Consider the following 72,089-nt stretch of genomic DNA (forward strand, 5'->3'; position numbering starts at 1 on the left):
CTGCAAGGAGGGAGGGGGAGAGGGAACCTTCCCATTGTCTCAGGAATTAAGTGATTACTATCTCAAAGGAATGGCCAGGCTACCAGGAAAGGCAATTGGATAAGGCATTATCAGATAACCTGCCAGACAGGAGATAAACAATACACTCAGATTTCTGTTGTAGACCACCTCTTCTGTGCTGTAGGTATGATGTATCTGGGGTAGTGGTCTTGGGCTACAACCCTCCTGTAATGTATGTATGATGTTACTGGGGTTGGTCTTGGACTCCAGGGCAGGCAATTTTAATGTCTATACAATAGTACCTCGGGTTAAGTACGCTTCAGGTTAAGAACTCCTCTAAGAACAGAAATCGTGCTCTGGCGGCGCAGCGGCAGCAGGAGGTCCATTAGCTAAAGTGGTGCTTCAGGTTAAGTACGCTTCAGGTTAAGAACAGACCTCCGGAACGAATTAAGTACTTAACCCGAGGTAGCACTGTATAAGGGCAGGCTTGGTTCTGGGTCCTCCTCCAATTTCCTGTGTGTGAGGGGAGCACCCTGTTGCAACAGCTTTAATAAAGATCAGGCTTACTAGCTGCTTTGCTTCTCAATATTCTCTGGTTGGCCTCTGTTATATTCTCCTACCGATGGAGAACCTACAAAGGACTCTATATGACAGCCAGTGTGGTGTAGTGGTTAAGAGTGGCAGACTCGTAATCTGGGGAACTGGGTTCGCGTCTCCGCTCCTCCACATGCAGCTGCTGGGTGACCTTGGGCTAGTCACACTTCTCTGAAGTCTCTCAGCCCCACTCACCTCACAGAGTGTTTGTTGTGGGGGAGGAAGGGAAAGGAGAATGTTAGCCGCTTTGAGACTCCTTCGGGTAGTGAAAAGCGGGATATCAAATCCAAACTCCTCCTCTTCTTCTTCTTGTAGTGGCGTCGTGGGGGGGGGGGCGGGGGGCGGGTCGCCCCAGGTTCCAGGGCAGGGGGGACACCTGGCGGCCCCCCCACCACTCCCCAAGCCAAGCCCCACTGCCCGTCACCCCGTCTGGGCCAGCGCTGCTACTCCCAGCGACCTTGCGAGCTGCTGAGCGTGATCGGCGGCTCGTGGGGCTGCCCCATGAGCCGCCCATCACACTCGGTGGCTCTCAAGATCGCCGAGAGCAGCAGCGGGGTGGCGGGCGGTGGGGCTCGGCTCACTCAGCCGGTGCACACTCTCCCTTTCCTGCTGCTGGGCGGATGGAGCAGCAGAGGGGAGGGGCGGGCCAGCAGCGAGGTGGCGTCACACTGAACGCATGCACACGCCCCCAGGGGTGCCTCTCGTTTGCCGCCCCGGGGACCCGAGAGGCACCATTCGCCACTTTATATAAGGGCTCTTGTGCACCCATAAGGGAATAAGGGCAGATTTCTGTTTACAACAAAATAAATAAAAATACTTAACTAACTGACAAATTGTATTGCAGATAACTCGGTTCTGCCCCCCCCCATAAATCCTGGCCATGCCCATGGGGGCCACCCCCCCCAAAGTTGATGGGCATTGTCATTCAAATGGTGAGTGTCCATGGGTGTAGCCAAGAGGAGGCAGGGGAGCAGTTGCCCCCCCCCCAATCAATCAATATCAATACAAATCTGAGCTTCTGTCGCCTCCTAACAAAAGCCTGCCCTCCCCCACAAAAATCCTGGTTACACCCATGTGTGGGTGCACCGCATCATGTGGGGCGGGGCTTACCTGCCCCCCCCCCCAATATTTTATTGAAGTTCTCACCCTGATTTCATCTCTCCTATCTGACCCTGAAAGTGCCACCCATGGCAGGACATTTTGTCTGCTGTGAGTACCTTGTAGTGAATGGAACACACAGCTCCCTTTACTGGCTTGAATCAACTTTTGAGTTCCAGCTCAGCACCTTGATGACATCCGCCTGGTTCATTCCTGCCACTGGCTTGTGGCCAGAGGTGGGTTGTTGTTGCTTAGAACATCTTGTGTTGGGCACAAGATTATCCTCTGGTCCTCTCCAGCCTCCTCCAAAAGAAGAGTATATCAATAGGAGTATAGCGTCTAGATCAAGGGAGGTAATAGTACCACTATATTCTGCTCTGGTCAGACCTCACCTGGAATACTGTGTCCAGTTCTGGGCACCACATTCAAGAAGGATACTGACAAGCTGGAACGTGTCCAGAAGAGGGCAACCAAAATGGTCAAAGGCCTGGAAACGATGCCTTATGAGGAACGGCTTAGGGAGCTGGGTATGTTTAGCCTGCAGAAGAGAAGGTTAAGGGGTGATATGATAGCCATGTTCAAATATATAAAAGGATGTCATATAGAGGAGGGAGAAAGGTTGTTTTCTGCTGCTCCAGAGAAGCGGACACGGGGCAATGGATTCAAACTACAAGAAAGAAGATTCCACCTAAACATTAGGAAGAACTTTCGACAGTGAGAGCTGTTCGGCAGTGGAATTTGTTGCCAAGGAGTGTGGTGGAGTCTCCTTCTTTGGAGGACTTTAAGCGGAGGCTTGACAGCCATCTGTCAGGAATGCTTTGATGGTGTTTCCTGCTTGGCAGGGGGTTGGACTGGATGGCCCTTGTGGTCTCTTCCAACTCTATGATTCTATGATTCTAAGATGCCAGGTGTGAACTGGATCATCATAGCTGAATGCTGGCAAGATGTCCCTACACTTCCTTTCTTCCTCTTTTTTAAAATGGAATTGTTCTGTGCTGGCTGAGCAGTTAAAGATCTAGCGGAGGTGTTTTGTTCTTAAGATCCACCTTCAGTGGGTCAAGCTAAACTCATCATTAACTCCGAAGAAACAAAGAGTTTCCCAATTACAAACAGAAGGCCAGTTCAGACCAGTTTAGCCAGCTGGAGGTGACAAAATATACTCATCCCTGTGGTCAAAGGGAAGGTTAAAATTAATTTTGTGCAAAAAAAAAAAAAAAGGTTTCCAGTGTTTCCTCTTATAACTCTATCAATTAATAAGGGAAAAAACCTGCATTAGAACATTATCATAGGGGAGAGAAAATATCAATAAAAATAAAAAGCAGAGTTTTTGTTGTGCTTATTTTATATTCCAGGTAGCTGAACTATATATAATGAATTAAAAAATATACTTTTAAAAAACTTCCCCAAAAACACCTGAGATTTTCCTCTTGGGGATAGTAACAATGGAGGTCCTAAAGAAACAGAATAGTTTATATCCCACCGCCGCAGCTAGAACCCTATTGGCACAAAAGTGGAGAACAGGTATAGTACCCACTAAGGAAGAACGGCAGTGTAAAATATTCTGAACTGGCTGGTCTGATGAACAGGATAAGAGAAAACAAAGATAAGGAATATAAGGAGGAATGGATAATGTTTATTGAATATTTTAAGAACCAGTATAGACAGATACATAGCTTAGCAGGTCTCAAGTAAACCCAGCAGAGTTTAAATTTGTAGAGTATTTTATAGATAACAAATTGGATGATTAAAAAGATATGGATTACGCGGAGTAGTAGAAAAGCAAAGGAATCAGGAAAAGGGTGGATGGGAAGTCATATGAGAGACCCTGTGTTGCCAGAGTGGTGCATGCTCTGGTTATCTCCCGCTTGGACTACTGCAATGTGCTCTACGTGGGGCTACCTTTGAAGATTGACTCGGAAACTGCAATTAATCCAGAATGCAGCAGCTAGATTGGTGACTGGGAGTGGCCGCCGGGACCACATAACACCGGTCCTGAAAGATCTTTGTTGGCTCCCAGTACGTTTCCGAGCACAATTCAAAGTGTTGGTGCTGACCTTTAAAGCCCTAAACGGCCTCAGCCCAGTATACCTGAAGGAGCATCTCCATCCCCATCGTTCAGCCCAGACACTGAGGTCCAGCTCTGAGGGCTTTCTGGCGGTTCCCTCGCTGCAAGAAGTGAGGTTACAGGGAACCAGGCAGAGGGCCTTCTCGGTTGTGGCGCCTGCCCTGTGGAATGCCCTCCCATCAGATGTCAAGGAAATAAGGAACTATTTTACTTTTAAAAGACAACTGAAGGCGGCTCTGTTTAGGGAAGTTTTTAATGTTTGATGCTGTACTGTTTTTAATATTCGGTTGGAAGCCGCCCAGAGTGGCTGGGGAAACTCAGCCAGATGGGCAGGGTATAAATAAATTATTATTATTATTATTATTATTATTATTATTATTATTATTATTATTATTATTATTATTATTTATATTTGGTTTGAAGTAAGTGGGACAGGGGGAGGGGAGAGGGGTTAAATATGCTCTCTGTTCCTGTTTTTGAAAATGAGATACACACACACACGTAGCTGACTAGTGTTTCTGAGTGTCCTTTCATTCTACAAATCATCTTATTTAAGGTCTGCACTCTGCAGCCCTCCTGGGTGTCTATGCTTCAATTAAAGCCCTGGGGTAGACATCATGAGCCTTGGTAACTCTCCTCAAGGGGCTTTTCTTCAGATTGGGAAATGTGGGTATCCAGGGAGGCTGCAGAACTTTCAATAAGTGTTTACATGAAAGCAAAAGACAGAAAATTCCCTTGGCCACCTCGCAACAGTTAAATTAGCTGTTAAAAAAAACTGCACCCACCCATCAAAATTCTCAGATGCCCTGAGAGTCAGGCAGGAAAACTGAAGCCCCTTGAAACTGGAGGACAGATTTTGGTAGCTCACTTGCTTATGTGAAGAAAGACGCAGACCCTTATGCAGGTGTAGCCAATGTGATACATTCCAGGTGTTGCTGGACTACATCTCCCATCACCCTGGACCATTGGTCATGATAGGATTTGTAGTCCAAAATCTGGAAGGCACCAATCCAGTTCTGTCGTCATATGAATTTTTGTCTTCATGTGCATTTTGTTTACAAGCAATTTCCCCTAATAAAATGCATTTTGGGTGTTAGTTCCATGAAAATAAGGGTGATTTTAAAAACACTTCCCCCTAATTTACATTCTTTTGGTATGCTTTTTTTTGAGGGGGGGGTAGGGGAGCACCATTGAGAAATGTTGTAGAAACGTTTGAAGGATAGCTAGGTTGGGGTTTCCATGAGTGAGAGGTGAGTTTGCATTAAATTACGGTTTTCTCTCCCATCCCTAATCATACAAGAGGGAAGCTTAAGTGAAGGGGGGGGAGGGGAGTAGGCCAGTGTGCGCATGCAGATCCTTCAGCATGATGGAGCGTCAGAAAAGCAGCATGACCCACAGGTCCTTCTCTGACTGCTTTGGAGACTGATCACAACCAATCCGAATCGTCGGGGTAATCTGTACTGTTTCCCCAGAAAACCCTGTTGCACATCTCAGGTTCCACGCAGCACTCAAATTTGATGGTATAGTCACTGCTTTTCTGTTCTGTCCCACAGATGTCGATACCAGGCCTGGTGCAACCTTGGACACGCAACAGCTCTTGTTCTTCTGCAAAAAGGTAATAATAAAATGCCATGCTAGTGGTGAGCATGTATATGGATGCCTTATCTGGGCGGTGGTACTAAAATACGGAGTTTAGATTCGGGACTGATGCCTCTGGTCTCCATTCTGGAGATGAGCTTCCCTTGGGAAGCTGTGGACTCTCTCCTTCCTTGGATGTTTCATTAATAACTGATTTACAACATAAAGGTAAAGGGACCCCTGACCATTAGGTCCAGTCGCGGACGACTCTGGGGTTGTGGCGCTCATCTCACTTTACTGGCCGAGGGAGCCAGCGTTCAGCTTCTGGCATTGTGGCCAGCATGACTAAGCTGCTTCTGGCGAACCAGAGCAGTGCACGGAAACACCGTTTACCTTCCCGCCAGAGTGGTACCTATTTATCTACTTGCACTTTGACGTGTTTTCGAACTTCTGGGTTGGCAGGAGCAGGGACCGAGCAACAGGAGCTCACCCCGTCATGGGGATTTGAACCGCCGACCTTCTGATCAGCAAGCCCTAGGCTCTGTGGTTTAACCCACAGCGCCACCTGTGTCCCTACAACATAGTCCACAACAACTCCTACATACAAACAAACCCACCACTATTGCCAATTCAATTATCAAAATTAGACTCCTATCCCCTTACATAAAGAAAACATAACATAAAAATTTATCCTGTAAATGACCTCCTTATTTACTTCTTGTATACTGTTTCTTTTATATGTGATTATTACAATTTTTCCTAGTTATGACTTTAAAAACCGCGCAAAGTCTCCCTTGGAGGTTTTACACAGAGGTTGGGTGGCCATCTGTCATGGATGCTTTAGCTGAGATTCCTGCATTGAACTCTAAAATTCTATGATTCTACTAAGGGGGATTGCCGAGTTGGGGGTGGGGAGTATGTGGGATATGGAGCATGGGTGAGAGTTGCTAGGGCTCGGGGGAGACAGACATTATTCAGGACACTTTCAAACCTGCTCCAGAGCCGGCTCTACCATGTGGCAAAGCGAGACAGTTGCCTCGTGATGGGGCAACAAACGAACAAAATGCCCATTCAAAAGAAAGAATGTGTGGTCACAGGACCACGACTTACCGTGGAAAAAATGGAGCGTTATACAATTCTGTCCTCTCTCCAGGTCGGCCCAACATGGCTTTCCTCCACTTACGCACCCAGATCCAGGGTAGTTCATGAGACAGCTGTAGCATTTGATGCGCTCTGTCACAGGAAGCAGTGCAGGTGAGATACACTAGAAACACCCTGTCGTTTGGGTTTAATGTGGGGACGCGGGTGGCGCTGTGGTCTAAACCACTGAGCCTCTTGGGCTTGCTGATTGGAAGGTCGGCGGTTCAAATCCCCGCAACGGGGTGAGTTCCCGTTGCTCGGTCCCAGCTCCTGTCAACCTAGCAGTACGAAAGCACACCAGTGCAAGTAGATAAATAGGTACTGCTGCGTCGGGAAAGTAAACAGCATTTTCATGAGTGCTCTGGCACTTGTCATGGTGTCCCGTTGCACCAGAAGCAGTTTAACCGTCCAGGGGTCCTTTACCTTTACCTAATATGGAGCCATTTGACATATTTAGGACTGGGCAAATCTGTCAATGTTGGTTTCTCTCCAGCTCTCATTTTTCCAACCTTAAGTTCTATTTCCTGCATTTCCACATCTGTTGGCAATCCCCCCACCCCCCATAAAAAATACATTATTGTTTTGTTGCTACTTTATCCTAATACTGTATGTGTATACATTTTTTGGTAAGCTGCTTCCCCATGTATAATGCACTTTTTGCATTATTTTATTATTTTTATTTTTATTTTCACTATGGAACAACGTGCTCATTCTTCTTCTGGGTGAAATACAAGCAGTCCTGACTTAGTGAAGTTTGGCTCTAGGTGGAAAAGCTGAATTGGAGATCTGGCAGAATCTTTAGGGTGTAGTGCCCCCCCTCCAAAAAAAAAATACTTCGTAGGGGAGCAGCATCTGTTGCTGTGCTAATTCTGCGGGCCTCCACCTGTGCTCAACCTGCATAATTGTAAAGAAATGCAAATGTCACAAAATGCCAGTCTCCAATGTAACCTTATTCCGAGGAAACCAAACTCTGAGTAAGCACTAGATCCCCTGGAACCAAGTCAGACTTGGAGCTGTCAAGAAGCCAATTCCTGTTGAGAAGATGTGATGGCAAAATCGGAGTCGTCTACGTCCAGTGTGCGTTGAGAAATTTGGTTCGGTTTGCACTTAAGTATTAAGTGAAAAACAACATATAAAATGCATAATACCCGGGAAACATGTTTTGCAAAAATGCCTATATTGGTGAAAATTGCATACAAAAAAAAAAAAAAAGTATATTTAAAGAAATGCACACTAAAATGCTGGCAAATTTTAGCGATGATGACTGAAGGAATAGCTCAGTTTGCAGAGGATGTGATTCTTAATTCCAGGGTTGTGGGTTTGAGGCCCACGTTGGGCAACATTGCAGGGGGCTGGGCTAGATGACCCCCCGTGGTCCCTTCTGACACGACCATTCTATTCTATGAATTTCCACAAGGAAAATCGCAAACCGACGTAGGAATGTTTTGGACGTGGAAATGTTTAACCGCCCAGAGTGGCTGGGGAAACCCTGCCAGATGAGTGGGATATAAATATTATTATTATTATTATTATTATTAAAGTCAAAACAAAAAGAGACTGTGAAGAGTTCTCACAGGACCTCTCCAAACTGGGCACTAAAATGGCAAATTTATTTATTGTTTATATCTGGTAATTGGTGTTAGCTTGCCTTCAATAGAGACAATTTATGCTACCCGAGTTAGGAAGAGAGCAGAGAGAATTGTAGCAGATCTTTTACATCCCGGTCATCATCTGCTTGATTTACTTCCATCTGGACGTCACTACAGGACTTCATATACAAAATTGGCCAGGCACAAGAATAGTTTTTTCCCCCTTGTGCCATTAAATTGTTAAATTCGTAGTTGTATAGCTCAAGGTGAGGTATATTATGGGTGGGGTTTCTTTGCTTCTTTGTATTGTGAGAGGAACAGTGTCTGTATGTTTACATTGCAATGTAGCCGAAACAAATTCCAAGTATGTTGGAAAGTGTACTTGGCCAATAATAAATTATTCCTATTCCTATTCCTATTCAAATGCAATTCAATGTAAAAGGTTACACCGGAATGAGACTTACCTGCCAGGCTCAGGTTTGGACAAAGCAGCACACAGGTGGCAAAAAGAAGGGCCCGGACCATGCTGGAATCTGTTGCTTCTTCTCAGCTGGTGGAAATTTTCATAAAAGGCGGAAAAAGAGATGCCTGACCAAGTCTCCCTGCTAGAAGGTGGGCTTTTAGAAAATCACACCCTGTGGACAGCTGGTGGATTAAGGGAGCAAAATCATGGGCCAACACACTTTTTCAACAGGGGGCTGGTCCACTGTCCCTCAGACCTTGTGGGGGGCCGGACTATATTTTGGAGGGGGGAAAATGAACGAATTCCTATGCCCCACAAATAGCCCAGAGATGCATTTTAAATAAAAGGACACATCCTACTCATGTAAAAACACGCTGATTCCCAGACCGTCAGAGGGCCGGATTTAGAGGGCAATTGGGCCGGATCCGGCCCCCGGGCCTTAGTTTGCCTACCCATGGAGCAGATGAAGGTATGAGCTCTAGTTAGCAGCCAGAGAATCAGAAGACAAAAGTGATAGGATCAAATGATCCATTTTGTTGCGTGAAGAGGAGGCACCGGGCATTAATAATAACTTTGCTGAAGGTGAATAGAAATGGTTTATTGAATATTGACAGATAAATTATAAACAGAATAAAACATTGGCAGGATTATTGTAACAACCTGCAGTTTTATAAGAGTATGTATTTGAAGAAGATGAGTAAATGAGTAAATTTGGATATGCAGAAGGTATTCAAAACAAATTAAAGGAACTGCAGAAAGAGGGGGATGGAAGTCAAGTTTTGAAACGTCAAAATGAATGTAAAATTAGTGAAATGTATAAAACTAGTGAAATGTATAAACTTGAAAAGTATAAATAAAAGGGTGGTGGTGGTGAAAAATACAAAACTTAAATAATGGATGAATTTGAGGAATCCTGCATGCCTAAACAGAATGAAACTTTTGAAAGAAACAAGTCCCCCCCCCTTTTTTTGCATGCATCAGAAAAGCAGGTCAAATTATGGCTTGGTATTTCTCAGGATTAAGAAGGCTGAGCAGGAATTGTGGTTTTGGCGACTTGTATAGAATTATATGTGTTACTGGAGATAATGTCCTCATAGAGTGAGGACTAGTCAGGTGAGGAAGATCTTGAGCCTGCATGAAAGTTCAGGAACTATTGGAAAGATGCTGTGATCTTGGGTTATTAATTAATAGCTGGAGGTGATTAGCAGCCTCGCTGAGGTGGGTGTAACGAGACTGCCTTAATCTGAACACACTGTGCTGCACTAGATCAAGGAAAGCATCTAGTGAATTTGCAAGAATGTGGTGTGGTTGTAGTTCTTGAACGTACCTAATGTCCTTTTTAAAAGTTTCTGAATCTGTCCAGCTGGGTAAGGGAAATGGGATTCTTGGGTTTTGCTTTGTTCCTAGCCATGTTTCAAACTGTTACCTGACAACACTGCCTGCAGGTGCACACGTTGCTGTTGCTGTGGGTTGCGAGGCGCCTCGAGTGCCGTAATGTACAAAAGTGGCATGCAAGTGAAACAATAGTAAGGTTATGCACTCTGCTCTTTGTCTGTTGAGCAGGAGCAGATCGTCTCCGACTGAGAAGGACAACATGGCCCGGGCTTTCCTTTTCGCCGCTTCGATGCTGCTCTGCCTGGAACTGGTTGGTAAGTTCTCCAGTTGCAATTATGATCTGTGATTGTGCTGCTTCTTATATTATTGCCATTTCTATGGGCCCCTTTTCCAGGTTGTCCAGCTTTCATACACCTGGAAATTTTAAATATTGAATAAAGTGGTTTACAAGATTATTTTTTAATGCATCTTAAAGATTAACAAAACAATTTAAGAAAGTGGAGTTCTAGAGGTGGGTCATCACAACTAGAAACATAGGATGCTAATGTTAGCAGGAGTGCCCTACTCTTGTGTTGGACCCTGGCAGAGACATATTCCCGGCTGGCATGTTCTCTCCCTCCTGGTCGTTTGTTCGGGAGCTTCTAACATGTTCAGACCCTGTGTCCTTCTAGCTCAGTATTCTCTACACTGACGTGGGTAGCGCTCTAGTCTAAGCCACTGAGCCCCTTGGGCTTGCCGATCAGAAGGTTGGTGGTTCGAATACCCGCAACAGGGTGAGCTCCCGTTGCTCTGTCCCAGCTCCTGCCAACCTAGCAATTCGAAAGCATGCCAGTGCAAGTAGATAAACAGGTACCACTGTGGCGGGAAGGTAAACAAAGTTTCCATGCACTCAGGCAGGGCCGTCTTAAAGGGATCAGCCGCCATGGCGCGACGATCCCTCGGCGCCTCGCCTCTCCGCCCGCCTCCCTTCTGCGCTGGGATGAGGGGTGTGGTGCTCCAGCTGGGGCTCTGGAGGGCGGCCGGCGCATGAGCGCCCGCCCGCCCGCCCGTGGGGGCGGGTGCGGGTTGGGGAGGGGGCGCCCGGTATGCCGGCGGGCTCGCGGGCCACCCAGCCCCTATGACGAGACGGCCTTGCACTCAGGTTTCCATCATGGTGTTCCGTTGCGCCAGAAGCGGTTTAGTCATGCTGGCCACATGACCCAGAAAGTTGCCTGTAGACAAACACTGGCTCCCTCGGCCTGAAAGCGAGATGAGCGCCACAACCCCATAGTTGCCTTTGACTGGACTTAACCATCCAGGGGTCCTTTACCTTTACCTTACACTGACTGGCAGCAGCTCTCCAGGGGTTCCGGCAGGGATCTCTCCCAGCTGTGCTTGGAGCTCTGTGGAGCAGCAACTTCGATTAAATCTTTGCTTAAAAGGAGTTGCTAGCAGGTCTCATCCTGTTTCCTGTTCTAGGGAGCCTCTACTGCAAAGCGTGTCTCTATGAACTAGACGGCACATGTCTCGCTGGTAAGAGCGTGTGCATAGGCCGAAAACGATGTGTGGTTGTTACCGTCAGTCTGGGTAAGTGAGAGTTTTGCTGTCCCAGTTTTCCTCGATTTGGAACTACACCAACCCAGATTCCGGGGGGTGGCCTGAGCTACACATCTTTTGCAATAGGTACAAGATCTGCCCCACCTGTGGTTTCCTGCAACTATTTAATTGTGCTTCTTAAAATTGATATACTGCTTGATTGTAAATTTTTTCTTAAAAAAATTCTTTAAAAAATAAAATTCAGATCTTGAAATTTCCAAGCAATTCTCAAACAACCAAAACAAAAAGAGAATTCCATAAATTCCCATGGACTCCCCTTTGTGGGTCTTTTGTTAATTTTTTTCTTCCTGCATCTTCTCTATTAATCCAGTTCTATTGAAATTGCATTGCAACCATTGTCCAGCATTAAACTACAAGTGTCATTCCAGTCCTGCTAAAAAAAAAAAGTTTCCAATGATTTTTAAGGTAAATGATATCTTTCCCCCATTCCTTATTGACATTTTGGTCTTCCTGGTTTCTAATTCTTACGGTCAATTATTTAAAAAAAATCAAAGTGGTTTACGAAAAGAATAAAACAATGAAACAAAAATGGATTAAAATCAACAATAGCTGGAAAAAAAGATTTAAACACATGTGAACATTCTGCAGGTCTGGATAGGTTTGGCTAAACAAATTGCAGGAGCTGGGCTTCATGACCCTTTGTGGTGTCTTCCAACTCAACATTTCTATGATTCTGTGCTGGCCCCAAGGGTTTGTCCGTGAAGCGAGGTCCAAGTCCAGTCCTGGGTCTAGGGGTTCAAAGGAGGTCAGTCCGGCGGGGAGCGAGGCAGGGAGCAGGTCGAGGTCCAAGGCAGGTTCAGGCACAAGGTTGCAGGTTGAGCACACGCTTGCAACTAAGTTGCTCACGCAACTTGGGCTGGGTCTGGCTGGCTTTTGTCTGGCCCTATGCTTAGGGCGGCCCCGATCCTCCGGAGACTGGCCTCTCCTCCGGGCCTGGAGGCGAGCACTCCTCCTGTAGGCACTTAACTCCCTTCGCCTCTCTGCCCTGAGCCTCTGTAGCTCAGGAGAGGCTGGTGGGTTACTGGACCCAGGGGCTGCCTGAGCTTCCTCTGAAGAGGCTGGGAGTGGAGCACCTGCAGGCAATGGGTCCTCCCTCCCATCAGGAGCCAGAGCAGACTCTGCTGACGCCTGCACCTGGGGATCCAGCACAGGTGGGGATCCTTCAGGCTCAAGCCCTGGCCCCGGCTCAGCTGGTTCTGGAGGAAGGGAATCCTGTGCAGGCTGGGATCCCTCAGGTTCAGCATCAGAGTCTGACTCCCAGGCCATCACAGATTCTGTGTTTTCAGTGAAGGCACCTGCCTGATGTCAGTAGGCAGGGAGTTCCAAAGGTTCTGCCCTGCTAAAAGATGGTTTCCTTACAAATGTAGAATGAGTATTTTTAGTGGTAGCTAGAAGCCATGTAAGGCTAACAGAGTCAGGATGCCATGTTGGGAGTGGGAAACCATAACTGACATAAATTTTCTAACCTCCCTGCATGGTGCCACCCACTGGCCAAGGGCTTATACAGCTAACACCACAATATGCAGAAGCTGACGGGCAACACAGCTCCCTGTCATCCCTGACCGCTGTCCATGGTGCTGGCTGGGACATAGGGGCGTTGTAGTCCAATGATAACTGAAGGGTACCACAGGAGCTACCCCTGATCTATACGCCCAAGGCATGAGAAATGAGGTTGGGAGTGGGAAGCATGTGGACGTAATTTCTCATGTCTTGGGCACGATTCTATGCTTCTCCTTTTAGATGGATTTCAGCAGTTCCGTACCTACGGCTGCATCATGCCTCAATCCTATTTCTGTGGCATGACAAAGAGGCAACTCAATGGCCAACGAACAACCGTGAACTGCTGCTGGAGGGGGAACTACTGCAACGAGAGGCTGCTGTATTGATGGTGTGATTTGCCACAAATGGACAGAAGCATGTGCACCTCTTCACTCTGGGTCATACCAGTCACACTATACATTTAAAGCACTATTACATCCCTTTAGCAGCACGCCTCCCCACTAAGAATCCTGGGAACCGTAGTTTTGTTAAGAGCGCTGACAATTGTAGCTCTGCATGGGACTTAAAACTAAGTTCTCCAAAACAATCTGGGGATTGGGCAGCCATGGTGTGACCATCGTAAAATCTGAAAAATTCACTTCTTCCTGCCTATTAAGGTCATTGTGTCTACTACGTGAGCCAGTGTGGTGTAGTGGTTTAAGAGCGATAGACTCGTAATCTGGTGAACCGGGTTCGCGTCCCCGCTCCTCCACATGCAGCTGCCGGGTGACCTTGGGCTAGTCACACTTCTCTGAAGTCTCTCAGCCCCACTCACCTCACAGAGTGTTTGTTGTGGGGGAGGAAGGGAAAGGAGAATGTTAGCCGCTTTGAGACTCCTTTGGGTAGTGAAAAGCGGGATATCAAATCCAAACTCTTCTACTACATGCTTAGACCATCTAATCACAGTTTTTTGGTTGTATTTTTTTAAAAAGAAGACAGACCACTTTCTGGAAAATCACACTTGATGAAATTAAATATTTCTAAAAAAGCGGTATGCCAGTCTCTCATTATAATTCATTTCGGCAGTCCTATCCAGGTTTATAAATGTTTAGGAATAGAAAGAAACAGGAAGTTGTTGTCTGTGCCATGGCTTGCACCCATCCTTTGCTCTTGCCACCGTTTACATCCCAAAATTTAGACCACCCTGAGCCACCAAGTAGGATCACTCCAAGGAGGACGTCTTAGGAGACAAACTGTAGGCCAAAGTGAAGGAAGGCCTGAGATTTATTTATTTATTTGATTTCTAGACTGGCCTTCATCCAAGGATTACGGGGCAGTTTGTAAACACAAAAATACATAACATAGTAACAAACACAAACAATGACCCCCCATTTAAAAGACAATTGATTGTTTAATTAGCCAAAGGCCACGGGGAGGAGGGCATTGCTTCCCGGGTGGGAGTTGATCATGGTGTGGATTTACCAAGCGTGCCTTCCTCTTAGCGTGTTTCTTTCCATTTTTAAGTTCAGAACGGGTCACACATGAAATGTCACGTGTGTCTCCCAACAGTTCTGCTAGGCTGGTCAGGTCCCCGCAGCAGCTTCTTCTTCTTTAAAAAAAACTAGCTTCAGCTTGTAAAGGGATAGCCTGACCATGCACTGGTAACCTCCAGGTTGGATTACTGCATTGCATTGTGTGGTGCTGCCCCGAAAGTTGGCCTGGGAGCTGCAGCTACTGCAAAATGTGGTGCCTTGACTGCTACCAGGGGCAAAGTAAAGCCCCTGGTGTCACATTGCTGCTGAAAGAACTGCAGTTCTGACATCTTTCTCCCGGCCAATAAAAATTCCCAAGAAGTGACACACACACACACACACATGGTTGTCAAATAAAACCAAGAGATTTTTATTAATAACCTTACAAGCCACAAGACATAGATCTTTCCCCAAGCTGTGGGTTGCCAGCCCACTCATGCTCAAGGGTTGGACGCACCCAAGTCAGAGCTTCCTCAACCTCACAGACACACACGTACACAAGTCAATCGCACAACTCCAGACACTGCCATTGGAAGGCAGAGGCAAGCTGAGCCCATCAGGGCATCACTGGGAGGGGTGGGTTATAGCCAGTAACTAAACTGAGGCCGAGCTGGGAATTGAACGTCTTAGAGCAGGATGGGTGGAGAAACCTGTGGCCCTCCAGATGTTGCCTTAGTCCAGGTATGTCTAAAGTCCGTTTTGGGGATCTAATCTGGCCCGCCGGTCGGTTTAATCCGGCCCCTGTGGCAGTTTTATTTCCTGGGGTAAAATCCTAAAAAACTTCAACCCTAAAAAAAAAGTCAACAACATTGGTCGGCCCTCACAGCCCCTTCACTTCATCAAATCTGGCCCCCTTTGAAAAAAGTTTGGACACCACTGCTCTAACTCCAATCCCCTCCAGCCAGCATGATCCAGAGTCTGGGGTTGTGGCAGCTGTGGTCCATCAACATCTGGAGGGGAATTTTGCTGTAGAGGATTTTTTCCTGCCATGTTCAAAGGCTGTTTGAATCTTTATTCAACATACATATTTTGCACTCACGGGTATTCTAATCACAAACATAAAAAGGTAAAGGACCCCTGGACAGTAAAGTCCAGTCAAAAGCGACTATGGGGTTGGGGCGCTCATCTTGCTTTCAGGCCAAGGGAGCCAGCGTTTGTCCACAGACTAAACCACTTCTGGCGCAACGGGACACCATGGCGAAAGCCCAGAGCACACGGAAACGCCGTTTACCTTCCCGCCGCAGCAGTACCTATTAGCTACTCGCACTAGTGTGCTTTTGAACTGTCTGGACAAATGCCGGCTCCCTCGGCCTGAAAGCGAGATGAGCGCCGCAACCCCATAGTTGCCTTTGACTAGACTTAACCGTCCAGGGGCCCTTTACCTTTACCTATAACAAACATACATACCTTCTGTAATAACTTTTAATATTCTAACTCTGGTGGAATCTCTCAGGACGACAAATGGCAGCGGTGGGAAAGTTGCATATTCATCTGCTCCCCATTACCTTTCTTATTTGCTCTTGTCACCTATCAAAAGCTGCTTCTTTCCCCAGCTTCAAGCAGCAGCAGCAGCACCATTCCTCCATGAAAACCATGAAAACTGCCTGAACAAAGGCTGTTTCCTAAGGCAGGAGCAGCCAAGCTGGGATCATATAATGACGGGTGGCCATACAACCTCTGCTTAAAAACCTCCAAGCAGTGTGATGATGTCATACTACAGTACAGCCAGACTGGCGTGCGTTCCAAACAGGTAAACGTAGCAGCTGCATTTTGCTGACTTCCCCCAAAGCATTGCCCAAAGAAGTGTTTTTTGGTGTTGCTCCCTCTGCCTCACATTTGGCTAAGCCGTGCAACATGGGTGAACTTCAGGATAGAAAGGTTTGCAGAGGTGCCTTTTCCTCGATTCAAGTGAACTACTGGAAAATGTTCAGCTTCCATTGCAGGCCATAGCCCTTTACTCACCTGTGCACTGTGGGCTCTACTTTTACCCGTGGCAAATGCCACCAGGCATTCCTCTTCACAGCCCACAGGCAAGGGTCGCAATACATGCCGTTCAATTCATGAAAGACTTTGGGATGACAGCTTGAGTTAAAGCCAAATGGATGTCGCCAACTACAAATCAGACGTTGTGATATATCAGTATATCGTGATGTTTAACTGGCGATATATTGCGATGCTGAAAACAGGGTATTGCTCAGCTCTCATCCATAGAGATCTCTTTAACACTACACCCCGGGAGTGCTGGGGTGTTCAAGAGGAAAGGATCCATCCCTGGCCTGCTTTATTCTCACATGTACATTACAGCACGCTACCAAGACTATTAACAGGCTGCTTCTGCATACACTGAATAAGGTGTAGAAGGAGCAGCGAAGGGAAAAAGAGATGGTTTCTGCAATCTACACATGCAATGATGAATCCCTTCAGAGAGGTCACTTCCCTCCACTGCCCATGTAGCACACGTCTGCCACGCTCTCATTCACACACATTTCTGACCAGCTCTGCCCACAGCCAATGCAAACAGTGTGGCTTGCTTGGTTTTTCTTTTATTTTCCAAAGTTTCGGCATCACCGCCTCATGACTGAAGCCCCGCTTGAGGTTTGGGAAAGCAGAAGGAATCCCGTCTCTTCACTGGCCTCCACAAAAGCCAAACTGCTCCAAAACGGGCTCTTTGCTTTTGTGGGAATATTCCCTTCGTTAGCGTCACATCCCTTTAAGAAAATGTGAAGCCAGAAAGTTAAATACCAACATTTCTGTAGGGTTCCCCCCCCCCAGTGGTGTTTTTGAAAGCCCTTGCTCGTTTCCTTCTGTCGTTCCCGGCTGGGGCTTTCCTGCTCCCTTGCGTCCTTCTCCCCTGAGAAACTGTCTTAAATAACTCCCTCAACACATCTGATAAAAGTATTTAGGTTAATATTTTAGTGGGTTTTTTGGGGGGCGGGGACACACAGATATTTGATATTATCTACTTTCCTTTATGCTCTAATAAAATTTTTTCAAATTGATTCAATTAAAAACCACCTTTGAGGGCTAATCCTAGAACGAGGTTGGGGGGGGGGCGGGTCCGAGGGAGAAGAATTGGCCACCTTGTCACTCCCAGTCCGTGGGAGGCCGAATAATGAGGGGAGCAGCATTCTTGCGTCCGGCACGGATTCCTGGGTAGAAAAAAGGCCACAGCTTCTCCGTGAAGGTGTCGGTGAAAGTGTAGATGTGGGAGCGGTCCGTCACATTGTAGAAGGAAAGTCTGCCGGCCTCGTAGTCCAGGAAGACACCCACTCGCTTGGGTTTGGTGGCGACACTGAGGGGCGTGAACGGGGTGGTGGTGGCCGCGTACTTGTCCCCGTTGAAGAGCCTCACCCGCCAGTAGCCAGTCTCCGGTAGGGAGGTCGTCTCCCCTTTGCGGCTCACAGATTCGTTACAAACCCCTAGGGCCCAGTGGGTCTTTTCGCCCACTTCCACTTCCCAGTAGTGGCGGCCCGAAGTGAAGCCCTCCGTCGCCAGGACACAAGGGTAGGTGGTGAAGCGTCGCGGGCTGTCGGGGAGGTCTCGCAGGCGTTGCTCCACAAACTTGACGCTCTTCCGGTCCTCGGAGAGCACTAAGTTGGGGTGGGCCGTCTCGGGGTCGAGGGTCAAATCTCCTGCAGGAAAAGGGAGAGACGTTAGTTCAGGCTCTGCTGCGACGGTGGCCAGTTTTTTTTTGGGGGGGGGGTTGGAAATAATTGTCATTTGATTTTACAAATATAGAATTACAGCGGTACTTCGGGTTACATACGCTTCAGGTTACATATTCTGCTAGCCCAGAAACAACGCTTCAGGTTAAGAACTTTGCTTCAGGATAAGAACAGAAATCGTGCTCTGGCGGCGCAGCGGCAGCGGGAGGCCCCATTAGCTAAAGTGGTGCTTCAGGTTAAGAACAGTTTCAGGTTAAGAACGGACCTCCGGAACGAATTAAGTACTTAACCAGAGGTACCACTGTGTAACAATACAATACAAAATACATATCCATATTTAGAGATTTCTCCAAATCTCCGGACTTCCCACCTTCCCCTCCATGGGTCCTATTGCCAACCTTTTCAACTGCATATTATTTCATAATCCATATTTTATACCTCCACATTGTGTCCATAATATGTCCTACATCACAAGCAGAGGTTCTCCAGCCAGTTTCAATCCAGTCTCACCCCTCAAACCTTTACTTAAAAACCTCCAAAGGAGGAGAGTCCATCATATCCCGAAGGAGACTGTTCCACTGTGGAACAGCTCTTGCTGTCAGAAAGTTCTTCCTGGTGTTTAGTTGGAATCTCCTTTCTTTCCTTGTGAGCTGCTTTCAGAAGCACCTGCCCTACCACTGCACAAACTAGAATGCTGGATTATTTTAAACAAATCAATGTCTGATCCAGCAAGGTGGTTGTTAGAACAGATAGCAGAGGATTCCTCAAATCCCCCAGCAGCAAAGGTCATGGATTTGGAAAAAATTTAAAAAACTGATTTGACTGAAAGAATGCACTGACTTGATAAAAACTAACACTTTTCCGGAGAGGTTATCCATCTTTGTACAATTTTGGAACTATTACCCTGGACAAAATAACCATTTAGATCATTTATCGTCTGCTGTTTCGAGGCATCCATAGGCCTCCTAAGAGTCACAGAACTAAATATAACTGACATTTTAAATTGAAACTGAAAATGTTCTTGCTACCTGCAACTTTTCTAACACACACTTTGCCCCAGAATATATTCTAACAGAGATTTTAAAATCTATCCTAGTTTTGCCATTAAACTATTTTTGCATTCTTCTTTGCTTTTCAGGGGAGCATGACACCCCCAAGAACATTCAACCTGCATGACCACTCTTGCTTCTTCCTCTGCTTCCAGCCATTTTTCTACACACAGACCTGACTGAGGCCATCCAGGTAAGGTGGTTCCTTGGAAGTTGAACGGAATCCGTTCTGGAAGTCCGTTCGACTTCCAAAATGTTTGGAAACCAAGGTGCAGCTTCTGATTGGCTGCAAGAAGCTCCTGCAGCCAATCAGAAGCCGTGGAAGCCGCGTTAAGACTTTCGGGTTCCAAAGAACGTTTGCAAACCGGAACACTCACTTCTGGGTATGCAGTGTTCGGGAGCTAAAATGTTCGACTCGCAAGGCATTCAGGATATAAGGTACGACTGTATCATTCCCGTTACTGCTGATCACTGGCTGTGCTGGATGGGGTTGATGGTCACAAAACATCTGGAGCGCATCAGACTGGGGAAGGCTAATACTGTTCCTCTCCCACTATCAACAATTCCTAGCACACCTCTCCCAGACTCGGTATGTTACAGAGTTGAGTTGTGTGTGCACTGAGCAGAATTAAGCTCAATTGCTTGGATGGTGCTAATCTGCAGAATCTATTCCAAACTCAAAGAGTTTTCTTGGCACTGTGGACGAACCCCCCGATCTATGAGCAAGGGAGAAGAGGCCCAATTCTCCCAGCCCCCACACCGACCAAAAGGAAAAATGCCTGGATGTGGCACCACACCAGCTTACCTGTGAGCCTCTTGATGATTTTGCGCAGGACGAAGTACTGCCTGGGGAAGTTGCAGAAGTTCTTTTCCAGCTCGATGGAGACCAGGTTCAGCTTCTGGGCCTGCACCTCTTCACACCTGCAAGAAAAAGAGCGCAGCAAGTTAGGTGAGGGCAAGTCCAGTGTTGGGGAACCTGTGGCCCCTTCAGATGTTGCCGGGCTCCCAACCCCTAGCAGCCACAGCCAGGATGGACAAGGGATGATGCAAGCTGTGGGCCCCAGGAACATCTGGTGGGCCCCAGGTTCACTGTCCCTGAAGTTGTCCATTGCTTCCATGTGTCCCCCAATCATCTTTCATTTCACGGCCATTGTGAGGCCAGACTTCAAATACTTGTAAGGTCTGGTCAGTGCCTGGATGAGTGATGCCATGAGAACCTACATGTCTACAGCCTTGGTTTCTGGGATGGAAGGAAGGTGGGATATCAGTGTACAAATGTAAATAAGCGAATAAAAATTCTTGAGATTCACAAGTACTTTTAATTCTGCTGATTCTCTTATGCCGCTTTTTACATATTTTTGTGCCTTTTAGTTTAGCATGCTTTATGTATATGCTTTTTATTTTTGTAAACTGTCCTGGGAATATGATTGAAAGGCAATAAATATATAAAAGAGTCTCCAGACCCTGGGTGGGGGGGATGAATCCTCTCCCAGGCTATAATTGAGCAACTTGGAGGTGTTATTTATTTTAATGGGTACCTCTTGACCAGGTTTTCCCAAACTTGGGTCTCCGGCTATTTGTGGACAGCAACTCCCATCATTGCTAAGTAGCAGGACCAGTGGTCAGGGATGATGGGTATTGTAGTTCAGAAACAGCTGGAGACCCAATTTTGGGAAACCCTTCTGGCAGTGTTCGAAACTCCCATTGTTCTAGGCGCATTTCCACTAGCCTTGGCCTCAATCAAAGGCCAATCTGTTCTTGGAAGGACTACCACTAGGAATGAAGTGGCACTTTTAGATCCAACCCCTTGCCTTTGTCCTTACAAGTATTTGCTTCAGCAAAGCAGGGGCCTTTCATACCTTCAACCACACCTGATGCCAAAAGAACAATAAGGTAGGTTGCAAGGCAAACCTCTCTGGGGAGAGCTTTCCACAGTTGTGAAGGCGGATGGCACCACCACAGAGAAGGCCCTGTTTTTGGTATCTGGCCACCTCCTTTCAGACAGCGAAGGCATCCATTGGAAGCCCTCCTTGAAGAGGTAAGGAGACCAGCAGTCTTTAAAAGAGCATTTTATGTGTCAAACCATGACAAATACTTGTCCAACAAGTATGACAAGGACCACCTCATAGGACTCAATATTAAGAGGCAGTGAGACTGTTGTGATGACCAAAGAATTTGCTCCTTACCTTTCGAGGGTGTGCTTCACATCCTGCATGAAAAGGACAAGAAATAAAAATTGTTAAGGAGCCCAATCGCTAAGCAAAATCTATCTATGCAGACTGGTGAAATGAGGACGATCCCACCTTTGGTTAAAGCAACACTTATTATTCTGCTGCTTCAAAAAGCACAGGCAACAGTTAAAAAAAATCCAAACGCACCAAAAAGATTCAAGTGTTGGACCTTTTGTGCAAACCACATCAACTTCCAGCCTGCCACTGCAATGTCCTGAAATATCAGCTATATGCATCTATCCAAGGATCTGCCTTCACAAAGCAAACCAATTCTGATGACCTTACACTGGATTTCATGCTTGCATGTGGACTACAGAAAGCTAGAGCCCTACGCATCTTGCCCTGCCACCCACAAGAGGCATACAGATTCACATCCAAAGGGTCTATAGAAATTGGGGTTCACAGACCCTTATGGAAACATTAGATGGGAGGTGGAGGAAGTGGGGAGCAGAAATGGGCTGGCGCAAGAGTGGAATTCATCGACCCTTTGTTCTACTCTCATCCCTCCGAGTTGCACGGTCAGTGATGTAAACAAAACCCCACATGAAGGCCCATGGGCCTCCTCTCCACCCCATTCCACGGTGGCCCCAGCCCCAGAGCACTGCATTTCCAGGAAACTGGTTGTGGCAAATGATCTCTGGAGGTTCTTTGAACCCATCACATGGAATCACTGCTTCCTAAGAAAGTTCTGTTTAGAGTTTTATCTGCTCCATCAGGCTGCAGTTGAGGAAAAAAGAGGAAGCAGGCTCACTCTTTCAGATCCGTGGGTGCAAAAGATAATTCAAGTCTGTTTTAATCTACTGTTGATTTACTGCCTGCCTTAAGCTTTACTGGTGGTTTACTCTACTCCTTAAAGCACTAGAAAAATGTAAGGGAAAGTGGCGGACTCAAGGGCTGCTGAGGAATGTGATGTTCAAAGCAGCATTTGTTCAGATGCAGGAGATCCCCCCTCTCCAGGTAGACTCTGATGCACACCCCACCTTGAGCATCTCCATGCCTGACTGCAGACACTTCTCCTCAATTTCCGTGATGAGGCTGTTGAGGGAGACCCGCTGCTCAGACAGTTCAGCCACATTGTCCTTTAGTTTCTGCAAGATCTCCTTCTCCTCGTCCTCCAGGTGTTGCATCAGCACTTCTTGCTCCTCCTCCAGGAACAAGTGCATCTCCTCGAACTCCCGGATGATGAGCTGGCGGCGGTCCTCAACCTTCCGCTGCAGGGAGGTGGGAGAAAGGGTTCTGGTAGGGTTCAATGAGGTCAACCCAACGAAGTTGATGCTCAGGACTGGCAGAAAGAGGGAACTTCCTCACACAGCACAAAACCATGGTGTGACACATTACAGAAGGACGTGACCCAGGAAGACCTAAATTCAAGTACTTGCTCAGTTGCGACTCTCACTGGGTGACCTTGCGACAGTCTCCCTCTCAGCCCAACTTACTGTACAGAAACAACAACAAAAAGAGCCTTGTGACACCTTGAGCACTAATTTAGTGAATCATAGTCCATCTCATCAGATGAGTGGTGATAATGTGATGAGGTGGATTCTGTCTATGAAAGCTTAAAGGTAAAGGGACCCCTGACAGTTGGGTCCAGTCGCGGATGACTCTGGGGTTGCGGCGCTCATCTCGCTTTGCTGGCCGAGGGAGCCGGAGTACAGCTTCCGGGTCATGTGGCCAGCATGACGAAGCCGCTTCTGGCGAACCAGAGCAGCACACGGAAACGCTGTTTACCTTCCCGCCGGAGCAGTACCTATTTATCTACTTGCACTCTGACGTGCTTTCGAACTGCTAGGTTGGCGAGAGCAGGGACCGTGCAATGGGAGCTCAGCGGGACCCAGCAGCAGCAGCGCCGCACCGTGCGGAGCCCCGAGCCAGGGATTTAATACTGGCGGTGTGGGATGTCTTTTGTGTAGTATTGTCAATTGTTTGCTTGCTTTTGTTTCAAATGCTTTCGCTGAAGTCCAAGGTTAACATAGGCTAAATGGAGAGCTGGCAGATGTCAAAGAAAAACAACAACTACCAGACCTTTAGAAGACATCTGAAGGCAGCCCTGTTTAGGGAGGCTTTTAATGTTTAATAGATTATTGCATTTTAATGTTCTGTTGGAAGCCGCCCAGAGTGGCTGGGGAAACCCAGCCTGATGGGCAGGGTATAAATAAATTATTATTATTATTAACCATTTAGAAAATCCTCTGCTTTTGATATAAGGGACTATTTGCTGCCTCACTCTGCCTAATGGTACCGCTGGCCCTGGGATTCCTTGAAGGAAAAGGGGGATATCAATGGTAATAAATCAAATGCATTATTAACAGTTTAGCTTTTAACCTTCATGATGACCTGTGAAGCCCAGTTGCAAAACACTACCTCTCTTTTCTTGCCTTGCCCACTTTCTAAGCTGCTCGAAGTTTCTTGTGTCTCCTATTGTTCTCCAAGTTGCAAATCTGAAAGTCGATTTCCCAGCTTCTGTCTTTCAGCTCTCCACCCCGCAGCTGCAGAGACACTGTTCACAGCTCAGCAGTTTCGGGAATCCTGGCTGTCAAACTTGGCTGCTACCGGTATTTTACAAATCCTCTGCGAATATATTGAGGAAACCAGCTATATTCATACAACACACAACGCACAATTGTGTGTTCTAACTGAATTAAAGCTGAGTGCCTTACGCATTTGCTTTCACCACCAGGGTACTTTTGCTTGGTGCAAAAGTAATATTTAAGCATGGTTGATGCAAGCTGTAATTGCATGCACAAAAAGTAAAAGTCTGACGTTTTACTCATCACTGTGGGTCTCTCTCCCCCAGCACCAACCAGCAACCATACTTAATAAAAATAAGACATCCCCTGAAAATAAGCCATAGTGGTTTGTTTGTTTTTTGAGGAAAAATAAATAAATAAATATAAGACGGTGTCTTATTTTTGGGAGAAACACGGGTAGATGAATTCATTTAGGCCAAGCCTGTCAGCCATTTTAGCGAAACTGAACCTCCTTGTTCAGAGGCAGTATACCTCTGAATATCAAATGAGAGGGACAAAACCCAGCAGGGGAAGGTCTGGGAAACGTTCCTGCGCTGCTTCTGGGTTCCCAAAGGTGCTAATGCTGAAAGAGTGCATTGCTTGCTGCTGCCACCGTAAAGCTGGCATAAAATTGTTGTATTTTTTAATTGTTTCAATATGCTTTGGTATATTTGTACAATTGTCGGCTATCCCAGGCTTTGTAAAGAGGATAAGAGGAGCATAAACATAAGATACATAAATGAGGCTACACAGCATACTGGGCTACACAGTTTCACCTGTATCACTTAAGACAAATCCTTGTGTTCTCCCACCCACTTGCAGATGTGGCTTCTTAGCTGTTACTAATAGTAATGCACTTTTAAAGTTGTTTGAAGGGTGCTTTGTGGGTTGTTGTTGTTGTTTTGCAAAACATTTTTTGTCATCATCATAATCATCATCATCATCAAAAGCAATTTCCAGAGAAGCTAAAACTAAAAGAGATTAAAAGCAATGGAGCATAAAGAACTGTCAGGACTATAAGGAAGAAAAAAAGAGCACATTATGCAATTCTGGTACATTACAATTTTCCGGTGTGCTACTGTGTTCCTTTTTATAATTGGTTCGTTTTGACATGAAAGTCACAGAATGTGTTTTCTTAAACCATTTTGATTCTGCCATGGTGGGGGCCGAAGGGTATTTCCTGCCCACCGACCAGCAACAAAAAGTAGCATAGAGCTTTGAGATAGTTAATTATATATTCCAAACAGCTGTGCTCAGCATTTATTTTTTGAGGGAATCTTGGTGCAGGTGTATCACAGCAAATGAAAATATCACAGACAGTCGTACCTTGGAAGTCGAACGGAATCCGTTCTGGAAATCCATTCAACTTCCAAAACGTTCGGAAACCAAAGTACAGCTTCTGATTGGCTGCAGGAACCTCCTGCAGCCAATTGGAAGCTGCAGAAGCCCCATCCAAAAAATAGTTTGCTAACCAGAACAGCCACTTGGTGTTCGGGAGCCAAAAACGTTCGAAAACTAAGCTGTTTGAAAACCATGGTACGACTGTACCAGCTTTTATTTTATACAGCGAGTGGTTTTATTAAGTTATTTCCTATTAAGTTTTCTTTCTTTTTTCAATAGCAGCTACAAGCTTGGTGGAGCATGGGAAATCTGTGATATTCTTGTGGAGAAGCTGGTAAAATGTGGGTTGAACGAGGTAACTGTTAGTTAGGTAGATTTGTAGCTGGTTGACACAGAACCCAAAGAGTACTCATTAATGGTTCCTCGTCATTTGGGGAAAAAGTGGCAAGTAGGGTGCTGCAGGGTTCTGTTCTGGGCTCTTTATATTGAGGGAATGCTCATCAAATTTGCAGATGACACCACACTGGAAGGGGTAGCCCATGCCACAGAAGACAGAATCAGTATTCAAGATGACTTTCAACAGATTGGAGAACTGGGCCAAAACTAACAAAATAAATTCCAACAGCGACAAATATAAGGTTCTGCACTTAGGCAAGAAGAGCCAGCAGCACAGATATGAACCGACCCAGACTTTGCAACTGTAATCTGAAGCCTTCTTTGTGTGCCCCCTCCACAAGGGGACTGGAGGGTGGCAACACGAGAACAGGCCTTTTCTGTAGTGGCTCCCTATTTGTGGCATGCTCTTCCCAGGGAGGTTTGCCTGGTGCCTTTGTTACATATCTTTTAAGTGCAACGCAAAGCATTCCTCTTCAACCATGCCTTTGGCTATTAATGATATACGGCCTTTTAAAGCACACGTGATGTACTGTTGTTTTTATTGTGTGTTTTTCCTTTACCCCTTGGATATTAATGAAAGTTTTTTTTTTTTTTAAATAAAGATGCCTTGAGTTGCCTCAGTGAGAGAAAATGTTAATACTACTACTAGTAGTAGTCCACTTGAATTCAAGCAAGGCTCACAGGGTTTCCACTGCAGCATTTGCTTTGGGAGAAAATTCCAAGTGAAAGAGATACAATCCTAAGCATGCAGCACTTGCCTTGAGCTCCCCGGGCTTCTTCTCCTCCCGGGATCTGCACTGGCCAATCTCATGCAGCTTTCGTTCAAGTGGCTCCAGGCATTTCTGCAGCTTTTCCTGCTTGAAAGAGGAGATGGCATAATTGGGAGCTAGCACAGGGATAGCAGTTGAAGAGTACAAGTCATGAGCATAAGAACCACCCATCTTGCTTCCTGCAGTGGCCCCAAAACAAACAAACAGACACCTCTAGGATGCCCACAACCAGTGTTAGAAACTCAGATATACAGTTATACCTTGGGTTACGGCCGCTTCAGGTTGCGTGATTTCGGGTTGCGCACCGCGCTGAACACAGAAGTAATGGAACGGGTTAATTCCGGGTTTCAGTGCTCGCGCATGCGCAGTAAAGCTAAATTGTGCTTTGCGCATGCGCAGAAGCGCCAAATTGCGTCACGCGTGTGCGCAGACGCAGCGACGTGGGTTGCCAACGCACCTCCCGCACGGATCGCGTTCGCAACCCGAGCGTACACTGTATAAGCTAAGTGCCAAATAGCTCCTTAAATCAAGGTTACAGTCTCCAAAATGGAATGCCCTCATCTTCAAAAAGGAGGGAAAGGAAGACCCAGGTAACTACCAACCGGTCATCTACCTACCAGGGAAGGGCCTAGAACAGATAATTCAACAGTCGGTCTATGAACATTTAGGAAAGGATGCTGTGATTACTAAGACCCAGCATGGGTTTCTCAAAAATAAGTCATGCCAGACCAATCTGATTTCGTTTTCTGATGGAATTACAAACTTGGGGGATCAGAAAAATGCTGTGAACATTGTGTATCTTGATTTCAGTAAGGCTTCTGACACACACACCCCGGTGATATTCTCATGAGGAAGCTGGTAGAATGCGGGTTGAATGAGGTAACTGTTAGGTGGATTTGTAGCTGGTTAACTGACCGAACCCAAAGAGTACTCATTAATGGTTCCTTGTCATCCTGGAAAAAAGTGAGAAGTGGGGTGCCACAGGGTTCTGTCCTGGGCCCGTTGTTGTTCAATGTCTTTATAAATTACCTGGATGAAGGAATTGAGAGGATGCTCATCAAATTTGCAGACACCAAACTGGGAGGGGTAGCTAATGCCACAGAAGACAGACTCGGGATTCAAAATGACCTTAACACCCCTGTGAAACTAGCCAAAATATACCAAAGTAATAAATGCTGGAAATGTAAACAAACAGAAGGAACCTTCTTCCATATGTGGTGGACGTGCCCTAAGGTAAAAGACTTCTGGGAGAAGATATATAACGAAATTTAAAAAGTGTTGAAAAACACATTCAAGAAGAAACCAGAGGCCTTCTTACCGGGCATCCTAGGTCAGGACATTGCTAAAAGGGATAGAATTTTGTTTTTGTATGCCACAACAGCAGCTAGAGTTTTGATAGCTAAGAACTGGAAGACAGAAGAATTACCAACGATAGAAGAATGGCAGATGAAAATGTTGGAATATATGGAGCTTGCAGAAATGACCGGGAGGCTCTGTGACCAGAGAGACGACGCGGTGGAGAAAGAATGGGGAAATTTTAAATTGTATTTAAAAGATCATTGTATGATTGAAAATTAGATATATTCTGAGGATAAGATAGGTTGTAGAACTGAAGTTAGTAGCTTTTGTTATAAGATGATAAGGGTTAAGATAAAGAGATAGATTTAATTAATTAGATAATGATATAATATAAGTTAAGAGATAGATAAGAGGGATATCTTGTTGTTAGAAAATAGAATAGAATTATAAGATTTTGGAAGTTACGAAAAAGGTATTCACAAGGGACGCAGGAGGAGGGGATAGGAGGAAGTCCCACCAAGATGTGAGGAAGTACCATTCTTAGAAAAGTAATAAGTTGTTGTTTTTGATGTGTTTGTTATGTTTGTTGTTATTGTAGTTATGTTGTATTTGTTTTTGTTATGTTAGAAAATTTAATAAATATTATTTTTTAAAAACAAAACAAAATGACCTTAACAGATTGGAGAACTGGGTGCACAATAACAAACTGAATTTCAATAGGGACAAATGTAAGGTTCTGCACTTAGGCAGGGAGAACCAGATGCACAAATATAGGATGGAGGACACCTTGCATACTAGCAGTACATGTGAAAAGGATCTAGGGGTCTTGATGGACCACAAAATTAACAGGAGTCAACAGTATGATGCGGCAGCAGCAAAAACAAAACAAAACCTAACGCTATTTTAGGCTGCATCAACAGAAGTCTAGTGTCCAGATCGAGAGAAGTCATAGTACCACTCTATCCTGCCTTGGCCAGATCACACTTGGAATACTGTGTCCAATTCTGCACACCACATTTAAGAAGGATATTGACAAGCTGGAACACATGCAGAGGAGGGCAACCAAGATGCCGAAGGGTCTGGAAACTAAACCTTATGAGGAGCGCTTGAAGGCATGGGTATGTTTAGCCTGGAAAAGAGGAGGCTGAGAGGAGATATGATAGCCACCTTCAAATATCTCCAGGGCTGTCCCATGGAAGAGGCAACAAGCTTGTTTTCTCTTGCTCTGGAGGGTAGGACTCAAACCAATGGCTTCAAGTTGCAAGAAAAGAGATTCTGACTAAACAATCAGAAAAAAACTTTCTGACAGTAAGAGTTAAACAGTTCTAAAGTCTTATTTTTCATATGGTGGACTGACTGTGATTGATTCTCAGTTAAACATCTGGCTAGTTCCGATGTACCAACATATCTTAAAGTTAATGTAGCTAGAATGTTTATGCTCGTCTTGTGTCATAAGCCACTGACTAAACATTTTCTATTTTGGATTGAACTGCGTGGGTAAGGAGTTTGCTTAACCGGGAACTCTGGAGAAGACTGTCAAGTAGAAAGCAGGAAGTCTCTGACGTTCTGCTGATCACACTGGCTGAAGCGAGGTTTAGTATCAACAACAGATTGTTGGCCCTGCGTAACAGGTTATGGGCCAACTGACTTCACAAGTCTAACACGTACCAGTCAACATTTGGCCAGCTGCATTCTGCACTAATTGAAGTGTTCACATCTTCAAGGGCAGCCCCAGGTACAGGGGGATTACAGTAACGCAAGCAAGGGAGAGGTTGCTGGAATTTGGGGAACCATGAAAAAGAGTATTCTTCTCCAGAAACAACTGTAGCCTGGCAAGTAAGCAAGAGCTGGGCAAAGGCACCACTTTGGACACTTGAGGTTCACGTGATAAAGCTGGATCTAGGTGTACCCCACCCCATAGCAGCATAACCCCACTTACAGCAGGCTGCATATCTTGTTCCCAAACACAAGAGCCACCTATCCATATTTGTGTCCGTCATTTGCTGCCTTTATTTTGCTATTCTTCCAGCCTTCCTATTCATTATTTAAGCCTTCCCTCGAAAACAATTGAGTTCCCTTTCTCCATTCAACTCTGCACTGAATTCTCACATCAAATTTCAAGCTCCTTCTCCTTATTTTTAAGGCTTTCCATTCCTCACCTCCATGACATCCTGTAATAGCAAAGTCCACCGCAGTGCCTCCTATTACTAACAGAAATCCAACTTACACGGAAGCCACCAAGAAACAAGAGGGGTACCAGCATACTCAGGGGATCCCTGAGGTTTGCAGAAGAGCCAACAATAACAGCCCCTGCCCAGACAACCCTATGAAGACTGGGAGCATAGTCAGTGGTCACTAGCAACCAGCTGAGCATTACTTTGAAAAGAAAAAAAAAAATGGGAGAGTGAATTGGCTTACTTATAGTTCCCTGGAGGAAGCTGTGGCTGGCTGGCTGAACACTTCAATGATTAAACAAGCAAGGCAAAATATAGGACAGCATTTTCTTGCAGTTCCCACTTGGGTTTCCTTATTCAATCAGGCCATGTAGTCTGTGCAGGTTTATGTGATACTGTGATGGTAAAAAGGCATCTGTCCACAATGGGCAGATACACATCAAATGCATACCTCACACGGCTGGTGATGTTTCTGTTGTTATTAATATACATTAATCGCATTGCTCATGGAAATGACTCCAAGTCACTTACAGAAATATTAAAACCAATTACTATGAACAAAATCAAATGTTGGTCTTCATGCCCTCTCCCGTCTTTTTTTTTTAAAAAAAACTTGATTCCAGCCATGTCCCGTCCCCACTTTACCTTATACTCCAAGGAGGCATCGTCCAGGGTCACCACCGTGTGGGAGCGGTGTTCATGAGAGATCTCGCACACTAAGCAAACAGCCTCCTGGTCGTCCTTGCAGAAGAGGCGGAGGACTTCATTGTGCTTCTCGCACAAGTTCTCATCCCGCACCTTGCGCTTGTTCGTGACCTGCAGCTGCTTGGCTATCTCCACCATGTTGCCCAGCTGCCGGTTGGGCCTCAGAATGCGGTGGCGCGAAGTCTTGCGGCAGACAGGGCAGGGGAAGTCCCGCTGCAGATCTTCCCACCAGCGGGTGATGCATACCCGACAGAAATTGTGGCCGCAGTCAATGATCACGGGGTCCTTGAGGTACTCCAGGCAGACAGAGCAGCTGGCTTCTACCTGGAGGTTTTCCAAAGGGTTTGTGGTGGCCATGGCTCCTCAAAGGCAGCAGGGGGAAAAGCATGGATGGCAGAAACAAAGGCTGTATCCAGCGTAGCACTAAGTCACATAGTGATATCCTTGTTGTGCTGGCGGAGCATTGCTGTGCAAAGGAAAACAGAAGTATATTACAAAAGATTGTTCACCAACAGATTGCACAGCTGTTGTGCAACAAGCTTCCACTAGGACAACAGCTGTGTTTGATTCCTTCATTGTGCAACCTTTAAACTATGCTATCCACTATTGCAAGGGATCTTGCACTAGCATACAATAACACTGCATATGGCCACGATAGAGTGGCGACACAGTTCAATTTGTCCCAACTGTGCACTTTTTCGTAAAAACACCAAATTTGCACCATACATAGAATACACAATTGTTCTCAAATACTGAGGCATGTGATCTAGCATATACACAGGCATGTGAAATATTTCTAATTGAGCATAGTGTAAGCACACAATAACTCATATACGACCCAAAACAATATGGAATGTTTTCCCTATAGCCGTCACATCCTGATCACGGACCCTCTATCTAGCTCAGGCGTGGGGAATCTGTGGCCCTTCAGATGTTGCTGAACTTTGTTTTGTTCTTTTTACAAACTTTAACGAAAATTCTGAAAGCAATCACCAAACATGAAGTGTTGTCTTCCAGGACAAATACACGCACATATGTTAAGTCTTGCATGCAGTCATCCACACAGCATCAAAACAGACTTGGAGTATCTTTTACATTACAAATTCAGCCCACTTCTACAGGGTATATACATCAATCTAAAGAGTTAAGATAATTTCTTCATGCGCTGCTGAACTGTAACTCCCATCGCACCTGGCCATTGGCCATGTTTGCTGAGACTGATGTTTGTGTGGGTAATTAAGACTCTAGTTCCTATTTGCAGAGTATGTGGAAGACAGCCCTGGGTCATTTGACCCTTTAGTTCTCTATTTCCTCCTATAAAAACCACACATTTACTCTGACTCTGAGGCAAACAGCAGCACAACACAACACAACACACCTGCTGCTCTAACCATTAACTCACAACTGTTAATAACTGAACCAACTGACATCACAGGGTCCTTTCAAACCTTAACATTATCCATATGCATTTTGGATGCTAACAGCCCAACAGTTTGTGGTTCAGCAACATACGGAGAACAAAGTTCCCCGGACTTTCTCTTGCTGCTGCAGAATTAGTACAATCCCTGGAACCTATTACAGGTGTTCCTCTGCTATGTGTAATTTGCACACATTCTGCTAATGCTAAACACAGCAGTCCAACATCTGGAGGGCAGAATCTGTCTCCCAGATTCAAAGCTAACCTATTCACTTCATCACAGTGGCTCTCAACTAACCAGTTAAAAAGTGTCCACTCTCAGCATTACAACAGTTTTAGTATTTGTCAAGGTACTTCAAAGCCCTTTAGGGCGGGCGATGCCAGATTACCTACCCTGTTGTTTGGGTTATCTGGAGCTCCTCAACTGCAAGTGTATTTTCCTCTCTGGGCAGGGTTTTGGACAGCAAAGATTTATCCATTGGGAGCTGGCCGAGGCATGATTCCACATCACAGTTAAGCTATGGGTGTTGATCTTTTCCAGTTCCTTAACACCAAGGCACCTTGCAAAAGAGTCGTCTAGCATTTAACACTTTGGTATTCCCTTGGTAGGTCAAAAGAAAGAAAAAAGTATATTTAGAAAGCAGTAATATTTCCCATTTATACAGCATATTTCTAAGTGTTTGAAACACTTCACATATATTATCCAGTAGCCCTTACAACAACCTTTAAGGAAAATTTGTATTATAAATTATCCCCATACAGAGAATGAGGTGCTGAGATTGAGAAAACACTGGCTTACCCAAGGATATTTATATCTCAAGCAAGATATGAATTAGATAATTTTCTAGCTCATGACTCTTACCCAAACTCTGGGCCTGTCCACACTGGGGTAAACCATACATTTGTAGCTGCTTGTCTCCCTATTAAAGTAGGGTCACCCTCTCCATCCCTGTTCCAGATCTTTTACGCCTTTAAATGTCGGCTTTTGACATTTCCCCTTTTGTACAGCGATATCAAATTCACCCTGTGGGGCCCAGATAGTGGGCCATTGCCTCTGAACCCAACCATCTAGCAATAGCTAAAATGCGCCAGAAACACACTTTTAAACAGTCCTGTTTTAGTTAACAAGGGGACAGTAGCCTCCTTCCTGGCGAGCCGGTCACCGTTTATGGAGCGCTTCCCCCAAAACACTTCACAGGCATTTATCTCAAGCGCTTTTACAACAGCCCAACCTCGTAGGCCCGGTATTGCCCTCACGTTGCACTGTGTAGGAGCGGTAAACTGAGAGAATGCCGCACAATGAACAGAAAGAAGATACAGGGCTTTTATTTCAGCTCACCCCGTTCAGATACTGCACCACTCCAGCGCAGGCAGAGGAGGAAGAGGCAAGGCAGCAGGGCTGGCGGTGGCCATCTGTCAGGGATGCTTTAGTTGAGATCCCTGCATTGCAGAAGGGGGTTGGACTTGATGACCCCCAGGATCCCTTCCAGCTCTGTATTTCTAGGACTAAGGCAGGCACCTGAAGCGCACCTGCAACCTGAAGCACAACCAACAGGAGATCTCTGTGGAGAGGACCTGCGCTCGGGGGGCTAAGCCTGTCGCAGCCCCCGCAACGCCCACCTGAGCCCAAGGCGCCCGTTGTTAAGACGGCGCGGTGTTTTGAACTGGCTGCCAGGGAGGCTGGGGAAGCCAGAGGGGCGGGGATCTCACGGCGCCGAGGGGCTGCAATAAGGGCAGTTTCAGAGGGGGCTTTGGGGGGGCAATTACGGAAGGCCCCACAAAGCTCGCCGCTCCTCCGCGCAGTACGGCCGCAATTACGGCAGCCCCGCCGCCCCTCTTTGGCCCTCACTTTTCCGCCCCCCGAACATGTGGGCGACGGCTGAAGGAGCGAAGCGCACGGCCTGCTAGAAGGTCCGGCCGACCTCCCCCCCCCCCTGCCCCACTCCTCCTCTCACAACAAACCCGTTCCGCAAACGCCACCACAGGAAGCGGCTTTCACGTCACCGGAAGCGACGCTCCGAGCTCCGCCGAGGCCATAGAGCTAACGATTGAGTCGTTCTGCCTCCCACCAAGCTGCCCACCCGGCCGCTCTGGGAAGCGCCTCTGACGTCACCGGAAGCGACGCTCCGAGCGCCGCCGAGGGCATAGAGCTAACGTTTGAGTTGTTCTCTCGGCCACTTTCGCTATCTCCGCTTTTCATAGTCGCGTGGCATGTGTGTGTAGACTCACAAAAGTGCGTCGCCTTCCGGGTTCCTTTCGCTCCCCCCGTTCGGTTGGCTTTGCAGTGAGTTGCTCTGCCCTGCGGCTCCCAGCAACTGCTATTCGGGAGCATTGCTGCCTCCAGCCGCTGAGGAAGAGCCTAGCTGTCGTGGCTAGTACCTAATCCTCTTTTAGAGCCCACCGTCCCTGCCTCCTGTGGGAGGGAGTTCCGCAGTTTACCTGTGAAGAAATGCTTCCTTTCACCTGAGTCTTCCAACTATCACCTTCATCGGGTGCCCACGAGTTCTAGGTGTGACCAGAGAGGGAGAAGAACTCTTCTTTTGTCACTTTCTTAAAAAAATAAAAAAAATTGTTTAAACTTTTCAAGTTTATACATTTCACTAATTTTACAATCATTTTGACATTTCAAAGCTTGACTTCCCTCCCCCTCTTTCTGCAACTCCTTAAATTTATTTTTAATATCTTCTGCATATCCAAATTAACTTAATTTGCTCATTTATTCATCTTCTTTAAATAAATACTCATATGAAGCTGCATAATTTCACGCAGTTCTATCACGTAACTTCTCACAAAAAGTTCCCGTTGCCGCAACTTTTCCTCACAGGTGTTAGGGTGGACCTGGTGTCTGGTTGTGAGATCAGTGGATGGACAATGGGAGCTGCTCTAAGTGTGCCAGTTTTGTTGCATAAGCATTTCAGCTTGCCATGCGGAAAGACCCCGCTTCTCCCTGCCAGGTGGCCTGGTTTGTGGGTTCTCCTGACACCCCCTCCCCCCTGAGGTGTTTAAATCAAATGCCCAATGGTGGGCCATCTTTTTGGCCAAACTTTTTACGGCAATAAACAACACATGTAAAATTCCAGCAAACTGGAAACTAAGTGTGGTAGCCCCTATTTACAAGAAGGGAGATATTCAAGATCCAGCAAACTACCGCCCTGTAAGCCTTCTGGACATCGCATACAAACTTTATACCCGGTACTTATTAAATAAGTTGGTAGACTGGGCGGACCACACTAACCTGTTCAACCAGGAACAGGCAGGATTTAGAAAGGGCCACAATACGATAGGTCACTGTATGGTACTACAGACCCTGGTAGCTAAATATTCAAAAGTGTATAAGAGCAGACTCTTTGTGGCCTTCGTAGACTTGACATCTGCCTTTGACTCAATCTGTAGAGATAGACTATGGAAAAAATTATATGAAACGGACATTGACAGACGACTTTTAAAAATTCTCAGAGAGTTACACACAGATACTACAGTTAAAATCAGAACTGGGCCATCGGGAACTCTTACGGATCCTGACATCCCCCCAGCCAGTCTCGGGGAATGTGGAGGGCATGCAGGGGGAAGAGAGGGGGCAAGCCTCATTGTGCAAGCAGAAGTCCTTGCATTGGGCTTCCATTGATGGGGCTGTTATAATGAATATACCGGTAGTATAAGTCGGTGTTCTTCAGCTGCGGGTCCCTAGATGTTGTTGGACTACAATTCCCATCATCCCCAGCCAATTTAGCCAATGGTCAGCGACGATGGGAGTTGCGATTCTGGCAACGACCCAAAGTGGAAGAAAACCACAATAAGTGGCAGTTTCAAAACTGAAACTCCTTGACATCTTGTCAATTTCATCCTGTTAAAAGCGTAGAGTGCAGGAGAGAAGGCACAGCAAGTTTTTTTTAAAAAATAAATAAATAAAAGTGGGATATTCCTGGAGCAGAACATATGAGGACAGAACGATCGGAAGGCAGAAAACTGCAGTGCCAGGAGCTAGAAAACCCAGGACCAGTTGGACACGTAGGCGTAGAATATATGGGTGTGTTTGTTTTTTTCAGAGAATTGAACGTACTTTACTAAGTTATTGCTGCCCCCATGGTGTGCATACTCATCCCACTCTATGATAAAGGAGATCAAAAAAATTCCAGAGTATCTAATTTTAATTCCTTTGTTTTGTTTTTGTCAGGTTGGTGTTGGTTAAATGTTTAGCTGGAGTTGGTGGTTTATTTTAATTTGGGTGTAACTGTAAACTCTTTATTGTTGTTGTTATTGATTTTTATTGATTTATTGGTTTGTTTGTTTGTTTGTTGCTTGTGTAGGATATTTTGTTTTTTAATGTTTGATGTTTTGTTGCGCTTCTATATGTGTTGTAAGCTGCCCAAAGTGGCTGGGGAAACCCGGCCAGATATGCAGGTGAAACTCGAAAAATTAGAATATCATGGGAAAGTCCATTTATGTAAGCAATTGTTTTCATTAGCTACTGGAGTTTAATATATGAGATAGACTCATGACATGCAAAGCGAGATATGTCAAGCCTTTGTTTTTTATAATTGTGATGGTTATGGCGTCCAGCTGATGAAAACCCCAAAGTTGAGATTGTTAATTTGGGGTTCTCATCAGCTGTACGCCATAATCATCACAATTATAACAAATAAAGGCTTGACATATCTCGCTTTTCATGTCATGAGTCTATCTCACATATTAGTTTCAGCTTTTAAGTTGAATTACTGAAAGAAATGAACCTTTCCACGATATTCTAATTTTTCGAGTTTCACCTGTAAATTAAAACAAAACAAAACATTATCTCACCTAAGATCCAAACATTAAAAGGGTAATCAGTGATCTCATGGCCCACTCATCACCCATGTGTTCAATTCACCTTCAGAAGCGATGGCTAATCTCTGGAGTGTAGATGTGTTCTATGGTTGGGATAAAAACCAGACTGCCCACAAACGAGAAGTCACTTTCTCTCTGTTAGTGCCATCTAAGAGGACACTGCTGTTGCTTGAGGACCACCGTGGCTAGGCATGGCTCACATTTGGCTACTTGCATCTTGCGTTTTTCTCTGCTTTGTAGCAGGAGGTAAGCCCAACAAATAATAATAATTAGGGGTACGCATACCCCTAAACATTTTGTGAATATAATAGAAAATTCTTTCCAGTAGCACCTTAGAGACCAACTGAGTTTGTTCTTGGTATGAACTTTCGTGTGCATGCAGACCAACACGGCTACCCACCTGTAACTGATGTGAATATAAGTTTGGCCTCATTGAGATGCAATATTTCAAAATGAGAAGGAAAATGAGAGTACCCCTAAACATTTTTTTTTTGGAAAAAAGCACCAATTTAATATAATACAAATACGAATACGGATACTAATAATATTCCACTGGTCTGGGCATCGTATCCCACCACCCTTTCCCCCATCCACCACATACATACGCTTTAAAACACATGGCTTCCCCCAAAGGATTCTTGGGACCTGTAATTTACCGCTTACAGTTTTTCGATTCCCCGCACCCTTCACAAACTCCAGTTCCCAGGAGTCATTGAGGGAAGCCATGTGTTTCAAATGTATGACCTACAAGACAAACCCCCCAATTTGCTTCTCCGCCCTCAAGGTAAATTACAAGGTAATTTATTGTGTTTAAGTGTAGAATTAGATCAGATAGCTTTGCCACTTTGTCCCAGGTGATATTGCAATATCTGTGAACAATGCAAACACACACTTACTCAGAATCTTCTTTGCCATCTGCCACCTTTCTGTAAATCCCCACTTTCATGCAGCCCGTGATATCTACGTATCCAAAACGCTTTTGAACTTGGGGAAGACAAATCGCTGTCAGAACTCAATTTTCTTAAGGCTACCAGTCGTTTCAATCCTTATTCATCTCAAAGGCTAACTCTGAAAGGGGGGAGGGAGAACAAGTGTTTTAAGAACATGCAGTCGCTTAGGCATATTGATTACGTATTTTTATGATATATTGTAATGGTTTGTTTTATGAAGTCCTGAGAATGTTCTAATGTCCGTATAAACGTATATATATGAGTTGCTTGTTGGAATATGTTTTGAAATGCTTTAGTTAATGCTATTTAACACTGTCTTTGGGAGCCATTGTTACTCATTCCAGAGGAGCTAAAGCAGTTATATATATAAAAAGGTAAAGGTAAAGGACCCCTGGATGGTTAATTCCAGTCAAAGGCGACTATGGGGTTGCGGCGCTCATCTCGCTTTCAGGCTGAGGGAGCCGGCATTTGTCCACAGACAGCTTTCCGGGACATGTGGCTACCAGGACTAAACTGCTTCTGGCACAACGGGACACCGTGATGGAAATCAGAGCACACGGAAACTCCATTTACCTTCCCGCCAGAGCGGTACCTATTTATCTACTTGCACTGGCGTGCTTTCAAACTGCTAGGTTGGCAGAAGCTGGGACAGAGCAACGGGAGCTCACCCCGCCGCGGGGATTCGAACCGCCGACCTTCTGATCGGCAAACCCAAGAGGCTCAGTGGTTTAGACCACAGCGCCACCCACGTCCTCATTCCAGAGGAGCTAAAGCAGTTATACTACAGCACCTGTCACACTCCTTGCACATGGCACTATGTCATGACGTAGCAATGTGAACAGCACCATGTCATGACACAGCGCCATTTTCATGAGCATTGCTGGGTTAAGGAGAAAAAGGAGGAGGAAGATAATAAACCCTTTTTACTATCCAGCATCTAGATAAACTTGATCTGGAGACACTTGCTAAGGGGGTGGATCCTAGGAGCAACCACATTACTATTTTTAATGCTCTTTCTTAACGACAGGTGCTGTGATCTGCCGACAGTGTGTTAGCATGAGGCCATGGATACCATGCATGCCGTTAGGGAAAAGATGCGCTGCCACAAAGAATAAAATGGTCTGCATAATCTTGAAAATCTATAAAGGTAAGGCGTCTTGTCTTCTTAGCAACCTTGACCTTTTCCTTGCAAGCTAGCAATTATTTCAAGAGCATTGCTTTTGGGGAAAGTCATATTGTGTTGGCCTGTGGGTTACTTTAATACAGCCGCCACTGGGGCATCGAGCCCCCGAGTGGCCTTAGATAAGTCAGGACTCGCAGCTAGGCCTGGTCTACTGATGAACGAAGGTGAGGCACCCACCTTGAGTGGCGGAAGAAGTCCAAGAGGTGGTGCCTGCCTCACCTCCGCCATTCACCCCCCCCCACCTCCACCGCCAGTGGAGAAGCAGCAGCTGGAGTGTCATGGGCAGCAGGGAGGTGGGGGGCGGCTCATTCCTGCTTCACCTCAAGCAGCGAAACAAGATGCAGTGCCCTTGTGCAGAACATGAATAACAAATCGTGTCCTCCCTCAAAGAGGGCACATGTTGCGGTGAGATCTATGAGACTGACCTCTTGGCTGTGGGTGGGGTCGTTTGGATAGCCACAACGCCTGACTGGAGTTCCCTCGATGCTGGGTTCAATCTGGCCAATGGGTTGCAGTGCAAATGGATCCAGGGGCCTATATTTATACCCATGCATGTGACCCAGAGCTTCCTCTTTCGGCTCGTGCATCGGAACACCCGCCCACCTCTCCTTATATTTAGGGTCTTTTGCGATTGATCTTGCTATGCCATCGTGTGTCATCTGTCATTGGGACAGGGGCACGGCAGGAATTTTCCCACTTGGCTGATTGGCTGGGGCCATTTGGGTTTTGCCTGCTGCGTAGCAAATCGTCACAACTTGTAAGGTTGTGGATAAGTCTTGAAGTATTTGGGTCATAAAACCTTTGACCCAAGTAGTGCGGCTGCCCGGAGCTGTAATCAATCAGTTTTACGATCCTTCCAGACATCTAATGGCCGCCCAGTCACGCTCCTCTCTCAGGCTGTGCGTTTAAAAACAGTCTTCAGTAGCAGAGTTAGCACAGGGTACGATGGCTTCTTTAGGTCTGCTTCTCCAGTGGTGTCTTAAAATAAATCAACTGGACACCAGTGCTACTAATCTAACAGAGCTTTATTGTAGTAGCACACACAAAACGTCCTAAAGACTCGAGCTGCATGTCTGCAGCTTTCTCTCTCATACATCAAAAAGCAACAGCGCAGAACACAGCATGGAGGGGAAAGTGAAACCAAAACTCCCCTTTTTCCAGACAAAGGAAAATGCCCATATAGCTGTGGGCGAGGCACCCAGGATCAGAACGCTTCCTGAACAGTTAACTATGTGATGACCAGAAAACCTAACAATAAGCACTGGTTCATGGTGACAGGAATGGGAGAACGGTCTCGCCATCCCTATGTGAAGGGTATTCCGTTAAAGGGATCCAGGGACTCAGCTTGGTTTGGTCAACCCCCGAAAGGGTGTTGTGCCCGTGCCTGAGTCCAGGGGAGTATCTGGGGAGTGAACAGAGTCTGCTCCCAGGCTTTTCACCTTCTTCAGGCGTTCACCGTTGGTTGACCTATGATAGAGCTCTGGGTCAGCGCTACCTGCAAGGGTGTAGGGAGCTAGTCGAACCACGGCCTATGCAACCACTCACTTTTCTGTAATCAATAAAGTTGTGGCCTAAATTCTGCCAAAAACCAAAACTAAAATTTGAGTCAAATGTGTCTTTATTTAAGGAGGGATCTGAACATGCAACACAAATCAAAATGCTTTCCTTCCTCCCCGTGCCTCTTCCCACCACCCCAGGTTTCCGGCTGTGGCAGAAGGTCTTGGGCTGCACGACTGTGGATGACGACAGGTGTGACGAATGGAATTTTGATACGCGCACTAACAAACTGTACACATACTCCTGTTGTTCCAATAAAAATTATTGCACTGAGCGATAATAGCTGGCAATGTTACGTGTCTTAGTTCTTTGTGTGCCGTTGAGAGAAGAATGAAGAGGGGTCGAAGCGACCAGAAGTCTTTCAATTAATTAACAGATACCGAAAAAGTGAGTGTTTGTTCAGCCATCAGTCACGCCATCTCCCATGGACACTGTGAGGGCCACAAACCTAGGCAGCTTTAAACAAATTCAGCAGCCACTATTCACGGTGGCCACATGCTACTTAAAGGACCAGAGGGAAATACCAGCTGCTGAGGATCATGAGTGGGAGAGTGTTTCTGTGCTCATGTGGGCTGCCTTTAGACCAGGGGTAGGCAACCTAAGGCCCATGGGCCGGATGCGGCCCAATCGCCTTCTCAATCTGGCCTGTGGACGGTCTGGGAATCAGCGTGTTTTTACATGAGTAGAATGTGTCCTTTTATTTAAAATGCATCTCTGGGTTATTTGTGGGGCCTGCCTGGTGTTTTTACATGAGTAGAATGTATGTTTTTTATTTAAAATGCACCTCTGGGTTATTTGTGGGGTATAGGAATTTGTTCATTCCCCCCCCCTCCAAATATTGTCCGGCCCACCACATGGTATGAGGGACGGTGGACTGGCCCACGGCGGAAAAAGGTTGCTGACCCCTGCTTTAGACCTATGGTTGGCACTGTAAGGAGAAGAATGGGTGGATCTGAGAGATTCAGCAGTGCTCTTCTTGTTATGCTTTTATTCCCTGGGGTAGCTCAGTCGGTAGAGCATGAAACTCTTAATCTCAGGGTCATGGGTTTGAGCCTGACGTTGTGCAAAATAACCCTACATTGCAGGGGTTTGGACCAGAAGGCTCTTGTGGTTCCCTCCCTTCTATGATTCTATGACTCATAACTAAGCATGTGGCCCTTTCTTTATTTGAGATTTCCATTTGCCACCATGGGCAGAGAAACGGGGAGAATGCAAACACTGGGAGCAAAGTCCTCTCTCGTTGTATTGGGTGGCCACATTATGTGGAAACTGGAAGAGTAATTCTAGCCACCTTGGAATGTGTGACCCCCCCCCCCCCTTAAGCCAAGCTGCATCAGGGATTGCTGAAGAATAGGCTGAGGAATAGGCGTGACAAACTCCAGCCAATCAGTGCTGCCCACAGCCAGTTTCTGCTTCCATAGAATCATAGAGTTGGAAGAGACCACAAGGGCCATCCAGTCCAACCTCCTGCCAAGCAGGAAACACCATCAAAGCATTCCTGGCAGATGGTTGTCAAGCCTCTGCTTAAAGACCTCCAAAGAAGGAGACTCCACCACACTCCTTGGCAGCAAATTCCACTGTCGAACAGCTCTCACTGTCAGGAAGTTCTTCCTAATGTTTAGGTGGAATCATCTTTCTTGTAGTTTGAATCCATTGCCCCGTGTCCGCTTCTCTGGAGCAGCAGAAAACAACCTTTCACCCTCCTCTATATGACATCCTTTTATATATTTGAACATGGCTATCATATCACCCCTTAACCTTCTCTTCTCCAGGCTAAACATACCCAGCTCCCTAAGCCGTTCCTCATAAGGCATTGTTTCTAGGCCTTTGACCATTTTGGTTGCCCTCTTCTGGACACGTTCCAGCTTGTCAGTATCCTTCTTGAACTGTGGTGCCCAGAACTGGACACAGTATTCCAGGTGAGGTCTGACCAGAGCAGAATATAGTGGTACTATTACTTCCCTTGATCTAGACGCTATTGTCCTATTGATGCAGCCCACTGCAGTCACAGTGTGATCTTGTTTCCCTTTAGGGGTTTGCAAATTACAGATGTGCAGACCAGCAAATTAAGCACTGGGTTACCTTGCCCCTGACCTATATATATAGAAAGAGAGAGAGAGAGACTGTCGCTGAGCACATGCCCTTCAGTTTAAAAATAGTTGACGGGATTGTTGCACGACCGAGTCCAGTCAACCTGTGCTACCTGCAACCAGTTTCCGCTGCCAGCTTGCAGACCTGGTTTTCTCAGATGAAACTACTAGAGAAGAAGAGACAGTGGCGGAGGAAGCCTCTTTGCTGCCCGGGGTGGCGGCGCGGAGGCACCCCCCTGGGGGCGGAAGGGCGCGTCGGATGCGGCATGGACGTCATGGCGCACGTCGGATGCGGCATGGAGGCGAGGGGCAGGCCAGCGAGGAGGGGCGTCATGCTTGTTGCTAGCATGATGCCTCTCCTCGCTGGCCCGCCCCTCGCCTCCATGCCACGGCTCCACAGGCCTGCCAGCGCCGAAAAAAGGCGCTGAAAAGGGGGGAAAGGGAAGCAAAGCAGGCGCTTTCAGGGCTTTTTTTTGGTGCTGGCTGGGCTCCCTGGGCGGAGCCGTGGCATGGAGGAGAGGGGTGGGCCAGCGCCGGAAAAAGCCGAGTGAGGTTTTGGAGGCGCCGATCGCAGGGGCGGGGCGCTGCCCTGAGTGTCAACCCCCCCCCCGGCGGTACATGGGGCGGCCCGCCCCCTACACTCCCCCCTTGCTATGCCCCTGAGAAGAGATACATTTAAATTAAGCACAGCGAGACTCTTTACAAACTGGTCCCATTCCTCTACAAACTGAATGACTGAACAACAACAAATACAAATGTGTAGCAGAATATTCCCTTTGAAATAAGGGAAATTTAAGGGATATCAACAATCCGGGATAGCAGTGGGAAACGGCTCGGAATAAGGGAGTTTCCCACAAAAAAAGGGGAGACGACAGCTATGATCTGAACTGGAAGTCTTTTATATCCAGGGATTTAAAATGAAAGAACACAGCAGCAAATGATCTGCTCAACACTGGAATATAGGAAGCTGCCTTATACTGAGTCAGGTCATTGGTTCGGCTATCTTGGTATTCTCTGCAGTGAATGACAGGCAAGAATCTTTCTCAACTTTACCCAGTGAAAATGAACCTAAGGACCTTCTGCAGAAGCTCCTTCACGTTTATTCCGCTTTCACATAAACCACTTACAGATTTGTTTATTATGTTAAGCAATGTATTATTTAATAAAGAAACAAGTAAAAAAATGAAAGAAAAGATGTACAGGGTGGGAGAGGAGATGTTGCGTATCTTTTTTTCCAGGAGCAGAGCAGAACAGTTGGGCGGCCACCTGTCACGGATGCTTTAACTGAGATTCTTACATTGCAGGGGGTTGGACTAGATGACCCATGGGGGTCCCTCAAAACTCTACAATTCTATGATTTGGGGGACAGCAAAATCAGAAGGCAGAATGTCACAATGCCAGCATCCACAATATGCAGGACAGGTTGGACAGGGAGGCAAAGAAAATATGAGTGTATTTGATCTTTTTCAGAGAACTGAATGTACACTCACCCCACTCTATGATAAGGGAGCTCCAAGACTCCCAGAGTAATGTGCGCCAGTCGGTTTGTGTGCGCATGCTGTGATCTCGCCTACGATTCAAACATTCAAAAGCTTGTCCGTGATCTCATGGCCCATCAGTCACCTTCAGAAGTAAGGGCTAATCTCTGGAGGGTAGATGCGTTCTATTATTGGGATAAAAACCAGTTCGCCCACAAATGAGAAGTCGCTTTCTCTCTGTTGGCGCCAACAAGACAGGGCTTCTACTTGAGGACTGCTGAAAGCTAGGCATGACTCGGATTGGGCTCCTTGCTTCCTGTTTTTCCTCTGCTTCCTAGCAGGAGGTAAGCCCAACCCATGTTGTGGCTCCGTAAGGGTTAACTGATGCCTGTTTTAAACTCTTTTCAATGGCTTATATTGTACCGTTTTATGTTGTGTTGCGGTAAACTGGTTTGATGTATTTTTTTTAATGACATAATGGGATATAAGTATTTTTATATTTAAATAATAAATTAGAGGTAAAGGTAAAGGACCCCTGGACGGTTAAGTCCAGTCAAAGGCGACTATGGGGTTGCGGCGCTCATCTCGCTTTCAGGCCGAGGGAGCCGGTGTTTGTCTGTAGACAGCTCTCCGGGTCATGTGGCCAGCATGAGTAAACCGCTTCTAGCGCAACGGGACACCGTGACGGAAACCAGAGCACACGGAAACCCCGTTTACCTTCCTGCCACAGCAGTACCTATTTATCTACTTGCGCTGGTGTGCTTTCGAACTGCTACAGTAGGTTGGCAGGAGCTGGGACAGAGGAATGGGAGCTCACTCCATCACGGGGATTCGAACCGCCAACCTTCCGATAGGCAAGCCCAAGAGGCTCAGTGGTTTAGACCACAGCGCCACCCGCGTCCCTGATGTGCGGATGCTAGTCCTCATTTTCAGTGTTGGAGATAGTATGCCCCTGGATACCCGTTTGCTAGGAGTCACAGGTAGGGAGAAAGCCAGCACTCTCTGATCCTGCTTGGGGGCTTGCCACAGGCATCTCATAGGCCACTGTGAGAAAAGGATGGTTCTTTGGATAGAAACATGGAAGGACAGTTCAGTTGGTTAGAGCATGGTGCTGATAACACCAAGGTCGCAGGTTTGATCCCCTTAAAGGGCATTTGCACATTCCTGGACTACATCAGGCACCCCCAACCTGCGGCCCTCCAGATGTTTTGGCCTACAACTCCCATGATCCCTAGCTAACGGGACCAGTTGTCAGGGATGATGGGAAATGTAGTCCAAAACATCTGGAGGGCTGAAGGTTGGGGATGCCTGGACTAGATGATCCTCAGGGTCCTTTCCAACTCGATGATTCTGTGACTTTTTCTTTTTTCAATTAAGATGGGAAATCAATAGGAAATGGGTCTGGAAGGGAAGGGAATAGGGTATTGAACTAATGAACATGCAAGAAGTAAGTAATTATGGATTATTACCTTACTAAGGGAACTTCTTGGAGATAAAATTGAATACACTGGGCCGGAGGAAGAATATTCTGAGTATCTAGTCATAACAACAATTGAAGGGCACCTTTTGGACCTTTCGCGTGGAAAGGAAAACGAACGGACTTGGAGATTGAAGATTGAGGAAGCACCGCCTAGCAGATTGAGGAATACCTGGGCCTTGTCTTGGAGTGAACCTTCTGAATGCTTTGAATAATCTGAATATACATAATGGACCGGTGGAGAGTAGGAAGTCCTTTCTATCTCTTTACCTTATGCCTCTTCTTCTCTTTCCTTTTTATTATATTTAGCTTTTGTGCTTTTTGTTTCCGGTTGATTTTATTTTTGTTTAAGTTGTATTTCTTTTTCTGATGCCCTCTACGCTGAGTTGAGGAGGATGCTCACAGGAAGGTCATGGAGGACTGACGAAGGACCTTGCGTGAGAGGCAGGGAAGGGAAGAACTCCCAGGGTGGGAGGCTGGGAGAAGAAATGGAAGCTCCCAGGTGAGAGCTGGGAGGGCCCACACCCTTTTGTGCGAGATAAGGATCAATATCTACTCCTAATACAGGACTCTCTTTTCCCTCCTCTTTTCTCTCTTTGTTTTCTCTTTCTTTCTTTCTTTTCTCTATTTTAATTTAGATTTGTTTTTTTATTGTATTATATGCTGAAGACTTTCAATAAAAATTCAGATTTATTTTTTTTGGTTTTTTTTTAACAAGAATTTATTGGTTTTCCACATCAAAACAAATACAAATACAATAGAAAAAAAAACGACAGATACAACAAGAAAAACAGAAATAAAAGAAAATACATACCTACACCGGAACACCAACACTCCATACATTTAATTAAAATCTTATTTCGAATCTAATTAGGGGGACTTCCCCCGTTCTCTCCTCTGCTTCCAATTCTAATTTACTTTAGTAACTTTCTATCTATTTCAACAATTCATTCACCTAAATTCATAATCTTCATCTCTAAAATTTAAATCATTTAACATCAAAATATCAAAATACAACTTAATACAAATCTTAACTTCTTGTTACCTTATCTATCTCTTATTCCACTAAAACTGCTGCTGGTATTTCTAATTCAAACCTTATATAGTATTAAACTATCCTTCTTTAAAAACAGTCCAAGTATCTCTTCTCTATTCCAAATCAAATTTTTTAACACTCTGACTTCGGGGTACCATGGTAAGCCTTCCTAATACACATCTAAAATTTTTCACCCTACCCCTCTTCTTACCATTTTTTCTCCCCACCTCGGATTCACCCACCAGACTTCCCTCCACCCCTTTCCAAAACCATTGTCCAGAATGTCCTCTTTTTCCTTGTATCTAAGGGCCAAAGCCTTGTCCAGAAGCATCCTTGCAAAGCTCTTCAGGAAATATAATACATCACCATCCAGCATCTCCATTTCAAACTTCCAATCAACTTTTAATTGTAATTCCCAAGATTGTTCCTTCATTTCTGGGCTCCCACCCCAGAAATCGGATATAGTATTATTATTATTTTTGAAGTTACATGGTGTTTGCAAATGCTGGGCCAAAACCTCTTCCCCAACCCTCTGCTTCCAAAAATAGTCTCCAGCAAAAAAGAGGGGCGATTTGTTTTTGTTTTATGCTTTCCAGGGGGGTTCGGATGAATTTATTTGACATTTTCCAGGGCAGAGTCCCAGTCAAATCAAACTCCTTGAAGATGAGCCTGCCTGGCAAGCTGTTGAGTTCCGTCATGGAAGGAAGTCAAGATACAGGTATGAAAAACATATGCATTGCAGGGGGTTGGACTAGATGGCCCCCCGGGGTCCCTTCCAACTCTACCATTCTATGAAAACACTAGCATCCAGATGCAAAAAAATAAAAAAATAAAAAAATGGAATGATCAGCAGACTTTGTGTGTGTGGAGGTGGGGGGGGGGAACGCCGAGATTTGCAGCACTACCGAAACAAACCCTTTAAAAAAATCCAAATGTGGATTTCCTTCCCTCTTTTTCTTTTAAGAGTGGGGCAGACCCATTGGTGTCCATTATTAAGGACAGTCAGTCCTATATTATGAATAAGGAAGAAGGCAAATGAGAGATACATAGCAGCAGTTGCCAATCTCCAAAGAGCCAAGATTCAGGGAGTGGGAGGTGTTTTGGTATTTCACTTGGGAGGGTCTTACATTCCATAAACCATAAATGATCCTTTGGCTCATGGCCAAGAGAACATGTTGATCTTTGGAGTGTAGGTGTTGCTTTTTAAAAAAATAAAATAAACAACAACAACAACAACAACTGGACAGTTAGTTTCATTCTCGCAGTGCCAAAAGTCTGTCAAATGGGGGACATATTCTTCCTCAGCAATCGGGGGACAGTCGTGTTCCAGCCTTGGCTACTTGCAGTCTATGTTTCCCTCTGCCTCATACCAGGAGACCTGTCAAAAGGTAAGGGGACCTCTGCCAGCCAGTGACATGTTAGATTAACCCCCCCCCACCGCCCGACTTCACTTTCCTGTCTCTTCTTTAAAAAAGTGACAAACCCCCAAGCTGCTTTCTGAATTTGGAAGATAATTCGCAAGAGCCATGTTAAGTTTCTGCAGAGACATTTTCCAGGGTGGGGGGTGGGGGAACTAGGTGAGAAAAGGTTAGCTGCCTTTGGAGAGCACACACATATCGGGATGTCAGAAGAGGAAAAAGGGAGTGGAAATTGGTCCATTACAGGTGTTCATCTGTGGTCAGGAATGGAAATCAGACAAGAAGAAGAAGAAGAAGAAGAAGAAGAAGAAGAAGAAGAAGAAGAAGAAGAAGAGGAGGAGTTTGGATTTGATATCCCGCTTTATCACTACCCGAAGGAGTCTCAAAGCAGCTAACATTCTCCTTTCCCTTCCTCTCCCACAACAAACACTCTGTGAGGTGAGTGGGGCTGAGAGACTTCAGAGAAGTGTGACTAGCCCAAGGTCACCCAGCAGCTGCATGTGGAGGAGCGGAGACGCGAACCCGGTTCCCCAGATTACGAATCTACCGCTCTTAACCACTACACCACACTGGCTCTCATAAGCAAATATGATCCGTATTATTTCCTACTGTTGCTTTTTTATGTTTGGAAACAGCACAGGATTGTTGTCTTACGTTGTCTTGATATTTTCTTTGCATTGAAATGAATGTAAGTTGTGAAAATGGTTCCACAGTTTATGTAGCTTACTTTGAATAGCGGAGAGTGAGATGACTAACCCATTACTTGGCAGAAACCGAACCACAGTACAATGGAAACAGCGCTGGTTGTGATGGGTATGGGCCAGAATGCAAACTGCTGCCTTTTTACATCCCTACAGACCTACGCTCCATGGAGGCGAAGGCGGCTCACTGTTACCATGGTGTTGATTAACTTTCAATGTACTTGTTGTGGTGATGTGTGCAAGAGGTGGAGGGGCTTGCAGATTGCGTGGGAATCTAAAAAAATATACAGTACATCTCTCTGTGCTCAGAGACACATTTATGTCCTCTTCCCCCTGAGGTTCGTTTTAGCAAAGGTCATTGTGGCGTGATTAGGAAGGTTTTGCCCAATATTATCCTGAAACAATTAACTTTATTCTACCAAACCGGATGCCTGCTACTAAAGTCCACGAAAATTATGTGCTTTTATGGGAAAATATCAAGTCATGCTTTGAGGGAAAAGTGTCCCTTTTGGGGGGGGGAGCCTTCCCCTTAGGTTGGGATCACCAAAGTTACAGGTGACAATAGCTTCCAATTCTTGAAATACAACTTTTGAAAATGTACCCAAGAAAAGGTGTGCCTCTACCCTGGTGATAGTCCAAGAGGGTTATCCCAGTATGTTTCCGAGCACAATTCAAAGTGTTGGTGCTGACCTTTAAAGCCCTAAACCGCCTTGGTCCAGTATACCTGAAGGAGCGTCTCCACCCCCATCGCTCAGCCCGGACACTGAGGTCCAGCTCCAAGGGCCTTCTGGCAGTTCCCTCCCTGCGAGAAGTGAGGTTGCAGGGAACCAGGCAGAGGGCCTTCTTGGTAGTGGCACCCGTCCTGTGGAACACCCTCCCATCAGATGTCAAGGAAATAAACAACTATCTGGCTTTTAGAAGACATCTGAAGGCAGTCCTGTTTAGGGAAGTTTTTAATGTTTGATGTTGTTGCTTTTTTATTATTGTTATTGGTGTTCTGTTGGGAGCCGCCCAGAGTGGCTGGGGCAACCCAGCCAGATGGACGGGGTACGTACGTACGTACGTACGTACGTATGTATAATACATACATAGGGAGCTGGGTATGTTTAGCCTGGAGAAGAGAAGGTTAAGGGGTGATCTGATAGCCATGTTCAAATATATAAAAGGATGTCATATAGAGGAGGGTGAAAGGTTGTTTTCTGCTGCTCCAGAGAAGCGGACACGGGGCAATGGATTCAAACTACAAGAAAGAAGATTCTACCTAAACATTAGGAAGAACTTCCTGACAGTAAGAGCTGTTCGACAGTGGAATTTGCTGCCAAGGAGTGTGGTGGAGTCTCCTTCTTTGGAGGTCTTTAAGCAGAGGCTTGACAGCCATCTGTCAGGAATGCTTTGATGGTGTTTCCTGCTTGGCTGGGGGTTGGACTGGATGGCCCTTGTGGTCTCTTCCAACTCTATGATTCTATGATTCTATGATAAACAAACAAACAAACAAACAAACAAACAAACAAACAAATATTATTCCATGGTCAGTTTGAAGCAGCAATTCTGGTAGCAAGCCCCACTGAACTCTACAGGACTTGCTTCTGAGTAGACGCATATAGAACCCTTCCTAGGTACTCCTCAGGCAGTACTATAAAAAAGATAAAATTAATTCAGTGAGCATTCAAGGTAAGAACAATATGTTTAGGCAGGGAGACGCTGCGATAAAATATGTCTCTGTCTCTTTAACAGAAGATGGCTTGCTCTGCCGGCAGTGTCTCTCTATGTGGCCAATGTCACCGTGCATTCCTTTTAAAACTTTCTGCCGAGTCCGTGGTGGTGCCTGCTTCACCCTGAAAATCTTTGGGGGTAAGGAGCCCTTCTGGAGGTCATGCATTCTCTAACTGCCACCTTTCTTTTTTTTAGAGTTCTAGCAGCTTTTATTTTAGAACTGAAGCAGCCTACCAAAGGAAAAATACACTGGAAATAAGCAAACAAGGAGAAACACCCCTTTTAACAAATTGTTAAAGAACCACTGAATTTGTTAATACTTTGAAGCTGCAACCCTATACATACTTAGGCAAAGGGGTTTATTTCTGAGTAGAACTGTATAGCAGGCGCTGAATTGTACAAGAAATCTAGCTCCATTTTCTTCTTCTTCTGATTTAATGATACTACACCTAGAAACAGTGTTTCAAGGCCCGGGCAGAATCTGGCACGGAGTAAGAAATCCTTATCGGCAGCAATCCTTAGCAGTCTCAATACTACAAATCCACATTTGATTACCGGTACCCAACATTAAATAATGCACAGAACAGAGTAAATATACCTAAAGGAAACACCTGTAGAAAATGATTTACAAAACCAGTTTGAAAGAAAAGTTATTTGAGAAAGAATTAACTCAGAGGCAAAAGAAAAGCATGCAGTCACTCCTTCCTACAATTTGCTTAGTTCTCAGCAAAATGGGTGGGTGTGAGTGAGGTCTGTTTTCACACCAGCTATTGGATCCATAAAGCAAATTGTGGAAGCGGAGAAACATTTCTGCTCTGACAACAAGTTGGTGTCTCTGATTTCTACTGATTATCAACGCAAATAGCATCAGCAGCCACAACATTCTGAAGGATCATGCAATTCCAGAAGTGGTTCAGATGTAGGAAATAAGAATAGGAATTGGGTTGAATTGTTTACAGTTCAGCAACCAGCAGAGGGAGTACAAAAGTCAAAATTACCGGTATACTTATTTGTTTAAATTGGCATTTTGAAATAAACATAAGAATGTTTACACTGCCACCCTTTTATAAAAATTGGCTGTGTTGGACACAGGACAGCATTCTGCTCCCAGGCATCCCTTGAACTGTTGTTGTTGTTCAGTCGTTCAGTCGTGTCCGACTCTTCGTGACCCCATGGACCAGAGTACGCCAGGCCCGCCTATCCTTCACTGCCTCTCGCAGTTTGGCCAAACTCATGTTAGTAGCTTCGAGAACACTGTCCAACCATCTCATCCTCTGTCGTCCCCTTCTCCTTGTGCCCTCCATCTTTCCCAACATCAGGGTCTTTTCTAGGGAGTCTTCTCTTCTCATGAGGTGGCCAAAGTACTGGAGCCTCAACTTCAGGATCTGTCCTTCCAGTGAGCACTCAGGGCTGATTTCTTTGAGAATGGATAGGTTTGATCTTCTTGCAGTCCATGGGACTCTCAAGAGTCTCCTCCAGCACCATAATTCAAAAGCATCGATTCTTCGGCGATCAGTCTTCTTTATGGTCCAGCTCTCACTTCCGTACATTACTACTGGGAACTATGCTGCCCCAAAGAGCTGGAATTGAAAGCAAGCCTTACATGTTATCTCCTTGGATGAGATCCAGTGGAGTCCACCCACTTTGGTCACTGAACTTAATTTCAGTGGGTCTACACCAAGTATGAGTTGCCTGGATATCACCCAATATTTTTATGTCAACCTGGTAAGGCAGCGGCCATATTGTTGTCTTTACACCAATCATCAGTGAAGATGTTATTGGTTATTATGTATATTCAGTCTTACGGTTTCTCGGCAGTAACCCTGGATGGTGTTGCTATTTTTCAAAGCAGCCTTGATGGCTAACAATTCATTTCCTCCAGTTCCATAGTTAATTTGTGTCCTTTCATGTAGGCTCCCTTCTCTTTTGTAAAACTGTAATATGCCTTACATTGATGGTATATAGTACAACTTATTACATTCTCTAGAAAGGAATTGCGTTAGTCCTTAAAAAGAAAGTTTATATGGCACACATGACAACATATTTATGCTACGTAAGCTGCACATTGTGGTGTTACATTGGTCACAATAAATGTTGCATGTAAAACATATTTCAGGTAACATCTCGTCACATTTTCTTAATGCTAAGAACCTCAAAGAAAAGATTAAAATTAAAAAATATAGATTTTTCTCTTCATTTGTTGTGCACAGGGTGTGTGTGTGTGTGTGTTTGTGACCAATGCAACATGCTCACCCAACTAAGCTCATCCAATTTTATTTCTAACATAAAAATTATTGTCAGTTCACTAAATGCGAAACCAAAACTTTCAGTACAGTAAAGGGTCATTAAACTATTCTCTATTTCCTTGGAGAGGTCTTTAACTAATCTTTGGAAAAGAATTAGAGAAGTTCTGAGTCATCTTGCGTGTCATGCTCCTGGTTGCTTTAAAAGGTAAAGGGACCCCTGACCATTAGGTCCAGTTGCGGACGACTCTGGGGTTGCAGCGCTCATCTCGCTTTATTGGCCGAGGAAGCCGGTGTACAGCTTCTGGGTCATGTGGCCAGCATGACTAAGCCGCTTCTGGTAAACCAGAGCAGTGCACAGAAACACCGTTTACCGGAGTGGTACCTATTTATCTACTTGCACTTTGACGTGCTTTCGAACTGCTAGGTTGGCAGGAGTAGGGATTCGAACCACCGACCTTCTGCTCGGCAATCCCTAGGCTCTGTGGTTTAACCCACTTTAATCACGTGTGAAATGCCATTTTGAAAAGCTGTTTCCAGATAAGGAAACTTTGGGGAGTTATCTTTAAAACAACGCAGAACATGTTAGCTCTCTATGAAATCAAAAATAATAATAATGGGTTTGTAGGTGGACATTTTCTTGGAATTTCCCTAATACGAACTCTTTCTCTCTCTTCCCAATTCCAGAAAAGCGGATGGAGAAACTTATGCTAGGTTGTGAAGAGGATACAAAGCACAAATGTGGAACTCAATGGAGGCATCCAAAAACTGATTTCCGCTACGTGTTTAGCTGCTGCTCTAATAAAGACAACTGCAATTGGAAACCCTGGATCCGTCCATGGTAACCCCTTTCTCTGGAATTGCCATAAAAGTTCATTCCGTTTTCATGGAGTAATCAGGCATCTTCATTGTCAGCTCACTGTATTCCAGAGTTTTCTGTGTTCTCCTCCCATCCCACCCCCCTCATTTTGTTCGCCACCATAGAATGCAGTTACAGCACCAGCCTGCCCAGTGTGTTAAGACAAAGCACTATCGATGGTGTTTCTGGGTCACTGTGCCTTTAATCAAAAGCTTCCTGTTTGCAGGTTGTGGCCCTCTTCTTCCTTTCCCTTCAGTGCTGCTGGGAGACTAATGATGAATGGTTCCTCCACATTTAGCTGGCGATACCCAAACCACTTACCCAGGAGTAAGACTCCCTGAAATAAATGGAATGTACTTCTGTGTGGGCTTGTGTAGGATTGTGTTGTTCGTTGGCCTCTAGTACCTCTGACAGCATATTATTAAAGCAGAGGCACTTGACTAAAGCAGACAAAAGAGCGAAAGTCCTACTGATCAAACCAGTGTACAACTGGTGTATGCTTGGGGACTAGTGTAGAGAAGAGATGTTCACCTTGCTGCTTTTCACTGCCTCAAAACAACAACAACCAGTTCGCATTGGTGTCTTTACAGGAAGAACTTTGATAATGAAGAAATAAGCCAGTTCGAAAACCTGATTAGCACAGAGGCACCTGCGACAACGCCGAAGGGACCAATTCGGAATTTGGATGGCAGCAACGCCACCGTTTAAAGCCGCCTTGCATTGGTGTTAGAAACTGGGGAGGCCGAAATCCAGAATGATTCCTGCAGTTCAGTGGCCTGTCTCGGAGGCAGAACCTCCCCAGCTTGAGAAATGAATGGAAACGAATGTTTAATAAAAACAATCAATAGGCGTAATGCCGTTAGATGTGTGTGTTTCTTGCATCCACTCGTCCATTAAACTTGGAGGGCCTCTGGCGCCATTCATTAATGCTTAGCACCGACAGCCACCTTCAACGGCCTGGTTTGCACAACACGGGAAGCAATACAATGGCTTGTTGGGATTGTGCAAACATGTGGGTTCTCAGGAGATTGCAACTGCTTCGTTCCTCCCTGGTCCGTCCCCCCCAAACTACACTGAGTTAAGCTGCAGTTTAATGTGTTGCCCAAACCTGAATCTCACTTGTCAATGTCCATGAGCTCTTAAACATGAGATAGGGTTCAGATGATGTAGGGGTGGGCCAGTGCCAGATTTACATAAAAGCTAAACAAGCTGTAGCCTAGGGCCCCACTCTCTTGGGGGCCCCTAAAACATTTAAAGGGGGAAAAGCTGTATTAATTCTATTTCAGTTCAACAATTACTTTGATAAAATACATATTTTGTTACGTGCAAATGGCTTTAGATACCTATTAGGTCCATAAATTACCACATAGCATATATTCAACACAAAAAACAGCGACAATTTGTTGTTGACAAAGGACAGCAGGACATGTAAAGGGCCCCATTACCTCCAGTAGCTTAGGGCCTCATCAAACCTAAATCCATCCCTGGGGTGGACAAAGCTATTACCGTAATTTCAGTTTCTCAATTTTCACATCAGTTTGTGATTTATTTTTTTAAAGTCCTCATGAAAACCCACCAGCATGTTAGTGTGAATTTCTCCTAATATACACATATAAAATGTCATTTTGAAAAACAATTTTGCCCAATGTAAACATGTGTTTTTATCTTATTCTGGTCTATCATAATTGAGAGAATGTGTATGTGCACCCCTAACTTCTATAGTTGCCCTATCGCCTATTTAGCATGCTCTACTTATGTACAAAGACATCACCCTGCCGACAAAGGTCCGTATAGTTAAAGCTATGGTTTTCCCAGTAGTAATGTATGGAAGTGAGAGCTGGACCATCAAGAAGGCTGATCGCCGAAGAATTGATGCTTTTGAATTATGGTGCTGGAGGAGACTCTTGAGAGTCCCATGGACTGCAAAAAGATCAAACCTATCCAGTGTTCACGAAGCTACTAACATGAGTTTGGCCAAAATGTGGGAGGCAGTGAAGGATAGGCGTGCCTGGCGTGCTCTGGTCCATGGGGTCATGAAGAGTCGGACACGACTGAACGACTGAACAACAACAACAATTTATGTATAGTCATACCTCAGGTTGCGAACACTGCGGGTTATGTGTTTTCAGGTTGCGCTCAGCGCCAAACCTGGAAGTACCGGAACAGGTTACTTCCGGGTTTCGGCGCTCGCGCATGCGCAGAAACACTAAATTGCGCTTTGCGCAAGCGGAGAAGCACCGAATCACGACCTGCGCGTTTGCAGGTGCGCCGCTGCAGGTTGCGGCCGCTGCAGGTTGCGAATGCTGCAGGTTGCGAACGCACCTCTTGCACGGATTGCGTTCGCAACCCGAGCATCCACTGTATTTAGGTGCTTTTATCTTATGCTGGCCTGTGGCCATAAAAAAATGGTTTGATTAAACATTTTTGCAAAGCAATCTTCCCTCATGTAATGTATTTTTTTCAATGTTCTCATCATGGATATAGGCATTTATACGCTCACTTTCCCCCAGATGTATGCATTTTTGTGCACATCTGTTGGCTAGAGATATATAACTCAATTTTAGAGCATATGCTTTTCATGCAAAAAGTCTCAAATTCAATTCTTGGGTCTCCAGGTAGGGCTGGGAATGATCCCACTTGGAAGCCTTGGAGGCCTGTCAATGACAACAGTGGGCTAGATGGACCAATGGTCTTACTTGGTGTAAGGAAGCTTCATATACGACCTAAGCCTTGCTTATGTGCTGGGATTAAGAATGAGCAGGTTTGCCAGTTTGGGTTCTCTCAATTATTATTTGAATAAATTTGAATACCACCCTTCACCTGAAGACTTCAGGGTGGCTCACAGCATAAAAATGCAAGATAAAAACACAAAATACTTAATAAAAATAGAACAGAACAAACCAATAGCCCCCCCATACCAATCTCTACATTTGGCTCTCTACATTTTGCAGCAATTTGCAATAAGAATAAAATCATGGTGAAAATTCACCAGCATTTGAGTGTTAACTTCTAATGAGCACATTTGATATGCAGTTTTGACTAATGTCCACAATTCTGCAAGCATGTTTCGCAAACGTGATTTGTTTTTGTAAGATATTTTCACCATTTTTATACAAACTTTCCCCTAATATGTGAATTTTTATAAATACTGGTTGGATTTGCGCAACTTAAAAAGCTGTGTTTCAGTCTATATACTGCTTTGGAAAGCGTGAAATTTACCCTTTTAATGTTTAAGGTAAAGGTAAAGGTAACCCTGACCATTAAATCCAGTCATGGACGACTCTGGGGTTGCGGCACTCATCTTGCTTTACTGGCTGAGGGAGCCGCCGTTTATCCCCAGACAGCTTCTGGTTCATGTGGCCAGCATGACTAAGCTGCTTCTGGAGAACCAGAGCAGCGCATGGAAACGCCGTTTACCTTCCCGCCGGAGCAGTACCTATTTATCTACTTGCACTTTGATGTGCTTTCGAACTGCTAAGTTGGCAGGAGCTGGGACCGAGCAATGGGAGCGCTCACCCTGTCACGGGCAATCGAACCGACAACCTTCTGATCGGCAAGCCCTAGGCTCTGTGGTTTAGACCACAGCGCAACCAGCGTTTACTGAATCAAATTAAGACTAATAATAATAATTTATTATTTGCACCCCGCCCATGTGGCTGGGTCTCCCCAGCCACTCTGGGCGGTTTCCAACAAATATTAAAATACATTAAAGTATTTGATAATCCCCTATTCACATTATAAAAGCCTGACAGTCTACCTGGAGCTATCCAAGGTACTGAACTTCTGTTTATGTCTCATTAATGCATAGGCCTGACAGCTTTTGCTGGCGCTTGCCTGAATTCTGAAGTAAGAGGGTTATCCTGTAACTTTTTATACCACATATGTTCTGGTTCATTTTTATCCCGCTTATGTTCTGTTACAAAACCTCTGGACAGCCGTATTATGGTACCATTGGGGAAACATCACAAAACAAACAAAAGCAAAGAAATGGACCACTATGCATTATTGTTGCGTCAAGAATATGCTGCAGGAGCTGGCTTTATTAAATCTGTTTACAGATGACTGTAGGAATTTATTTTTTTAAGGACCTACTAATCTTGGTCATGTCTGCAGCTAGAAACATAACAACACAATATTGTGAACAGCTACTAACTTAACTCTAGAGGCATGGTGGGACAGAATATGGAAAAGGAGAAAAGCAACTTAGAGCATGGCTTACTCTGGACAATCTGTGAAGGAGAGTGGAAGACACCTGACATATGCAAGCAATTCTAAACTACTTGCAAGCATATTTTTTTTGACTACAGTGGTACCTCAGGTTACAGACTCCGCCAACCCAGAAATAGTACCTCGGATTAAGAAATTTGTTTCAGGATGAGAACAGAAATTGTGCAGTGGGAGCGCGGCAGCAGTGGGAGGCCCCATTAGCTAAAGTGGTACCTCAGGTTAAGAACAGTTTCAGGTTAAGAACGGACCTCCAGAACGAATTAAGTTCTTAACCTGAGGTACCACTGTATATCATTTACATGATCATGCAGCAGATTCATGGAATGTTTCTAGGGGTGTGTGAGGGTATATGGTGTGGTGTTGTTGTTGTTTTGCTACATGTATTTCTAGAAAGGGAAAAATATAGCTAATTATGATAGTAAACATGTTGCAGGAGACACCTGCATTACAACACCAGCCTGGAGGGGCCCTTAAGCCACTTCCTGCCCAGGAGAGCCAATAGGGAGCCTGGGTGGGTGGAGTCACCCGGAGCAAGAAGACTCTACAAGAAGAAGACATAGCTATGTGGGTTATGACATGGGGCCATGAGCAGCAGTTCCTGACAATATCTACAATTCAATTGTCAAAGGTGGGGAAAAATCAGAGAGGCAAGTCCTCTTCCTTTTATGCTGGTCTTCTAGGCATCATACATATGTCATTTTCATCACAGCAGACAAAGTCATGGCGTACTTTTTCCTTCTTATTCATCCGTTCGGTTCCGCATTCCTTTGCGTTTTTGGGCACACACCTCTTATCTACACGTTTCAAGGCACCTCCTGGGTGGTCTGGGGAGAGAAAGTATAGGTGAAAGAACAGGATATGTCCTCAGTACAAGCAGAGTGTGAAGTGTAGTCACTAGTTTCTTTTCGGGTAATAACATATCCTCTGTTGTTGTTCAGTCGTTCAGTCGTGTCCGACTCTTCGTGACCCCATGGACCAGAGCACGCCAGGCACCCCTATCCTCCACTGCCTCCCGCAGTTTGGCCAAACTCATGTTAGTAGCTTCGAGAACACTGTCCAACCATCTCATCCTCTGTCCAACCATCTCATCTGTCCAACCATCTCACTGTCCAACCATCTCATCCTCTAAGTGCCCCAATTTTCAAGTAACAGTCCCGGAATTACAGAAGCCATCCCATTTTCTGATTTGATCCTGGAATGTCCAGAGGGATTATAAGTACCCACAAAATAATGCTTACCATAGTAAGTTAATACGGCCAAGCAGTATCCATCAGGGAGTGTGCAGGTTAATGCAGGCAAGCATCTCTTATCGATGTCTGGATTCATAATAATGCAGTGTTCGCATGTTATGGCTTCTGCTGCAAAAGAGACACATTGTTCTAACTCTTCCTTGCAGACAACATCCCGAATGTGGTGTCAGGATGCTGTCAGCAGCCCCCGGCTGGTTGCCCAGAAAACTATAAATCCAGTATAATATATGCAACACGTTGGTGGCGCACAATAATCTTCAAGTCAATTCTACATTCTTTATCATATATTAGTCATCAAAGTTCTGAGAAGAATATATAAAGTCTTATACAAAAGCCATAATAGCCTGACAAATCTGAAAACAGACTGTTGATATCTAATTACAATGTGTCCCCCCCCAAATGTTTGATACCATCTAAATATCTAATTCTAGTAGGTCTTCCAGATGTTAAACTCAGTCTTTAGATTTCCTTTAAATAAATTCCTGAAGATATCAACAAAGGTAAGTTCCCTGTGGTTTCCAAAAGTGTGAGGTGTTGATATTACAAACAGATGTTAATAAAGATGTACATAAAGATGAAGAGACAGGGTGTCGGCGTTTTTCACCTGTTTTGCCCAGGCAATCCGGTAGTTTAGGAGGCCATTATTCACCCCCCAATGGGGCCCTAAACTACAGGATTGCCTGGGCGAAACAGGTGAAAAACGCCGGCACCCTGTCTCTTCACCTCACGCTTTTCTATAGAACCCAGCCTCTTGGATAATGGCGTCCCGAGTGAATCTCCACCCTCACCCCGTCTCTCCCAGTTCCTCATCCATCTCCTCTACTGGTGCTGCTACATGCCCTCTGTCTTTGAGCTCTTTGCTCTCCTACTTTCAAGGCTCACCGGGTTCTGGGAAACAGAGGGTCTGGAATGCTTTCCAATGATGTGTCAGCTGGGTGCTGTTATGGCTCTCTCAGCTTCTCCCCTCATCTGCCTTTGAGCTATGACCTCCCTCAAACCTCTGTTGTAAATCTATACTGTTTTCCATTTCCCCCTCCCTGGAAGGGTCAGGACGGGGAGGCGGTCTCCACCATTCCTCCTCTGCCAGTCCCAGACACGTGGGAACAATATAAGAAGAGTTTTGTTGTGCCAGAGGAAAGGTCCCAAACATCTACCGAGCTCAGGATCTTGTCTGTGTTTTTGCAGTCACTATCCAGATGTCTCTGAGAACCCTCCAACATATTTATTTGCACCATTTCCACCCTGAAATGTCAACACAGATAGACATGGTCTGAGAGGGAAAGAAAGAGTTTGGGAGGAGGGTGGTAGTGCCTATCCACCCATGAGGCAAGGTGAAGTTATGACCTCAGGTGGCAGGAGCCACAGTAGCAGCAGATCTGGCCTTCAAGGAATGCATTGTTCAGTACTGCTGCCGCTGCCAGAACAGGAGTGCCTCCTTGGAGCTCAGAAGCTCACCCTCAACGCTTCCTCTATAGCAGCCTCTTGGCAAACTAATGCCAGCGTACTGGAAGAAGCAAAGTTCACTAGTGTCAAAGAAATGATTCTTCAACATCAACTTCGTTGAACCGGTCATGTTGCTTGGATGCCTGCTTATCATCTTCCAAAGCAACTACTCTGTTCCAAACTTAAGAATGGAAAGTGTAATGCTGTTGGTCAACAAAAGAAGTTTAAAGACTCTGCCAAGGCAAATCTTTAAAAATGTAGTATAAACACACACAATTGGGAAACACTGGCCTGCGAGTGCTCCAATTGGAGAACAGCCTTTACCAAAGGTGTCGTGGCCTTCAAAGACGCTTGAACTCAGGGAGAAAATGAGAAATGAGCTAAGAGGAAGGCACGTTTGGCAAACCCACACCGTGACCAACTCCCACCCAGAAACCTATGTCCCCACTGTGGAAGGACGTGTGGATCCAGAATTGGCCTCCACAGTCACTTACAGGCCCACTGTTAAAACCGTGTTTATGGAAGACAATCTTACTCAGCTATGAGTGATCGCCAAAGAAAGAGTGTCCTCTTAGTGAATAGGAGGCGCTGCTGGTCTCCACCCTCCCTAGGGGGGGAATGGTGGGGGTTGCCCTCTGAGGTCTCCTGGACACTGCACCTGCTTGCTGTGATTTAGAGCAGGAGGGTACTAAAAGTGATTTCCTTGAAAACGGGCTCCTTGAAATTGGGTGGAAAGTAGATTGTGCCACGTTAAATCAGAACGAATGTAGTTGTGGGATTCATGGTGGGGCAGGAGAGAAGGAGGGTTTATCGGTAGGGGAGGGAGAAGAGGGAATGTTGGATGCAAAATCATGGAGCAGCGGCTAACAGCCATGTACCAAAAGGGAAACTGTGGGGAGAAGTGTCTCCAATAGAGAAGCAATGGAAGGGAGTGTACCAAACGCAGCATCATGGGCAGGGGATGAAAAATATGTATCTTCATTCCAGATCTGTAAGGAACCTATCTTCTAGTGTGGCCATCTGTTTCAGACACCTGCTAAAAACCTATTTATTGCAGCAAACCTATCCAGACGCATACTTTTATTATTTCTTCACTTGTGTAAAATATTACTAACTTTATTGGTCTTTATGCATATATAGGAACAGGAAGACTAGTTTTGTTGGTCTTTCTATATATGTGTGCACATGCATATTGTTAGATGAAAACTACTTAGGGATTTTTCTCTTTTGATTAAGCAATCTATGCATTTTATGGCGGACAGACCGTGCAACACACACACACACACACACACTTTGCAGAAGTAGCCAGAGAACACAAATCTCACATGCTTCTTCTTGTTTGGCAGTTGAAGAGCTGTGCTTTCCTCTGCTTGCCCCATGCCCCTCCACTGCACAGCTACCCCTTCTAGCTTCAATCGCAAAGGCCATCAGAAATGATAGTTGAGGTTTTTGACCAATCCCAGCTCCTATGCCTTCCAGCAACCCTTTCACAAGTTCCTTTACAGGGCTTGTTGGGAAATGAGGTCCAAATGTGGAAAAGCAAGAAAGGCAGCAATGCCCATCAACTTTGGAGGCCCCCCCCCAGTACCTGCAAATATTTTATTGGGGGCCAAAGGGAACTGGGACCCTTGGAGTTGGCACCTATGTGTAGGTGGGACTTACCTCCTGGCATGAGGCAGAGCATAACGCAGACAGCAAGTAGCCAAGCTGGAGCCACACGAGGCTTTTGAATCTCCAGGATGAAGCCGTAACCCATTTTATAGCCTTTTGGTATGAACAGAGAGGAAACGAGATCGTGCCGCTGGGGCGCCTGTTTTTCTTCTGTGGGCAGTCGGGTTACTACCACCCTGGCAGCTGGGCAGCTCAGTTGGTTGAGTGGAGGAGCCTGGAAAGAGCCATCTATTATATAAGTCCAGATGAAGCCTGATTGGCTTCTCTCAGGTCACCTGATCAACCTGGGCTTGATAGCTGGAGTAACACACAATGGCACTTCAGGACAGGCAGATGTCTGACCGTGATGATGAACTAGGTTAATCCATCCCAGTTCTACATGTGTCAGATTGTGTTGTATGTTTATCTGTGTTAGTGTTCTCTCTCTCTCTCTCTCTCTCTCTCTCTCTCTCTCTCTCTCTCTCTCTCTCTCTCTTATCAGATCAGCCCTTAGCAAGCACAGCATGTGTAAAATAAACCCACTGAGCTGTATTCACAGGTGGCACAATTAGTACCAGGGAAGCTGAACATTTGGCTTTTCGCTCTATCAAATGGCCATCTCAGCTCTGCCCTTTGTAACCATTGAGCTTCATCTCTATGATACTCTTCAAGGCTCAGGGAAGTTATGTGCTTGGGTAGTGATGTGATTCGCCTCAAAAAAAAAGCTCCCATTTACTGCAGTCGCTGCATATGGATAGCTCTGTGTTCCAGAACTAATGCCTGACATGTGGAAAGATAAATGACAAAACAGAATATTCGGAGACGGATGCATGAATTTGATCCAGGACAGAGTGGCAACATGTACACAGAAGGTGCATACACTGCGTTTTGTTTTGTGAGGTGAATGTGGTAAACGTAAAGCTGTCGCTGTTTGTGGGTTTGTGGGTCCATCCTACACTGTTATGTGTATGAGGGAGACTGTTTAGGACTCAGTAAAGCACTGAGGGATGAGGGCAACTCCTAGAACTTGATACGGGGGGGGGGGGTTATAAAGTGCCAAGATTTAAAATTCCAGCATTGACCAGGCAGACTGTTGGCCACAATCGCTTATCTTCCACATCTGGAGGGTTGGCTTGGCTTTTGGAGTGTGGACATTCTTTGTAACAGGATCTTAGGACACCGGGGATCTACAGGACACCTACGGTAATCTATAAACAGATTTAAGAAAGCCAGCTCCTGCAGCATATTCTTGATCCAATAATAGCGCATAGTGGTCAATTTCTTTGCTTTAGTTTTTTCTGTGATGTTTCCCCAACGGTACCCCATTATTGCTGTCTGGAAGGGCTGTAGCAGAACAAAAGCTTATTTATGAACCAGAACATATGTGGTATAAAAAGTTACGGGATAACCCTCTTATTTCGTTGTCAATTGAACATAAAACATATCGGCATCCATTGGACTCACATCTTCAGTTCTGGCACAATATATTTCCATAATACTCTGTTCCATGGATATTGGACAGGGAAAACCCAGATCCTGCAGTCATCATCTGATTGCATCATCTTTGTGTGCCTCCTCCACTCCGGAGGGTGGCAGCAGAAGAACAGGCATTCTCTGTGGTGGCTCCCTGTTTGTGGAATGTTCTCTCCAGAAAGGCTTGCCTGGTGCCTTCTTTACATCTCTTTAGGTGCTAGGCGAAAATGTTTCTCCTCAACCAGCTGTTCAGCAGATTAACAGCCTATGGATGTTTAAATATATTTTTGGGAGTTGGGGTATTGGTTTGTTTTTGTTTTATTATGTATTTTGTATTCTCATTTTGTACTTTTCTGTTTGTGACCTGCTCTGGGATCTTCTGACAAAGGGTGGGATGCAAATCCCATAAATAAAATAAATAATAAATGGCTGAAAAAGAAAAAGAAAAATGCTGGAAAAATCAGACGTTGTATTTTCTGAGTTATACAATCAATAAAATTATTGGGGGAGGAAAGTTTTGGGATTTCAGTTCTCCTGTTAGGAACACGCCAGCAAAGTAGACCCCCGTAGCTGTCAGGGACTGGGCAAAGGAGGAATGGTGGAGACCGCCTCCCCAGTCTGACCCTTCCAGAGAAGAAGGAGATAGTTCAGAATTAAAACTGGGGCTTGAGGGAGGTCACACTGTAGCAGGTGTTTTCAGTCAAACCAAGACACACCAAGGGTTCAAAGAAATCACCTTTATTATAGCTACAGCTAGACCCCAGTCCCAAACAGACTGGAGTGTCGAACTCAGTTCAGATCAAGCTTATATAGGCTTTCAGAAGACAAATCTACATGACGTAATAACATATTGTACAGTACAGATATAGTTTGGCAAGCAAGGAGTACCGGTTCCTCCCTTCTGGCTTATGATCTTCAAACAAGTCTTTCAGCTTTCCTTAGATAACATACTTCCTTATCTCCCGAGTTTGCCAGCTTCTTACAGCGTCCAGCTGGTCTGGTCATGGTAACCTTCCTAAGGAATAGTTCACTCATAGTTCACTCATTATACGTTTCTAGCTGAAACACAAGCTGGATACATGTCAGCAATTGCTCCGATAAGCTATTTTTGCATTCAAGGTAGAAGATCATATAAATCATACAGATTCCAAGTTTTAAAGATAATGTTGCTTGTTGTTTCCTAACAGTCAGACTCTGCCAACTGCTGACTATCTTCAGTTCAGGTTCAGTTCATTCGGTCAACCCTTTCCTTCACCCTTTGTGTTGCAAACTTACAGAGAGAAAGTTTTTCCTTTTTACATTTGCAAACAGGCTTGGTTGCTGGGGTGCATTTGCAAGCAGGCTTAGTTACTTTTCTACACAAAGTCGGGGTTCATAATAAATTCTTTCATTGTTGAGTCTAACACTTCAAGGACACCGTGGGATTTGAGTGGGCAGGAAGTGATGGGGTCTCAGTATTTTTCCAGCTGCGCAATCCAGACCAAAACTCCCAATCTTCCCCCCAAACAGGGTTTTCTAAAGTATACAAAATCAGCGCTAAACTTTAAAGCAAGTCTTAAGCGGCTCCAGCTTCCTTGACGTTAATTTGATCTTGCCGCTGTCAGAGAGAGACGGACTTCCTCATTTTAAATCTCTCTCCGTAAGCCAAATTTCAGCACTTTAGGTTCAAATTGAGCTCCGTACTTACAGAGTCCTTGCTTTAGGTCCAGATTGAGGAAAAGCGGAGCGCTCAAAATCCGGCAGTACCCGCTGCTTTGTGCCTTCGGTTAGAGATGGCTTTTTAGCACCGTACCGGAGCCCCGCTCGCTCAAGCTTCCCTTTTACAAGGGTTGCCTGAGGGCAGGGTTGGTACCTCTGGTGCCCGCTAGAAACCTGGGTCCACGGGACGCTCTTCCCGTGGTTTAATGGAGCCCACAGCGCGGTTGCGGTCGCTCCTATCCCCGAAGACACCGGAGCTGTCTCGGAGCCGAGACAGCTCCCTACTGCTCGGAATGGCGCTCACACCGGAAGTCCCACACTCACTTATCTTCCACATCTGGAGGCTTGGCTTGGCTTTTGGAGTGTGGGCGTACATTGTAACAGGACCTTAGGACACCAGGGATCTCACCGGCAACAGAGCCTAACTAAACATCTTAGGGGTTTATTAGGAGTGTTTTCTGCAACATATTGTTTACACAAGAGTAACCTATTAGTGGTGGATAGTGTTAAGGGGAAGATATGATTCAGAGGGGAACATACCCAATTCACACTCCCTGAATGAGCCAATATGCAGGCACCATTCAAAATCCACACACCTCCAGGTTCTGCAGTGCAATGAGTAATATATTAGTGAAAACAGCATACAAAAATTCATTTTATTCAGGGCAATTGCCTTGCAAAGATGTGAATATTATGCACAAGTGTTTCATTGACTAATACAGCCACAGTGAGTTCTAAATACAGCTTCTCCCCCCCCCCCCATTTCCCAGTCCACAACTGATCGTAATGTTGTCTGAGCACTTGAGGTACAGCTTCTGAATGGACCACTAAGAGATTCTGCCCCGAACAATTACCTTTTTATCTATCACTTCCCCACCACCACCACGGAAAACTAAGCTGATGAAATCCATGCATTCCAAAACAGAAACATACATCTTGACAGAAACCAGTGCAGATAAAAAAATATAATCTACCACATATATAGGTGAAGAACAGTAACAGAATAAGTCTTGTAGCGTCGGTGAGTGTTGCTGCAGCTATCAACAGGGCTGGACAAGCACATTTTGCCACCTATGGAAAAGAACTTGATGCTTCCTTTCCCCATTCTATGTGCAGAACATGCAGAACACTTGGGCGCCTGGAGGGCGCACCATGGGGCCTCCGGAGTCTGCCTGCCTCCTCCCACTCAGCTGCCCCACAGCTGGGGGGGGGGGAGGCAGCAGGTGGACTGTTTGGGCCGCACAGAGGCTGTGCGTGCCAAAGAGAGAGATAGAGATGTGTGGCTGAGCACGCTGGAGGCACCGTGGTGAGTGCCACGCAGCATTTTGTCACCCCCCTCAGTGGTGACTCTCGGGGCTGACCGCACCTACCGCACCCCACTTCCTCTGCCACCGAGAACATAACCACACAGGTTCTCCTTGGCTCCTTAATCTAGTCTGTTCCCCCTCAGGTCAGGCCGTGTTGAGGGTGGAGGCCAGCCAGGTAACACTTGCCCCGGGCTAAGGTGGCTGAGGGTGTCCACCAGGGGCATGTTGGGACTTACACTGTCATGCCAAGAATGCCCCATCTCTCCCAGCCAACCGGGAACTCCTGCTCTGGGCCTCGGACAATCTCTGCACAGGCCTGCCTCAGGTGCTGTGGAAAATGCCGAAGTAAGATTCAGGTGACATCCATACAATACATTTGAAGGGCATGGTCCCCCCCCCCAAGAATCCTAGGAACTGGAGTGTGTTAAGGGTGCTGGGGCTCATATTTCTGCAAGGGGCAAACAACAGTCCCTAGGATTATTTTTGGTGTGGGGGTGGGGGTGGGAAGCCACGTGCTTCAAACGCATTGTGTGGATGTGACCTGAATCTTACTTCAGCATCCTCCATAGCACCTGAGAGGAGCAGACTGGCTTAAGGAGCATAGAAGAGGCAGCATGGCACTCACAAAGATACCACTGCCCACTCACTGCCCTTCAGTACCCTTCAACCTCATGGTAGGACCGGCCCTGGCTACCAAGCCCACGTCAGTCAGGTGACCTGAGAGAAGCCAATAGGGTTTCACTTGGCCTTATATAACGAATGCTCCTTTTCAGGCTCCTCCATTCAGAGGTGCCAGGGTGGCAAAGACCCGGCTGCCCATAGAAGATAAAGAGACTCCACAGCAGCAAGAGATCAGGTCAGTTTCTCCTTCTCCATGCCAACAGGCCGCACGATGTGTTCCAGCTTCATCCTGCAGACCCAGAGGCCACACTTGGCTAAGCTTTGGCTACTTGCTGCCTGCGTTACCCTCTGCTTTGGGCCAGGAGGTAAGTCCCGCTTACGAGAAAGGAGGGGAGTTACAACACCTGTGCTCGGAATCCTTTTTTGGGCAAAAATACTTTTTGAGAAAGTCAGCAGGTGCGGCTACCGCCTAAAAATGGAGGGGAGGGAATTCCAAAGAGTAGGCAGATGCCGGAACACACCAAAGACCTAAATTGGGTTGAACGGACCTCCTGATAAGATGGTCCCTTGCAGGAGGTTCTCTCTAGGAGAGTGCAGTGATACGTTGGGTATGGAAGGGAGGAGGAGACCTCCAACTGGTGGGGATTACAAGTGGTAGGAAGCAACGCTGGAGGAGAGCCATGCCTTGGGGTCCTAGTGTTCCAGCTATTATTCAAGCCTTTTATTCTTCCTGTTAGGTAACATATTTTTTTATTTTTATTGATTACAGTAAGGTCCCAGGGTGGGCCACTGCCAACTGAAAACAGAACCTGAGAGTTTGGAGAAAGCCCTGAAATAGATTTTGTGGTTCCCTGGGGGAGGAGTGGGAGAGACCTTTCAAAGGTGCAAGGTGAAATCTGTGCGCTGATGAAGCAATCTGCTTAGTGCTGCTGCCCCATGCTGGTTATCCACTCATACCCCCCACTCCGTTGCTGCCCCCGTTCCCAGCCCCCCATTTCGCACACAATTCCGACGCATCCAGCTCCTCCTGTTCTGCAGCCTCCTTTGTACCTGGGTTTTCACTATACCCATGCCCATGCCTTTCCCTCCATACTCCTTTTCTGCCGACCTCTCGTCCAAGACACCATGCAAAAAGGGCTCCTCTGTACATATGCAGAGTGCCTTCCCCCCACTGTGTTTTCTCACCTGCACATGACTGATCTCCTATGTATACTCCATTTTCCTTCTCTCTCTCTCTCTCTCTCTCTCTCTCTCTCTCTCTCTCTCTCTCTCTCTCTCTCCACCCCAGGGATATCCTCTTTGATACATCCCATCCCACTATTTTGCTATTTCTTGACTCCCATGACCCCATTGGTGCATGGCCATTAGCCCCACCTCCACCCCACCCCATGATTTTGTATCCTTGCTAATTCTGCTTTCCCTTTTCTTCACCCCCTTCTGATACTTCCCTACCACCCCCCATCACGAATCCCACCACGGCACTTGTAGCGGTTTAATGTTTTTATTCTGTGAACCACCCTGAGTGCTAATGATGCAGTGCAGTATATAAATCATATACAGTGGTACCTTGGTTCTCAAACACCTTGGTACTCAAACAACGTGGAATCCAAACACTGCAAACCCTGTTTGCAAACTTTTTCCAGAAGCCAGACGTGCTCCATTTTGAGTGTTGCACTGAGGTCTGTCTGTTTTTGCTATTTATTTTGCGTTTTTGTTTTTGCGGCTCTTTTTTGTTTTGTTTTGTTTTGTTTTTGTGACTGTGTGGAACCCAGTTCAGCTACTGATTGATTGATTGATTGTGTGACTGCTGTACATTGTTTATTGCTTTCATTTTATGGATCAATAGTCTCGTTAGAGAGTAAAATTCATGTTAAATTGTTTTTAAAAGTCTGAAACGGATTACATCCGTTTTGCATTACTTTCTATGGGAAAGCGCACCCTGGTTTTGGAATGCTTTGGTTTTGGAACGGACTTCTGGAACGGATTAAGTCTGAGAACCAAGGTACCACTGTGGATAGATAGATAGATAGATAGATAGATAGATAGATAGATAGGCACAATCTATGTTCCGCCCCCTTTCAAAGAACACACTTGTAGTACACTTCTTCCCCTTAGCTAGCTATTTCCCTTTCATATACCCCCAAACTCAAGAAGACACATGCGCTTTGGAAACTGGGATTTGCTTTTATAGTTCAGCTCCCATTCAAGGGGCTTAGGATTTTCCCCAAGGTCTGCTATCAGCTGCTGAATGGGCAGGGCAGAAATGGTGCAAATAAATTTGTGGGAGGGTTCTGGGAAGCATCCAGCTTGTCGCTGCGAAAAGCGAGACGGCGAGCTTGGTGGATGTCTGGGGCCAGTCGTCTGGCACAGCAGAACTCTTCTTAGATCCTTCTCAACTGGGCAGGTTGCTTGCCAGGAAGAGCTGAAATGAGGCATTTCTTTTACAGCAGAAGCAATAAAATGCCAGGTCTGCAAACTGGTGCCGGAGGAGGGGACTCTGCAGTGCTGGCCTAGGAGAAGCAAATGCACAACCAAGAACGGATATTGCTTGCATTTAGTAACTATTGATGGTAAGGATTCTGTCGAGGGTGCTTGCATTCTCTCTGCTTCAACCCCTAGGACAGTTGTGCAGAAGCTTTGGCTCTCCAGGTGTTGTTTTAATTTCAGCCCACCATTTTGACTTTTTGTATGTTTTGAATTATTGCTAGGGTGGGTGGCGCTGTGGTCTAAACCACGGAGCCTCCTGGGCTTGCCGATCAGAAGGTTGGCGGTTCGAATCCCCGTGACGGGGTGAGCTCCCGTTGCTCTGTCGCAGCTCCCACCAACCTAGCAGTTCAAAAACATACCAGTGTAAGTAGTAGAAGAAGAGAAGAGTTTGGATTTGATATCCCGCTTTATCACTACCCTAAGGAGTCTCAAAGCGGCTAACATTCTCCTTTCCCTTCCTCCCCCACAACAAACACTCTGTGGGGTGAGTGGGGCTGAGAGACTTCAAAGAAGTGCGGCTAGCCCAAGGTCACCCAGCAGCTGCATGTGGAGGAGCGGGGACGCGAACCCGGTTCCCCAGATTACGAGTCTGCCGCTCTTAACCACTACACCACACTAGATAAATAGGTACTGCTGTGCAGGAAGGTAAACGGCGTTTCCGTGCGCTGCTCTGGTTTCCGTCACGGTGTCCCGTTGCGCCAGAAGTGGTTTAGTCATGCCGGCCACATGTCCCAGAAAAGCTGTCTGTGGACAAACGCCGGCTCCCTCGGCCTGAAAGAAAGATGAGCGGCGCAACCCTATAATCACCTTTGACTGGACTTAACTGTCCAGTTTACCTTTTATACTCAATAGTGTGGTGGGAGGAGACCAGCAGTACCTCCTATTTACCAAGAGCGGAGGCAGTATGGTGATGGGAGCTGCCAAAAAGGAGCCATATGTGGCCTTCAAAGACCAATGTGCAGCTGTCATTGGCACCGTGGCAGCAGTGGTGGGCGATGGAGGCCAGTTCTGCTGCCCCTGTGGACCCTGCTGCCTGAGGCGGTTACCTCCCCTTGCCTGATGGGTGGACCAGCCTGGCTTAGCACCCTACTTGTACTGGGGACGTATCCTGCACTTTCATTTGGTCTTTGTCTCCACAGTCGAAACAGATGTCATAAAGCATATACGTAGGAACTGCATGCCCAAAAGCACAAAGTTATGCAAGCGCAAATTCCTGAGCGACGACAGAAAAGAACTCTACGCTTTCGTCTGCTGTGATGAAAACAGGTGTTTGATGCCTAAAGGACTGGTTAACTGAAGTGTATAGTGAAGTAGCGAAGATGATCCGGACACAAAAGCTTTTTTTCTTTTTTTTTTTTGAGCTATTTTTAAGGAAATTCGCCAGAAGCTACACTTCCACCACAGGTTGCCATGGGTCCGCATGTTCACGGACATTTCAGCGATTTCCACCCAGGCACCGTTTCCAACGGCCAAATCCTGGCAATGTCCAGGAAATTCCAGACATATGGCAACTCCAATTCTTGTTGGGTCTATACACAAATGTAGGTTCAGATGTGCATCTTGTAACACTGCTCTTGTGAGTTGCATCTGAGGTGGTGCTAAGTAAGTGTCCTGCCAGTGCAAGGACTACCACTTTTGCAATAAAGCTCCCCCCCTTTCCTTCCCCTATGTGACCATTGCATATGTTCTAGGGGTTCCCTCAGCTGTCTGGAACAAATTGGGGGGGGGGCAGCGCAGGGTTCATGGTCTCTCCTCTCTCTCTTTCTCTGAAGGAATAAACAATCTCTCCCTTGTTTCTATTCATTGACGTTGTATAGGAAAACCAGCATAAAGCGTTTGTATTGCAATAATAAAACTCTATATGCTTATCTGAAGAAGTGTGCATGCCCACGAAAGCTCATACCAATGACAAACTTAAAGGTAAAGGGACCCCTGACCATTAGGTCCAGTTGTGTCCGACTCTGGGGTTGTGGCGCTCATCTCGCATTACTGGCCGAGGCAGCCAGCGTACAGCTTCCGGGTCATGTGGCCAGCATGACAAAGCCGCTTCTGGCGAACCAGAGCAGCGCACGGAAACGCCGTTTACCTTCCCGCCGGAGCGGTACCTATTTATCTACTTGCACTTTGACGTGCTTTCAGACTGCTAGGTGGGCAGGAGCTGGGACCGAGCAACGGGAGCTCATCCCGTCGCGGGGATTCGAACCGCCGACCTTCTGATCAGCAAGCCCTAGGCTCTGTGGTTTAACCCAAAGAGCCACCCGCGTCCCTAATAACAAACTTAGTTGGTCTCTAAGGTGCTACTGGGAGGAATTTTTTTTATTTTGTTTCGACTACGGCAAACCAACATGGCTACCTACCTGTAACTGACTCTATATGCTTAT

At 45.8% G+C, this 72,089-nt stretch overlaps 1 protein-coding gene across 2 annotated transcripts; it reads right to left on the reverse strand.

Moving 5' to 3' along the window:
• Positions 1-17,505: 17,505 nt before the first annotated feature.
• Positions 17,506-33,594, reverse strand: LOC117042076 (E3 ubiquitin-protein ligase TRIM39-like). Of its 2 annotated transcripts, none has more exons than XM_033141535.1 (8): positions 33,363-33,594; positions 32,417-32,624; positions 30,547-31,072; positions 26,417-26,515; positions 22,395-22,625; positions 21,370-21,392; positions 19,989-20,104; positions 17,506-18,101 (listed from the first exon to the last, which is right to left on the reverse strand). In XM_033141535.1, exons 3-8 carry the CDS (start codon positions 30,961-30,963, stop codon positions 17,554-17,556), a joined length of 1,434 nt encoding a protein of 477 aa, XP_032997426.1. In that variant the 5' UTR covers positions 30,964-31,072; positions 32,417-32,624; positions 33,363-33,594; the 3' UTR covers positions 17,506-17,553. The 2 variants fall into 2 exon arrangements, with proteins under 2 accessions (XP_032997426.1, XP_032997427.1); XM_033141536.1 differs by having other exon boundaries at positions 26,417-26,512; positions 33,363-33,591.
• Positions 33,595-72,089: the final 38,495 nt, after the last annotated feature.

Source organism: Lacerta agilis, chromosome 2 (genome assembly GCF_009819535.1).
Source record: "Lacerta agilis isolate rLacAgi1 chromosome 2, rLacAgi1.pri, whole genome shotgun sequence".
Lineage (NCBI taxonomy): Eukaryota > Metazoa > Chordata > Lepidosauria > Squamata > Lacertidae > Lacerta > Lacerta agilis.

Excerpts from the sequence above, each read along its gene's own strand:
- LOC117042076 (XM_033141535.1), bottom strand. The coding sequence starts at position 30,963 with ATGGCCACCACAAACCCTTTGGAAAACCTCCAGGTAGAAGCCAGCTGC. Across the intron at positions 21,393-22,394 it reads CAGGCATGGAGATGCTCAAG|GATGTGAAGCACACCCTCGA; the intron begins GTGGGGTGTGCA and ends CTTTTCATGCAG. Across the intron at positions 20,105-21,369 it reads GTGAAGCACACCCTCGAAAG|GTGTGAAGAGGTGCAGGCCC; the intron begins GTAAGGAGCAAA and ends TTTTTCTTGCAG.